The sequence below is a fragment of the Oncorhynchus mykiss genome, chromosome 18, assembly GCF_057628025.1.
Source record: "Oncorhynchus mykiss isolate SJ-2025 chromosome 18, ASM5762802v1, whole genome shotgun sequence".
NCBI classification, from domain to species: Eukaryota; Metazoa; Chordata; class Actinopteri; order Salmoniformes; family Salmonidae; genus Oncorhynchus; species Oncorhynchus mykiss.
In genome coordinates, this window is record NC_143039.1 from 75,319,487 (window position 1) to 75,388,614 (window position 69,128).

General features: G+C 44.7%; 1 protein-coding gene across 10 annotated transcripts; it reads right to left on the reverse strand.

The window, feature by feature from the left end:
- Positions 1 to 268: 268 nt before the first annotated feature.
- Positions 269 to 33,786, reverse strand: kpna6 (karyopherin alpha 6 (importin alpha 7)). Of its 10 annotated transcripts, none has more exons than XM_090209420.1 (13): positions 33,639 to 33,786; positions 27,206 to 27,339; positions 26,031 to 26,226; positions 25,437 to 25,531; positions 25,075 to 25,206; positions 24,871 to 24,959; positions 24,011 to 24,110; positions 20,252 to 20,415; positions 19,916 to 20,120; positions 17,457 to 17,584; positions 15,877 to 16,067; positions 4,980 to 11,240; positions 269 to 4,473 (listed from the first exon to the last, which is right to left on the reverse strand). In XM_090209420.1, exons 1-12 carry the CDS (start codon positions 33,640 to 33,642, stop codon positions 11,053 to 11,055), a joined length of 1,626 nt encoding a protein of 541 aa, XP_090065546.1. In that variant the 5' UTR covers positions 33,643 to 33,786; the 3' UTR covers positions 269 to 4,473; positions 4,980 to 11,052. The 10 variants fall into 10 exon arrangements, with proteins under 10 accessions (XP_090065546.1, XP_090065542.1, XP_090065539.1 ...); XM_090209416.1 differs by lacking the exon at positions 33,639 to 33,786 and having other exon boundaries at positions 4,980 to 7,108; positions 7,250 to 11,240; positions 27,206 to 28,033; XM_090209413.1 differs by lacking the exon at positions 33,639 to 33,786 and having other exon boundaries at positions 4,980 to 7,166; positions 7,250 to 11,240; positions 27,206 to 28,033.
- Between the last annotated feature and the right edge of the window lie 35,342 nt (positions 33,787 to 69,128).

Below are 69,128 nucleotides of genomic sequence, written 5' to 3' on the forward strand. Positions count from 1 at the left end.
TTAGCGAAGAAGAAACGCTCACTAGCAGGGATGTAAACAAATTTGTGCACAACATTTGAGAGAAGTAAGCTTTTCGTGCACATGGAACATTTCTGGGATCTTTTATTTCAGCTCGTGAAACATGGGACCAACACTTCACATGTTGCGTTTATATTTTTGGTTCAGTGTAGTTTCTTCTCACACATACAGAAGCAAAATGCATTCACATGTTGGTATCTTTTTTGTCATTCAAAACATGTACAAGCAATGGAAAATCAACAGACATTAAAAGGGTTGCAACATTTGTTTTAATATATATATATTATATATCTTACAGTTTCCACAACTTTTCACTTGTACACATTTCCAATATTTGTTAATGCATTTTTGTTGTTGTTTATGTATTCTTGTGTCATGTTCCGTTGAAGCGTATCAGTTGTGTCACTCATTCATACCGTCGGTCAAGTCAAGTCACAGTACAAGATGGGTTATCGAAAGCTAAAAAATAAAATAAAAATAATAAAGTAAGTAAGTAAAGTAAAATATTTGTTTTTAGAAATAAATACATTTTGCGAAAGATAAAATGAGAGGATCGAAGAGTCAACGCCAAGACTGGTCAGTTATGACATGTGAAAAATACTTTACAAACGTGTTGCATTGTAAACCATTGTAGAACAGAGAGCATTATTTTGACAAAGCCGAGCACTAAAAGGCGTGGCTTGGGATTTTCGGAGATATACACATTTACAGGATCTAGGACGGACGACAAGAAAAGTCCCATTTAAATGTTATCTTTATTTTTTTTTCTCAAATCTTTGCCTCTGGGTAGGAGTTATTCCCGACCATAGGGCCTGACAGGGAAACACTAGAGCAAATAACCACAACCCAGTAGGCCCTCCCAAATGGCACCCTATTCCCTATATAGTGCACTACTTTTGATCCCAAATGGCACCCTATTCCATTTATAGTGCACTACTTTTGACCATGGGCCAATAGGTTTCTGGTCAAAAGTAGTGCACTATATAGGGCCCTCAAACTCAACGCTGGACCTCGAAGCCAGTTTCACTGCACTATTTCATTGTTCCCTTCTAATCAGGGACTGATTTAGACCTGGGACACCAGGTGGGAGATTCCCCTCTAACCAGGGACTGATTTAGACCTGGGACACCAGGTGGGAGATTCCCCTATAACCAGGGACTGATTTAGACCTGGGACACCAGGTGGGTGATTCCCCTCTAACCAGGGACTGATTTAGACCTGGGACACCAGGTGGGTGATTCCCCTCTAACCAGGGACTGATTTAGACCTGGGACACCAGGTGGGTGATTCCCCTCTAACCAGGGACTGATTTAGACCTGGGACACCAGATGGGTGATTCCCCTCTAACCAGGGACTGATTTAGACCTGGGACACCAGGTGGGTGATTCCCCTCTAACCAGGGACTGATTTAGACCTGGGACACCAGATGGGTGATTCCCCTCTAATCAGGGACTGATTTAGACCTGGGACACCAGATGGGTGATTCCCCTCTAACCAGGGACTGATTTAGACCTGGGACACCAGGAGGGTGATTCCCCTCTAATCAGGGCCTGATTTAGACCTGGACACCAGGTGGGTGATTCCCCTCTAACCAGGAACTGATTTAGACCTGAGACACCAGATGTGTGCAATTAATTATCAAGTAGAAGAGAAAATACCCCTGCTATAGGGAATATTTATGCCATTTGGGACACAGTCATTTTAGTAAATAAATACTTTAAACACTTTCTTCTTAAAACTGGTTAAGGGCTAGTAAGCATTTCACTGTAAGATCTACACCTGGTGTATTGGACGCATGTCTCAAATAACATTTTGATTTTCTCCTGGTCAGGAAAAACCTCCTGTCCCTTCTACTATTGCCATATGAAGCATTTCAGCACTTTGCAGAAATCATTAGGCATGTGTAGGATTCATTCAGCTCTGTTAATTGCACTGAAGCGGGAGAAGGAAGGGAGGAAGGAAAGAAGGTTCTGTCTGTCCCAAATGACAGTCTATTCCTTATTTACTGCACTACTTTTCACCAGAGCCCCATGGACCCCTGTTCTAAAAGTAGGACGTTAGAGAGGAAATAGGATGCACTTTTGGGAGCAGTCTTACATGAATCCCTGGGGATGGTTGACTTTTAGAGAATATTCTATTGCAGCTCTGATTGGTTGGCTCATTCTCAGCCAAGGATGTAGCTTCTGATTCATTGTGCTAAATCAAGAGATAGCTGTCTCTGGACAAGTGATTGGTTGATTGAGTGACTGGGTCTGGACAGCCAATAATAATTATATACCCTCCATATCCAAGTCAATGTACATGCAATGGCAAAAAAGTATTCTCCATTTTAAATTAGCTGTTAGTTGTTTGTGGGTAGATGGGTTACTCATTATGTGGCTGTTTGTGGGTAGATGGGTTACTCATTATGTGGCTGTTTGTGGGTAGATGGGTTACTCATTATGTGGCTGTTTGTGGGTAGATGGGTTACTCATTGTGGCTGTTTGTGGGTAGATGGGTTACTCATTATGTGGCTGTTTGTGGGTAGATGGGTTACTCATTATGTGGCTGTTAGCTGTTTGTGGGTAGATGGGTCGTGCATTATGTGGCTGTTAGTGGGTAGATGGGTTACTCATTATGTGGCTGTTTGTGGGTAGATGGGTTACTCATTATGTGGCTGTTAGCTGTTTGTGGGTAGATGGGTCGTGCATTATGTGGCTGTTAGTGGGTAGATGGGTTACTCATTATGTGGCTGTTAGTTGTTTGTGGGTAGATGGGTTACTCATTATGTGGCTGTTAGTTGTTTGTGGGTAGATGGGTTACTCATTATGTGGCTGTTAGTTGTTTGTGGGTAGATGGGTCGTGCCAACATGGAAGTTCAAGTTGAGCAGACCATTCAGCAGGGCACAACAGTTTAGAACATTAAGATAGAAATATGCTATGTAGAACAAACATGCCTCTAAAAATGTAGAATGAATCACGTTGGCTCCTCTATCTGCAACGTTTAGCTACTGAACGTGGCCCTGTATTGGCCTGGGCTCTGAGCTTTTCCAGACCGTATTACCCGACTAAGGAATAACTCAGGGACCTAATGTAGAATGCAGTCTGTTCTCAGCCTAAAATTACACTCGATGGCTCTGCCTTTCTCTAATCAAACCCATGTCTGGACTGGCGGGTCCTGCAGTTGCATCAGCGTGAGGTCTGAACAGTGAAAACAATACATTCAAAGGGAAGAGAAGAGCATCATTATTCACTTTAGACGGATCACCACGATAGAATAAAATATATATATATATTTTTTTTTGCCGATTAAAATTATTCCTCTGTTCTGACTCAATCCCAGTTTTTTTTTTTTTTTTTGTGCAAAAGCAGTAAAGAATGCCACTTTGTTTAGAGAAACCACGGCAAGTCATGGAACTAGAAGATAAGAAGAAAGAAAACAACAGTATTTTGCACTACAAACGTGCACATTCAAGGAAAGAAAAGATTATGATAACCAACTGAAAAGACGTTTAAATCAACCTCAAGTCTTTAGTTGGTCAGGATTGGCACTTCAGTGAATAAGGAGTGCATTTTCATTCTTCACAATTAGAAATATATATATTTAATCCACCGATTTGTATAATATCTTACTATTCTGGTAGTCTTTGTTGATAGACTGCACACAAAAGTACACCCGAAAAAAAAAACCCCAAAAAAACAAAGACTACTAATATATAAATGCTGCCTCACGTGTTAGTGATGTAGAGAAAGTTATTTAGCTAATGTTTCATTCTTTTCTAGATTTATTTAGTCTCAAACGTCAGTTTTTTTTTTTGGGGGGGGGTCACTTGTTCTGTGGACAACCATTTCCTTTTAGACAACCATGGTGTACAGAATCCTAAAATAGCCGGTAGTCTATGACCATTACCCGCTGCTCTATGTCAGATCAATGCCAAGCTTAGTCTCTTAACAAATTTGAATACATTTTGCATGTCAACCAAAGCACAACGTGTCCAAAACCACTGCATACCACGACTCACCGTCACTGCAGACCATGAATCATCCTCGTTGCATACCACGACTCACCGTCACTGCAGACCATGAATCATCCTCGTTGCATACCACGAGTCACCGTCACTGCAGACCATGAATCATCCTCATTGCAGACCATGAATCATCCTCATTGCAGACCATAAATCATCCTCATCATTGCAGACCATAAATCATCCTCATCATTGCAGACCATAAATCATCCTCATCATTGCAAACCATGAATCATCCTCATTGCAAACCATGAATCATCCTCATCATTGCAGACCATAAATCATCCTCATCATTGCAGACCATGAATCATCCTCATTGCAAACCATGAATCATCCGCATCATTGCAGACCATAAATCATCCTCATCATTGCAGACCATGAATCATCCTCATTGCAGACCATAAATCATCCTCATCATTGCAGACCATGAATCATCCTCATCATTGCAGACCTTAAATCATCCTCATTGCAGACCTTAAATCATCCTCATTGCAGACCATGAATCATCCTCATTGCAGACCATGAATCATCCTCATTGCAGACCATGAATCATCCTCATTGCAGACCATGAATCATCCTCATTGCAGACCATGAATCATCCTCATTGCAGACCATGAATCATCCTCATTGCAGACCATGAATCATCCTCATTGCAGACCATGAATCATCCTCATTGCAGACCATGAATCATCCTCATTGCAGACCATGAATCATCCTCATTGCAGACCATGAATCATCCTCATTGCAGACCATGAATCATCCTCATTGCAGACCATGAATCATCCTCATTGCAGACCATGAATCATCCTCATTGCAGACCATGAATCATCCTCATCGCAGACCATGAATCATCCTCATTGCAGACCATGAATCATCCTCATCGCAGACCATGAATCATCCTCATCGCAGACCATGAATCATCCTCATCGCAGACCATGAATCATCCTCATCGCAGACCATAAATCATCCTCATCACTGCAGACCATAAATCATCCTCATCATTGCAGACCACGAATCATCCTCATTGCAGACCATGAATCATCCTCATCATTGCAGACCATGAATCATCCTCATCATTGCAGACCATGAATCATCCTCATTGCAGACCATGAATCATCCTCATTGCAGACCATGAATCATCCTCATTGCAGACCATGAATCATCCTCATTGCAGACCATGAATCATCCTCATTGCAGACCATGACTCATCCTCATTGCAGACCATGAATCATCCTCATTGCAGACCATGAATCATCCTCATTGCAGAGTTGAACATATAATACAGTAAGACATTGCATAAAGTCATGGCTCACAACCTCACAGGCTCAACCTACCGAGACATCACATCAGGTAGGACAATATAACCATAAGGGAATGACTTGCTATATAAACAGGTGCAATGACAAGGGTTCTCTCATAGCTAGCATATGAAGAAGTCACCCCCCAAAAATGAGGAAATCCTGCTGCGTTACAGATATCCTTCCAAAAAAGACACTTCAGACTTTTAGAAAAGTTTAAAATAAAAAATAGTCCACATTCACTTTTTTCGCTACCAAACAAACCAAAAATCATACTATTACTATTTAGCTCAACCCAGTCGGTTCAACTCCACAAGGGGAAATGGATGGTTCCACAGAACAAGCTGCTACCAGACGCCGATGGGAATATAACCATTGGACATATATGTCTCTTCCCTCACACAACTGCAGTCAGTGGTCACACTACCAGACATTTGGGATCCATAAGCTCCACTCAACCCATAGACACTGATCTGAGTTCAGCTTTAACTGACACCCCCCCCCCCCAATTGATATTTAAGGTTATGATTGAAGGTAAGCTGATCCTAGATCTGTGTCTCAGGGCATAACATCAAACCATCTTCAGTCAATGTAGCAGAGGAAGAAAATAGGTTTCCTTAATATCAGGAAATACACCGTAAACTTCCTCAAGAAAAAAATACCAGAAATGTCACATTCTCTCTGATATTCTTAAAATAAAAAAAAAAAGAGAGGTATGAAATGATGCTGTGAATTTGATTGTTTCACTTTAATAATCCTTTGTGTCATACCTTCCACCTCCAGTATTCATCTAATCGTTTCAATAGGAGCAATGCACTGTGGGTTATTGAATTTAAAACGTGTTTTTTTCAAAGTGCATAACTTCAAAAAGTACCTAACAGGAAGTGGCAAAACGACGCAAATTTAAAAAACACTGAATGAACATAGTGCATCAGAAAACCAAAACCTTGTAGAAATAGAACACAGAAGGAAAACCCATGTTCATTCAAAAAAATAAATAAAAATAAACTGGATTATGGAAGTTGTTTTCCCTTGTTGTGTAACACTCGTCCGTGTGTACAGTGTACTGTCTTCTGGTGTATGTATGCATGAAGTGTGTGTGCAAATACATCTCTTTACTAGAATTTCCGCGGTTAGGTTCGTCACGGTCTAAATGAATAGACGTATCCCTTGCCAAACCCCGGTTGTCGTTAGATCTACGTTCTCATTTCCAATGACACGCTGTCCGAGATAGAGGTTCTCTACGTGGCTCCTGTCAAAACGAGTGGCCTCTACCTGACCAGAGACTCTCTAGGTGTCAAAACGAGTGGCCTCTACCTCTGACCACAGAGACACTCTAGGTGTCAAAACGAGTGGCCTCTACCTCTGACCAGAGACTCTCTAGAATAATACACATCAATACCTAGTATTTATCCCCATCATCATGATACCTAGTACATATTACTATACCAATGATACCTAGTACTTATCCCCATCATCATGATACCTAGTACTTATCCCCATCACAACGATACCTAGTACTTATCCCCATCACAACGATACCTAGTACTTATCCCATCACAACGATACCTAGTACTTATCCCATCACAACGATACCTAGTACTTATCCCATCACAACGATACCTAGTACTTATCCCATCACAACGATACCTAGTACTTATCCCATCACAACGATACCTAGTACTTATCCCATCACAACGATACCTAGTACTTATCCCCATCACAACGATTCCTAGTACTTATCCACATCACAATGATACCTAGTACATATCCCCATCACAATGATACCTAGTACATATCCCCCATCACAATGATTCCTAGTACATATCCCCCATCACAATGATTCCTAGTACATATCCGCCATCACAATGATTCCTAGTACTTATCCCCATCAATGATTCCTAGTACATATCCCCATCACAATGATACCTAGTACATATCCCCATCACAATGATACCTAGTACATATCCCCATCACAATGATACCTAGTACATATCCCCATCACAACGATTCCTAGTACGTATCCCCATCACAACAATACCTAGTACTTATCCCCATCAAAATGATACCTAGTACTTATCCCCATCACAACGATACCTAGTACTTATCCCCATCACACCAATACCTAGTACTTATCCCCATCACAATGATACCTAGTACTTATCCCCATCACAACGATACCTAGTACTTATCCCCATCACAATGATAACTAGTATTTATCCCCATCACAATGATACCTAGTACTTATCCCCATCACAACGATACCTAGTACTTATCCCCATCACACCAATACCTAGTACTTATCCCCATCACAATGATACCTAGTACTTATCCCCATCACAACGATACCTAGTACTTATCCCCATCACAATGACCCATGGAACATTACAAGTTCTCATTCCCATTTCTTTTAAACACGGCAGAGTTGCAGTAACTTACCTCAAATTCCCGTTTTACAGAAAGCCTGGTTGGAGGATTCAACAGTAGAACGCAAAAACAACAACTGATATCAGATGTAACCTTACACTCAATAACCACACTATTACCTCACCACCAACTAGATAATACCATTTATTACCTCACCGCCAACTAGATGATAGATGATGGTATTACCTCACCGCCAACTAGATGATAGATGGTATTACCTCACCGCCAACTAGATGATAGATGGTATTACCTCACCGCCAACTAGATGATAGATGGTATTACCTCACCGCCAACTAGATGATAGATGGTATTACCTCACCGCCTACTAGATGATAGATGGTATTACCTCACCGCCAACTAGATGATAGATGGTATTACCTCACCGCCTACTAGATGATAGATGGTATTACCTCACCGTCAACTAGATGATAGATGGTATTACCTCACCGCCAACTAGATGATAGATGGTATTACCTCACCGCCAACTAGATGATAGATGGTATTACCTCACCGCCAACTAGATGATAGATGGTATTACCTCACCGCCTACTAGATGATAGATGGTATTACCTCACCGCCTACTAGATGATAGATGGTATTACCTCACCGCCAACTAGATGATAGATGGTATTACCTCACCGCCAACTAGATGATAGATGGTATTACCTCACCGCCAACTAGATGATAGATGATATTACCTCACCGCCAACTAGATGATAGATGGTATTACCTCACCGCCAACTAGATGATAGATGGTATTACCTCACCGCCAACTAGATGATAGATGGTATTACCTCACCGCCAACTAGATGATAGATGGTATTACCTCACCGTCAACCAGATGATAGATGGTATTACCTCACCGCCACTAATATGTGATAACTGCCCCCTGAAAAATACCATCTAATATGTGATAAACTCTGCCCCCTGAGCAATACCATCTAATATGTGATAAACTCTGCCCCCTCAACTATACCATCTAATATGTGATAAACTCTGCCCCCTGTACTTTCTCTTCTCAATGGGACATGAAATTCTTATATATTGTTAGATTTTCTAAAGACCTAAATTACGGCACTCCCCAGCCTCCTCTCTTCCTCCTCTCCCACCCTGCCTCTCTCCCGCCCCCTGCCTCTCCCACCTCCCTCACCCCCCCCTTCCTCCTCTCCCACCCTGCCCCTCTCCCGCTCCCTGCCTCTCCCACCTCCGTCACCCCACCATCCTCTCTCACACGAGAGGTGTGTACTACCAGGTGTGTACTACCAGGTGTTTGGCAAAGGGATACTTCGTGACAGTAGGTAAGGCAATAGAAACACCATGCAAATCCTACCACAGACACACCGGGGGGGGGGGGTGGGCAACTCAGCCAGCACAAACATATATTTACCCCAGGGTCAAGTCCCAAATGGCACACTATATATATATATATATATATATTACACAGCTTTTGGCCAGAGCCCATAGGCCCATAGGGTCAGAAGTAGTGCACTATATAGGGAATAGTGTGCCGTTTGGAACGCATGCCAGGCTCCTATGGAACGCATCCCAGGGGTCAGAGTAATCCAAAAGAAAAACAAAAAAGCCCATATCCTAACCCGGACATGCGTGTGAGTAACTCCAATATATTTTTTTTACATAAATCTGATGTTACCATCTGACTAAGGTTTGACTGAGGCACACGTGTTTTTCCCAGTAAGGAATCATCCCTAATCCCTATATAAAAGAGCAACGATCCCTCGAAAGCCAAATGGAGATCTGACAGTGTCTGTATTTATATGTAAAAATACGTTTGGTTTGGACAATCACATATTCTCGAGCTATGGCTAGCGCCCCCCCCTCCCTTAGCGGTGTGCTGTTTAAACATTTACAATCACTTCATAATTCAAACCTAAGAACACGGCAACACAACAAACATTATATTGCTAGTTATAATCAAGCTCGGATCAAGCTAGTAACCTAGGTCACTTTATATATCTTTCAATATCCCCACACACCTATACTCCCTTCCCCCTCACAGCCCCCCCCCCCCCCCCCCCTTCCCTTCCCCAATCAACATCCTCCCTTAGCCTCAGACGGTTTCCTGATTTTACGATTCAGATCCCAACATGCTCCTCCTCCACAAGCACAAAACTAAAAGTTCAAAAAAAAAAAAAACATTGTAGAGAAAGGACAGTTAGTTCGAGAAGGGGAGAACCTTGGCTCTACACTTCAAACCATAGTTCTAGAATTCCTAAGAATCCCCAGAATTGCTTAGTGGAACCCTGTATGTCCGATATAGACAGAAACCAATACGAATGAGAGTTTGGCCTCTGAGTTGAGAATACATCCGGATTGTTTTATTGTTAACAGTAGAGAGAGAGGCCATTCTTCTGTCCTGGGACACTTCAGTCTTCAGGTGGTGCATGTAGATGCAGTACGTTTTAGAACAAGTCACAGAGAGAAACACAGGGTTGATAAAAGCTAAAACGAGGGGAAACAGACAAGGACTAGGAAGATAATTGTCGTAAAGGAGCTGGGTAAAAATTAAATAAAAAAAACACATCTCTCCCACTGGTCAGGTTTGACCTATCAAATCCCTACATCCCGAAGGAGGACATCCCCTATGGGCAGACAGGAAGCACTAATAACCAAACCAAATCAAAACGCCGTTACGGTCAGAAGAATCAGGGTATCAACAGCACTGGCGGTGTATCTATTATTGTATCTGTGCATTGCCGAAACCTGGACTGGACCAAACCTCGGCCCTGGTTGTGTGATCACTGATCAGGAAGAGCTTTGTTTTATCGTCAGGTCAAGCGGGTTGAGTTCAGGTCTCCTATTGGCTCTACCGCCGAGACGTGGCATTCCGTTAGAAGCGTCTGATCTGTTAGGGTAGGTAAAGCCAGCTCAAAGACTGTAAATATAGGTTGGATAGTTAAATCTGTAAAGCCTTCCATGGGAAAGGAGGGAGAGGACAACGCTCTACCTTCCATGGGGGTGGAGGATATAAGGTGGATAAGGTCATTGCTTCACAGGTGGGGGATGTGTCACCTCCACCCTTCATCTGTTGGGGCTAAAACTAGCCCCTTGGGCTCAGGCTGGGTATAGAGGATGGGGCAATGGTTGGACATGGAGGGTGGAGGGGACATGGAGGGGACTGATTATATGCCAAATTCCTCCATGGGGCGAGGATAAGGGGGTGGATGTTTCATCTGAAACTCCTCCATGGGTATGAGGATAAGGGGGTGGATGTTTCATCTGAAACTCCTCCATGGGTATGAGTGATGGTTGGTGAACCAGATGAGAACCAGAGGACAGGGAGGGCGTTATAGCTGAAAGCCCTCCATGGGTGCCTCCTGCTGGGGGAAGAGGAACTGCTGATTGGCCTGGTCCACCGGAGGAGCCAGGTTCTGGTCCTCCTCCTCCACTCCAAAGTAGTGCTCTATCAGATCAAAGGCCTTCTGGTAGATCTCTTGGTTCTCATGGCTCTGAAGGAACTCGATCTTATCCAGACCTAGAGATGGAGAGAGATGATCTATTCATTCACATGGTAGATTATGTAAGTGTAGTAGTTTTGGAATTGTTAGTTAGATTACTTGTTGGTTATTACTGCATTGTCGGAACTAGAAGCACAAGCATTTCGCTACACTCGCATTAACATCTGCTAACCATGTGTATGTGACAAATAAAATTAGATTTGATTTGAAGATTATGTAAGTGTGTGCCCTGTATGTATGTATGTCCTGTGTGTGTGTGTGTGTGTGTCCTGTATGTAAACTCAGCAAAAAAAAGAAACGTCCCCTTTTCAGGACCTTGTCTTTCAAAGATAATTCGTATAAATCCAAATAACGTCACAGATCTTCATTGTAAAGGGTTTAAACACTGTTTCCCTTGCTCGTTCAATGACAAATAAACAATTCATGAACATGCACCTGTGGAACGGTCGTTAAGATACTAACAGCTTACAGACGGTAGGCAATTAAGGTCACAGTTATGAAAACTTAGGACACGAAAGAGGCCTTTCTACTAACTCTGAAAAACACCAAAAGAAAGATGCCCAGGAATGTCAGTGTTCTGCCATGGCCAACGAAGGGCCCGGATCCCAATCCCATTGAGCACGTATGGGACCTGTTGGATCGAAGGGTGAGGGCTAGGGCCATTCCCCCCCAGAAATGTCCGGGAACTTGCAGGTGCTTTGGTGGAAGAGTGGGGTAACATCTCACAGCAAGAACTGGGAAATCTGGTGCAGTCCATGAGGAGATGCACTGCAGTACTTAATGCAGCTGGTGGCCACACCAGATACTGACTGTTACTTTTGATTTTGACCTCCCCTTTGTTCAGGGACACATTACTCCATTTCTGTTAGTCACATGTCTGTGGAACTTGTTCAGTTTATGTCTCAGTTGTTGAATCTTATGTTCATACAAATATTTACACATGTTCAGTTTGCTGAAAATAAACGCAGTTGACAGTGAGGACGTTTCTTTTTTTGCTGAGTTTATGTATGTGTGTGTGTGTCCTGTATGTGTCTCCCCTGTGTGTGTGTGTGTGTGTGTGTGTCCTGTATGTGTGTGTGTGTCCTGTATGTGTCTCCCCTGTGTGTGTGTGTGTGTGTGTGTCCTGTATGTGTGTGTGTGTCCTGTATGTGTCTCCCCTGTGTGTGTGTGTGTGTGTGTGTATGTGTGTCCTGTATGTGTCTCCCCTGTGTGTGTGTGTGTGTGTGTGTGTGTGTGTGTGTGTGTGTGTGTGTGTGTGTGTATGTGTATGTGTGTCCTGTATGTGTCTCCCCTGTGTGTGTGTGTGTGTGTGTGTATGTGTATGTGTGTCCTGTATGTGTCTCCCCTGTGTGTGTGTGTGTGTGTGTGTGTGTGTGTGTCCTGTATGTGTGGGTGTGTCCTGTATGTGTCTCCCCTGTGTGTGTGTGTGTGTGTGTGTGTGTCCTGTATGTGTCTCCCCTGTGTGTGTGTGTGTGTCCTGTATGTGTGTGTGTGTCCTGTATGTGTCTCCCCTGTGTGTGTGTGTGTGTCCTGTATGTGTGTGTGTGTCCTGTATGTGTCTCCCCTGTGTGTGTGTGTGTGTGTGTGTGTGTCCTGTATGTGTGTGTCCTGTATGTGTGTGTGTGTGTCCTGTATGTGTGTGTGTTCATGTACTATATGAAGGTGTTTGTATATAACAGTGCATTGAGAAAGTATTCAGACCCCTTGACTTTTTCCACAGTGTTATGTTACAGCCTTATTCTAACATGGATTAAATACAATAATTCACACAATACCCCATAATGACAAAGCAAAAATAGGTTTATATTAATGTTTGCAAATGTATAAAAAAAACATTTTTAAAAAGAGAGCTTATTTACATAAGTATTCAGAACCTTTGCTATGAGACTCTTGAATTGAACTCAGGTGCATCCTGTTTCCATTGATCATCCTTGAGATGTTTCTAAAACTTGATTGGAGTCCACCTGTGGTAAATTCAATTGATTGGACATGATTTGTAAAAGGCACACGCCTGTCTATATAATGTCCTACAGTTGACAGTGCATGTCAGAGCAAAAACCAAGCCATGAGGTCGAAAGGAATTGTCCGTAGAGCTCCAAAACAGGATTGTGTTGAGGTACAGATGTGGGGAAGGGTACCAAAAAAAATTCTGCAGCATTGAAGGTCCCCAAGAACACAGTGGCCTCCCATCATTCTTAAATGGAAGAAGTTTGGAACCACCAAGACTCTTCCTAGAGCTGGCCGCCCAGCCAAACTGAGCAAATCGGGGAGAAGAGCCTTGGTCAGGGAGGTGACCAAGAACCTGATGGTCACTCTAACAGAGCTCCTGAGTTCTTCGATGGAGATGGGAGAACCTTCCAGAAGGAGAACCATCTCTGCAGCACTCCACCAATCAGGCCTTTATGGTCGAGTGGCCAGACGGATGCCACTCCTCAGTAAAAGGCACATGACAGCCCGCTTGGAGTTTGCCAAAAAGCATCTAAAGGACTCTCAGACGACGAGAAACCAGATTCTCTGGTCTGATGAAACCAAGACTGAACTCTGGCCTGAATGCCAAGCGTCACGTCTGGAGGAAACCTGGCACCATCCCTACGGTGAAGCATGGTGATGGCAGCATCATGCTGTGGGGATGTTTTTCAGCGGCAGGGACTGGGAGACTAGTCAGGATCCAGGGAAAGATGAACAGAGCAAAGAACAGAGAACCTTGATGAAAACCTGCACCAGAGTGCTCAGTACCTCAGACTGGGACAAAGGTTCACTTTCCAACAGGACAACGATCCTAAGCACAGCCAAGATAACGCAGGAGTGGCTTCGGGACAAGTCTCTGAATGTCCTTGAGTGTCCCCGCCAGAGCCTGGACTTGAACACGATCTAACATCTCTAGAGAGACCTGAAAATAGCAGTGCAGCGACGCTCCCCATCCAACCTGACAGAGCTTGAGAGGATCTACAGAGAAGAATGGGAGAAACTCCCCATCCAACCTGACAGAGCTTGAGAGGATCTGCAGAGAAGAATGGGAGAAACTCCCCATCCAACCTGACAGAGCTTGAGAGGATCTACAGAGAAGAATGGGAGAAACTCCCCATCCAACCTGACAGAGCTTGAGAGGATCTGCAGAGAAGAATGGGAGAAACTCCCCATCCAACCTGACAGAGCTTGAGAGGATCTGCAGAGAAGAATGGGAGAAACTCCCCATCCAACCTGACAGAGCTTGAGAGGATCTACAGAGAAGAATGGGAGAAACTCCCCATCCAACCTGACAGAGCTTGAGAGGATCTACAGAGAAGAATGGGAGAAACTCTCCAAATACAAGCTTGTAGCGTCATACCCAAGAAGACTTGAGGCTGTAATCACTGCCAAAGGTGCTTCAACAAAGTACTGAGTGAAGGGTCTGAATACTTATATAAATGTGATATTTCAGTAAAAAAAAAAAAAAGTTTGATATAATTTGCTAAAATTTCAAAACTTTTTTTTTTTTTGCTTTGTCGTTACGGGGTACTGTGTGTAGATTGAAGGGTAAAAAAAAACTTAACGTAACAAAATGTGGAAAAAGTCAAGGGGTCTGAATACTTTCCAAATGCACTGTATGTACCATAGGCCTCCTCTATGAGAGAGCAGTAGGGGTTGATGTGTGTATGTACCATAGGCCTCTATGAGAGAGCAGTAGGGGTTGATGTGTGTATGTACCACAGGCCTCCTCTATGAGAGAGCAGTTGGGGTTGATGTGTGTGTGTGTATGTACCACAGGCCTCCTCTATGAGAGAGCAGTAGGGGTTGATGTGTGTGTGTGTACCATAGGCCTCTATGAGAGAGCAGTAGGGGTTGATGTGTGTGTGTACCATAGGCCTCCTCTATGAGAGAGCAGTAGGGGTTGATGTGTGTATGTACCATAGGCCTCCTCTATGAGAGAGCAGTAGGGGTTGATGTGTGTATGTACCATAGGCCTCCTCTATGAGAGAGCAGTTGGGGTTGATGTGTGTGTGTGTACCATAGGCCTCCTCTATGAGAGAGCAGTAGGGGTTGATGTGTGTATGTACCACAGGCCTCCTCTATGAGAGAGCAGTAGGGGTTGATGTGTGTGTGTGTATGTACCATAGGCCTCCTCTATGAGAGAGCAGTAGGGGTTGATGTGTGTGTGTGTACCATGGGCCTCCTCTATGAGAGAGCAGTAGGGGTTGATGTGTGTACGTACCATAGGCCTCCTCTATGAGAGAGCAGTAGGGGTTGATGTGTGTGTGTGTATGTACCATAGGCCTCCTCTATGAGAGAGCAGTAGGGGTTGATGTGTGTGTGTGTACCATAGGCCTCCTCTATGAGAGAGCAGTAGGAGTTGATGTGTGTGTGTGTACCATGGGCCTCCTCTATGAGAGAGCAGTAGGGGTTGATGTGTGTGTATGTACCATAGGCCTCCTCTATGAGAGAGCAGTAGGGGTTGATGTGTGTATGTACCATAGGCCTCCTCTATGAGAGAGCAGTAGGGGTTGATGTGTGTGTGTATGTACCACAGGCCTCCTCTATGAGAGAGCAGTAGGGGTTGATGTGTGTGTGTACCATAGGCCTCCTCTATGAGAGAGCAGTAGGGGTTGATGTGTGTGTGTGTACCATGGGCCTCCTCTATGAGAGAGCAGTAGGGGTTGATGTGTGTGTATGTACCATAGGCCTCCTCTATGAGAGAGCAGTAGGGGTTGATGCCGGTACCACTGGGTCCTGCATCCTGCTTGGCCTCTTGGTCTCCCAGTCTCAGAATGTTCTCCAGACCGTTCAGAGACACCTGGACTATCTTACTGTCCATCACGGTCAACAGGTCACACAGAGGCTTGATACAGCCCAGGTTCACCAGGTACCTAGAGAGAGAAGGGGATAGAAAGAAAATACAGATTTAAAAAACAGAGAGAGAGAGAGGGAGTGGGAGAGAGAGAGAGGGAGTGGGAGAGGGAGAGGGAGAGGGAGAGGGAGTGGGAGAGGGAGAGGGAGAGGGAGAGGGAGAGGGAGAGGGAGAGGAGGGAGAGGGAGAGGGAGAGGAGGGAGAGGAGGGAGAGGGAGGAGAAGGAGAGGGAGTGGGAGAAGGAGAAGGAGAGGGAGAAGGAGGAGAGGGAGAAGGAGAAGGAGAGGGAGAAGGAGGAGAGGGAGAAGGAGGAGAGGGAGAAGGAGGAGAGGGAGAAGGAGAAGGAGAGGGAGAAGGAGAAGGAGAAGGAGAAGGAGAGGGAGAAGGAGAAGGAGAGGGAGAAGGAGAGGGAGAGGGAGAGGGAGAAGGAGAGGGAGAAGGAGAGGGAGAAGGAGAGGGAGAAGGAGAGGGAGAAGGAGAGGGAGAGGGAGAAGGAGAGGGAGAAAGATGCATTGAACCTCAAAGAAAAATAGGGAGGAGAGAAAGTGTGTCGTCGAAGAAGGAGAGGAGAAAGCAAGACAGGGAGAAAGAGAGAAACCTATGTAATAAATCTGGAATGTGTTTGGTACAATCCAGACGCTTGCCAAATGCAGCGGCCTTGAGACAGGAGTGTTATTGTCTCGTGACATTCCGGGGAAAAATAACTGCAAAGAAAGTCAATATGAACAAACAGCTCCCAACCAGGCCTCAGACACATGCACGTTCACCAAATGTAGCTCCTGTCTGATATCGCCGGGACAACAAGGGAATTTAAGGATGCACACCGTGGAAAAACAGCTGAGCCTGGAATCTCAGACCACACGAGTAGGAGAGAACAACTAACACCAATCCACCTCTTCTTGACCCCTCCCTCTTTCCTATTCCGACATGACCAGGGTTCTTGACCCCTCCCTCTTTCCTATTCCGACATGACCTGGGTTCTTGACCCCTCCCTCTTTCCTATTCCGACATGACTAGGGTTCTTGACCCCTCCCTCTTTCCTATTCCGACATGACTAGGGTTCTTGACCCCTCCCTCTTTCCTATTCCGACATGACCTGGGTTCTTGACCCCTCCCTCTTTCCTATTCCGACATGACCAGGGTTCTTGACCCCTCCCACGGTCAATCTCTGATCTGAAACGATTATAGGTGAAAGCAATAACAGTTCAATACCAAAACAACAACCCCAGCCACCTCGTTCCTGGTTAAACTCTCCTATCTACACTATAAGTATACCAGCTGTCCAGGTGAGAGGTGTAGGTCATATCTCATATGTCCAGTTGAGAGGTGTAGGTCATATCTCATCTGTCCAGGTGAGAGGTGTAGGTCATATCTCATCTGTCCTGGTGATGTGGGTGTGACTTTATACCTGATCTGTTCAGGCATTCCTCCAGAGGTGGCATTAGTGATGGCCCAGGCTGCTTCCTTCCTGGTTCTGAACTCTGCCTTCTGCAGGATGTCGATCAGCACAGGGAAGATGTTGGCATCAATCACCGTCTAGTAGAGCAGAGGAGGAACACGAGAGGAGGAGAGGGGGAACACGAGAGGAGGAACACGAGAGTAGGAACACGAGGGGAGGAGAGGAGGAGAGGAGGAACACGAGAGGAGGAGAGGAGGAACACGAGAGGAGGAGAGGAGGAACACGAGAGGAGGAGAGGAGGAACACGAGAGGAGGAGAGGAGGAACACGAGAGGAGGAACACGAGAGGAGGAGAGGAGGAACACGAGAGGAGGAGAGGAGGAACACGAGAGGAGGAGAGGAGGAACACGAGAGGAGGAGAGGAGGAACACGAGAGGAGGAGAGGGGGAACACGAGTGGAGGAGAGGGGGAACACGAGAGGAGGAGAGGGGGAACACGAGAGGAGGAGAGGGGGAACAGTATTAGATAGAAAGATAAGAGATGTCTTACTAAACTGGAGAGCAGCACAAAACCATGTCCTTTATTCAAACTAAAGACTAAAGAAAAGACCTCGTACCTCTTGAAGATCCCTTTGGATCTGTATAGTCTCTGAACTGTACCAGTCTGTGTTATGCATCTGTAACTGTAGAGAACTGTACCAGTCTGTGTTATGTAACTGTAGAGAACTGTAGCTGTATGTGGACACCTGCTCGTTGGACATCTGTACAACATGTTGTAGCTAGCCAACGTGTGTCTGAGATGTCTCACGCTCTACACCCCGCTGCCTCAGTAGGAATACAGACGGTACACAACCATTTGCTACAAATGTCTAATAGCGTTTCGTCTTGCCTGTGTGTGTTTTTGGGGCCATTTGAGCTATTAATCCCTATAAGCAGTGTTGGGGAAAAAGTACTCAATTACATACTTGAGTAAAAAGATACACTTCATGACAAACAGAATGTGGACCCCTGCTCGTCGAACATCTCATTCCAAATTCATGGGCATTAATATGGAGTTGGTCCCCCTCCCCCCTTTGCTGCTATAAAAGCCTCCACTCTTCTGGGAAGGCTTTCCACTAGATGTTAGAACATTGCTGCTATAGCAGCCTCCACTCTTCTGGGAAGGCTTTCCACTAGATGTTGGAACATTGCTGCTATAACAGCCTCCACTCTTCTGGGAAGGCTTTCCACTAGATGTTGGAACATTGCTGCTATAACAGTCTCTACTCTTCTGGGAAGGCTTTCCACTAGATGTTGGAACATTGCTGCTATAACAGTCTCCACTCTTCTGGGAAGGCTTTCCACTAGATGTTGGAACATTGATGCTATAACAGCCTCCACTCTTCTGGGAAGGCTTTCCACTAGATGTTGGAACATTGCTACTATTAACAGCCTCCACTCTTCTGGGAAGGCTTTCCACTAGATGTTGAAACATTGCTGCGGGGAACTTGCTTCCATTCAGTCACAAGAGCATTAGTGAGGTTGGGCACTGATGTTGGGGCGATTAGGCCTGGCTCGCAGTCGGCTACCAATTCATCCCAAAGGTGTTCAATGGGGTTGAGGTCAGGGCTCTGTGCAGGCCAGTCAAGTTCTTCCACACCCATCACAACAAATAATTTCTGTATGGACCTTGCTTTGTTCATGGGGGCATTGTCATGCTGAAACAGGAAAGGGCCTTCAAAAAACCGTTGCCAAAGTTGGAAGCACAGAATCATCTAGAATGTCATTGTATGTTGTAGTGTTAAGATTGCCCTTCACTGGAACTAAGGGGCCCGAACCATGAAAAACAGCCCCAGACCATTATTTCTCTTCCACCAAATGTTACAGTTGGAACTATGCATTGGGGCAGGTAGCGTTCTCCTGGCATCCGCCAAACCCAGATGGTGAAGCGTGATTCATCCCTCCAGAGAACACGTTTCCACTACTCCAGAGTCCAACGGCAGCGAGCTTTACACCACTCCAGCCGACGGTTGGCATTGCGCATGGAGATCTTAGGCTTCTGTGCGGCTGCTCTGCCATGGAAACCACATTTCATGAAGCTCCCGACGAACAGTTCTTGTGCCGACGTTGCTTCAAGCGTCAGTTTGGAACTGAGTAGTGGGTGTTGCAACCCGAGGACAGACTATTTTTCCCCCCCTTTACGCTTCAGCGGTCCAATTCTGTGAGTTTGTGTGGCCTACCACTTCGCGGCTGAGCCGTTGTTGCTCCTTGACGTTTCCACTTCACAATAACAGCACTTACAGTTGACCGGGGGGGCAGCTCTAGCAGGGCAGAAATTTTTCGAAATGGCTGACTGCGACACGTTAAAGTCTGGACTTCACCTGTATCTGAGCCCTGTTGCCAGCGGTGATGTATAAAGTCTGGACCTCACCTGTATCTGAGCCCTGTTGCCAGCGGTGATGTATGTCTGTGTGTAAAGTCTGGACCTCACCTGTATCTGAGCCCTGTTGCCAGCGGTGATGTTGGAGACGGTCCAACAGGCTTCTTTCCGGATGGATTCTTTAGGACTACTCAGCAGGTGGAGCAGACAGGGCAGGGCTGAACAGTTCAACACCACCTGGGTCTGGATGTCGTCTCCTGTGACGATGTTCCCCACTGCTCTCAGAGCAGGAGACGCCACCTTGTAGTCCGTGTGCCTGACAGAGGGAACATTCAAAAGTCACTACACTGAGGCCCCTGAAGCCCCTGCACGCACACCAGCAGCTCTACGAGGCGCCTGCACACACACTTACATGAGCAGCTCTACGAGGCACCCGCACACACTTACATGAGCAGCTCTACGAGGCGCCTGCAGACGCCGGAGTCGATAACAGCCTGGATCTTCTCGTTGGGTCCGTCAGAGAGGTAAGACAGAGCCCAGCAGGCATCTGCTAACAGATCTGAATCGCTGCTGAACAACAGTCTAGACAGGACCTGCAGACAAGGGGACACCTGGGGGACAGAGGACCGACAGGGGGACATTTAGTGTATTCTATCAGAGAGGTAGGACAGAGCCCAGCAGGCATCTGCTAACAGATCTGAATCACTGCTGAACAACAGTCTAGACAGGACCTGCAGACAAGGGGACACCTGGGAGACAAAGGACAGACAGGGAGACACCTGGGAGACAGAGGACAGACAGGGAGACAGAGGACAGACAGGGAGACACCTGGGAGATAGCCAGGCAGGGGGACAGTTGGGGGATCGAGATACTTACAACCTGGGGCACAGACAGTGGGACAGGGGCACAGACAGTGGGATAGTCTATACCCTTTTGAAGGCCCAATTTCTACATATGGTTGTGCAGTCACTCAATTAGCCCATGGCAGCAATTTTTTGGCAGGAGGATTGCTAAATTAATCTACATGCTCTCTAGCGGCTAATCTAAACTTGTAGTAAGCATGGTCAAACTACCAACCGTGGTGGGGCCCATTGATGACCAGTTATCTTAAAAACATTTGCCTCAACCCCATGGCAAAACGTGTAGAATTGCAGCTGACTCGCATTAAAACAAAAACATTTTCTCTGCGCCCCATGGCAGATGGGCAGAACATTACTATCACGAGGGGGGGCTGTTTAAATGTTTTGCTCATGGGGAACCTGGACTTGAACCCGATCGAACATCTCTGGAGACCTGAAAATAGCTGTGCAGCAACGCTCTACATCCAACCTGACAGAGATTGAGAGGTTCTGCAGAGAAGAATAGGGGAAACTCCCCAAATACAGGTGTGCCATGCTTGTAGCATAATACCCAAGAAGACTCGAGGCTGTAATCGCTGCCAAAGGTGCTTCAACAAAGTACTGAGTAAAGGGTCTGAATACTTATGTAAATGTGATATCAGTACATTTTTATATACATTTGCAAATCTGTTTTTGCTTTGTCCTTATGGTGTATTGTGATGTCATTATGGGGTATTGTGATGTCATTATGGGGTATTGTGATGTCACTATGGGGTATTGTGATGTCACTATGGGGTATTGTGATGTCACTATGGGGTATTGTGTGTAGATTTGATGAGGGAAATAAACTATTTAATCCATTTCAGAATAAGGCTGTAACGTAACAAAATGTGGATAAAGTCAAGGGGTCTGAATACTTTCCGAATGCACTGAATATCTTTATTCTGAGTCGGTTAATGTTGTGTCAACACAAAAATGGGACAGATCCTCTCCAATGTGACATTTCTTAATTTGTTGATTAATATTTATAAGTAATAACCTAAATAATATTTAAATGCCAGGATAATAACAGTGTTAATGGCATGTTTCAAATAGGTTTAATTAAAAAGCTTATCCACGTAAACAAGGGTACAAACAGAATTGTGACCTCCCCTCACGCTCTGAAATCTGTCTTCTCATTCTGATAAGACATCACACCTCTGAAAATCGGTCTTCTCATTCTGATATGACATCACACCTCTGAAAATCGGTCTTCTCATTCTGATATGACATCACACCTCTGAAAATCGGTCTTCTCATTCTGATATGACATCACACCTCTGAAAATCGGTCTTCTCATTCTGATATGACATCACACCTCTGAAAATCGGTCTTCTCATTCTGATATGACATCACACCTCTGAAAATCGGTCTTCTCATTCTGATATGACATCACACCTCTGAACTCTGATATCCTCTTTGTAGAATGCGTAGGGATGCATTCTGTGCTTAAGTCAATGATTTCGATAAGAGAAACTGATACTCGAACACGCCCTCTCTCCTTTAGCACTACTGACAGGGCTGAATACTCTGCCCTCTCTGACCCTGTAACATCCCAGTACTGTAAGGGAAAGGTGACAGGCAAAGGAACCATTTAAGTGTATTGGGACACAGCCAAGAGCTGGTCCTTCACCTTGAGATAATTTGAAGTAGTTCTAAATTGGCTTCCTGTCCCTCTTATATTAATGCCAAGGGAACCATCTAAGTGTATTATTTGGGACACAGCCAAGAGCTGGTCCTTCACCTTGAGTGAATTTGAAGTAGTTTTAAAATGGCTTCCTGTCCTTCTTCTATTAATGCCAATAGAGAAACAGAGCTGAAGAGAACAATAACACTTTAGCCGATTGACAGATTGACAGGGTGAGAGAAACTCCTGCCTCGTCACATACTGTCCCCTGGTCACATGCTCAGTCTGTGAGTCACTGGGGCTTTTGTGTGTTCTGGCCGGCCAGAGTCAATAGCAGATAAAACCCATCAGCTAGCTAGCTAGCTAACAGACGGGCCTAACACAGCATTACAGATTAGCTCCATTGAACCCAAACAGGGTCAAATGACACCTCATCGCCTATATATTAGTGCACCACTTGTTGGGGGGGGGGGGGGGGGGGTCGCAGTGCAAAACACCATCGTGTTCGTGACAATCTGCCCTTTCCACATAAGTTTGTAGCGGTTCGGACAGCGTCTCAGATACCGTTTGGCCTTATTCATACAGCGTACAGCGTCTCAGATACCGTTTGGCCTTATTCATACAGCGTACAGCGTCTCAGACACCCGGGGCCGTATTCATACAGCGTACAGCGTCTCAGACACCCGGGGCCGTATTCATACAGCGTACAGCGTCTCAGATACCTGGGGCCTTATTCATACAGCGTACAGCGTCTCAGATACCTGGGGCCTTATTCATACAGCGTACAGCGTCTCAGACACCCGGGGCCGTATTCATACAGCGTCTCAGATACCTGGGGCCTTATTCATACATCGTCTCAGATACCTGGGGCCTTATTCAGACAGCGTCTCAGATACCTGGGCCCTTATTCAGACAGCGTCTCAGATACCCGGGGCCTTATTCAGACAGCGTCTCAGATACCCGGGGCCTTATTCAGACAGCCTCTCAGATACCTGGGGCCTTATTCAGACAGCCTCTCAGATACCTGGGGCCTTATTCATACAGCGTCTCAGATACCTGGGGCCTTATTCATACAGCGTCTCAGATACCTGGGGCCTTATTCATACAGCATCTCAGATACCTGGGGCCTTATTCATACAGCCTCTCAGATACCTGGGGCCTTATTCAGACAGCGTCTCAGATACCTGGGGCCTTATTCAGACAGCCTCTCAGATACCTGGGGCCTTATTCATACAGCGTCTCAGATACCCGGGGCCTTATTCATACAGCGTCTCAGATACCGTTTGGCCTTATTCATACAGCGTCTCAGATACCCGGGGCCTTATTCATACAGCCTCTCAGATACCTGGGGCCTTATTCATACAGCGTCTCAGATACCTGGGGCCTTATTCATACAGCGTCTCAGATACCTGGGGCCATATTCATACAGCGTCTCAGATACCTGGGGCCTTATTCAGACAGCCTCTCAGATACCTGGGGCCATATTCATACAGAGTCTCAAACACCGTTTGGCCTTATTCATACAGCGTCTCAGATACCTGGGGCCTTATTCATACAGTGTGTCACAGTAGGAATGCTGATCTAGGATCAGGTCCCCCCCCTGTCCATGTAATCTTATTAATTACGATATCAACGGCAACACTGATCTTAGAGCAGCACTACTACCGTGAGATGTTAAATGAATATAGGGTTGGATGTTACCTTCTCAAATACAGGTGGGGGGCTCTTCCCCCTGCACAGGTTAGACAGAGCCCACACTGCATTCCTGGTCATTGTCAGTCTGGTGGATTTAGTCAGAAGCCTGGAGAGGAACCGGGGAAGAGGAACCATGAGCTATCTTTATATGTGGAGTAGTAGATAAACAGTAGTGTGACATAAACAAGACATAAACAGTAGTGTGACATAAACAAGACATAAACAGTAGTGTGACATAAACAAGACATAAACAGTAGTGTGACATAAACAAGACATAAACAGTAGTGTGACATAAACAAGACATAAACAGTAGTGTGACATAAACAAGACATAAACAGTAGTGTGACATAAACAAGACATAAACAGTAGTGTGACATAAACAAGACATAAACAGTAGTGTGACATAAACAAGACATAAACAGTAGTGTGACATAAACAAGACATAAACAGTAGTGTGACATAAACAAGACATAAACAGTAGTGTGACATAAACAAGACATAAACAGTAGTGTGACATAAACAAGACATAAACAGTAGTGTGACATAAACAAGACATAAACAGTAGTGTGACATAAACAAGACATAAACAGTAGTGTGACATAAACAAGACATAAACAGTAGTGTGACATAAACAAGACATAAACAGTAGTGTGACATAAACAAGACATAAACAGTAGTGTGACATAAACAAGACATAAACAGTAGTGTGACATAAACAAGACATAAACAGTAGTGTGACATAAACAAGACATAAACAGTAGTGTGACATAAACAAGACATAAACAGTAGTGTGACATAAACAAGACATAAACAGTAGTGTGACATAAACAAGACATAAACAGTAGTGTGTGATTGTGTGCGCTCACATTAACAGTGGTGGCAGGATATTACAGTTGAGTACATAGTCTCTGCACACTGGACTGTCCCCTGCTATGTTACCCAACGCCCACACCGCCTGGCAGAGAGGAGAACGAAGAGAGAGAGAGAGAAAGTAGGTATAAATTATAGACGGTCTTGTAATACATTTTTGTTCCATTGACTGTTTGTGTGTACAGGGTTTCGGGCTTTACCTGTTCCTGAACATCTTCAAAGTCCGAGTTGAGTAGTTCTATAAAGATGGGTACTGCTCCTGCCTCGATTACTATGTTAGTCTGCATGGATGTACCTGATGCTATGTTGGTCAGGGCCCAGGCTGCCTCAAACTACACACAGACAGACACTTTATTAAAACGACACATTGTTATTGATAATGAAACTTAATACAAAAAATAAAATAAACATTCAATGACAGAAATGTTATTGTAGATTGCAATAATTGACAATATATCCACAATGATTTACTAGCTATTTAAGTCTGGCCATTCTCCATTTTAGGTTAACTTTTTATATTTTACCAATAAAGAGTGGTTCCTAATATTTCAAAAGGTCTCACCTGTAATGTGCAGTTGACGCTCCTCTTCAGGAACTCTACAAACCTCTCTACAATGCCTGGGGTGTTGATGACCTCGTCAATAGGTGGATTGGGTTCTGGAACACATCAGACAGACTATATGAGTAATAGTGTAACAATTAGCACCATAGACTCAACCTTTACCACCCTAGAGGGAGGTAGCTGAATCATCTGAGTTAGTGCTGGGCTTGGAGCAAAAGCCTGCAGACCGAGGGCCAGGGGGGGTCCCCAGGAGGGCCAGCAGCCTGAGGGTCCCCCAGGAGGGCCAGCAGCCTGAGGGTCCCCCAGGAGGGACAGCAGCCTGAGGGTCCCCCAGGAGGGCCAGCAGCCTGAGGGTCCCCCAGGAGGGCCAGCAGCCTGAGGGTCCCCCAGGAGGGACAGCAGCCTGAGGGTCCCCCAGGAGGGACAGCAGCCTGAGGGTCCCCCAGGAGGGCCAGCAGCCTGAGGGTCCCCCAGGAGGGCCAGCAGCCTGAGGGTCCCCCAGGAGGGCCAGCAGCCTGAGGGTCCCCCAGGAGGGCCAGCAGGACTAAGTGTGCACGGCCATACGCAGGTAATATTCACTGAACAGCCTGGTACCTTTGGACAGTAGTTTCCTGAATGACTGTGTTGTCGCGAGTTGGAGCTCTGGGTCCTCTGAGAAGAGCATCTCTACCAGGTCTTTAGTTAGGACTCCTTCCTCTGTGGCTGTGGAGGTGACATACGAGTCGACCAGTGGACTCTCAAACATGACTCCTTCCTCGTTCAACATGTCAACGTTTCTCCTCTTGAACAGCTGCCAAATACAGGAGAGAAACAACACAGCAGTGTGTGCGCTGTGGCCCTTTGACCTCCTCTCGCCTGTCTAGATGCTCTAGGCTAGGTGTTATAGGCTAGGTGTTATTGGCTAGGTCCTATACAGGGGGGTTATGTTGTGTACCTGTCTCCTGTCTAGACACTAGCAGTGGGCTAGGTGTTATAGGCTAGGTGTTATACAGGGGGGTTATGTTGTGTACCTGTCTCCTGTCTAGACACTAGCAGTGGGCTAGGTGTTATAGGCTAGGTGTTATAGGCTAGGTGTTATAGGCTAGGTGTTATTGGCTAGGTCCTATACAGGGGGGTTATGTTGTGTACCTGTCTCCTGTCTAGACACTAGCAGTGGGCTAGGTGTTATAGGCTAGGTGTTATACAGGGGGGTTATGTTGTGTACCTGTCTCCTGTCTAGACACTAGCAGTGGGCTAGGTGTTATAGGCTAGGTGTTATAGGCTAGGTGTTATAGGCTAGGTGTTATACAGGGGGGTTATGTTGTGTACCTGTTTAGACACTAGCAGTGGGCTAGGTGTTATAGGCTAGGTGTTATAGGCTAGGTGTTATAGGCTAGGTGTTATACAGGGGGGTTATGTTGTGTACCTGTTTAGACACTAGCAGTGGGCAAGGTGTTATAGGCTAGGTGCTCTAGGCTAGGTGCTCTAGGCTAGGTGCTCTAGGCTAGGTGCTCTAGGCTAGGTGCTCTAGGCTAGGTGTTCTAGGCTAGGTCCTATACAGGGGGGTTATGTTGTGTACCTGTCTCCTGTTTAGACACTAGCAGTGGGCTAGGTGTTATAGGCTAGGTGCTCTAGGCTAGGTGTTCTAGGCTAGGTGTTCTAGGCTAGGTCCTATACAGGGGGGTTATGTTGTGTACCTGTCTCCTGTTTAGACACTAGCAGTGGGCTAGGTGCTCTAGGCTAGGTGCTCTAGGCTAGGTGCTCTAGGCTAGGTGCTCTAGGCTGTGTACCTGTTGTTCTCGTTTCTGCTTCCTCAGCTGGACACCCTCCTCCTCTCTCCTGCGTCTCATCTCCTCCACATTCAGGGCTTTGTTCTTGTAGCTGTTCATCCTGTGGTTATCCTTCGCTGGACTGGCTGACGGCTCTGAAACACAAACAATCATCTTCATTACAAATCTTCTCTACTAATCAATATCTTTTAACAGTACTTTATTTTTTATTTTTCACAAAGTTTGTCATGGAACGGTTAGGCATTTAACAAAATGAAGTTTAGCAACAGTCGGCCGGGAAAATCACTGCCAAGAGAAGGAACACATTCCAAGGAACCAGACTCTTCCAGGGATGTCAATGCGCGTGCGTGCGTGCGTGTGTTTTTGCTGTGTGTTTATTAGGTTTGTGAGTGGATAGTCAGAGACAGTAACTTAGGATGCATGTAAGACTGAGTTGCATAACTGTGTGTGATGTGTGTGTCAGATCCCAGGGAGAAATACCGCTTGGTGATGACACAGGGGTACATGAGCCCCAGTGTAACAAGCTCCCGGACACATGGTTAAAAATACACTGGAGCATATGCTGCGCAGTACACACACACACACACACACACACACACACACGCTTATCACAGACAGAGCTCTTCTCTCCAGCAGTGAGCTGTCAGACAGAACAAACATATTTATTCAGGTGATTTAATTGCAGAGTTAGCAGGAAGCGCCTGAACTGCCAACCAGCCGCCTGACTGCCGGCCAAACTTCCCCGACTCAGCATTTGTGCAATCATGGCACGCGAAGCAGCCAGACTGGGCACCAGACCCACGTCACCAGTACCAGCCAGACTGGGCACCAGACCAGAGTCAACAGAACCAGCCAGGCTGACCGGAGTCACCAGAACCAGCCAGACTGGGCACCAGACCAGAGTCAACAGAACCACCCAGGCTGATCCGCGTCACCAGAGCCAGCCAGACTGGGCACCAGACCAGAGTCAACAGAACCAGCCAGGCTGACCCGCGTCACCAGAGCCAGCCAGACTGGGCACCAGACCCAGCCAGGCTGACCCGCATCAACAGAACCAGCCAGGCTGACCCGCGTCACCAGAGCCAGCCAGACTGGGCACCAGACCCAGCCAGGCTGACCCGCGTCAACAGAGCCAGCCAGGCTGACCCGAGTCACCAGAGCCAGCCAGACTGGGCACCATGGAGTGTGATTGTAACATCACAGGCGAAGTGCATGGCCACACACACATGGCCTTATTTATATTACAGCATATTGGATGATAGATTCATATTCCATTCACCCAGTTCAATATTTCTTATTTTATTTTTATTTTACCTTTATTTAACCAGGCAAGTCAGTTAAGAACAAATTCTTATTTTCAATGACGGCCTAGGAACAGTGGGTTAACTGCCTGTTCAGGGGCAGAACGACAGATTTGTACCTTGTCAGCTCAGGGGGTTTGAACTTACAACCTTCCGGTTACTAGTCCAACGCTCTACATGATACTATAATTTTCCCTATAGCCTTCGTGAGGTTCCTACAACGCAGCCTATAAAATTAAAGTTAACAACTTAAGTGCACACAGGTTGAGAGAAAAATGTGAGTAATCAAGTGGACAGACTGCCACGTCCAATAACACCTTGCACACTCTTGCCTGCATATACAGTTGACGTTGGAAGTTTACGCACACCTTAGCCAAAACATTTTAACTCAGTTTCACAATCCCTGACATTTAATCCTAGTAAAAATTCCCTGTCTAAGGTCAGTTAGGATCACCACTTTATTTTAAGAATGTGAAATGTCAGAATAATAGGAGAAAATGATTTATTTCAGCTTTTATTTCTTCATCACATTCCAAAGGGGTCAGAAGTTTACATACACTCAATTAGTATTTTGTAACATTGCCTTAAAATTGTTTAACTTGGGTCAAACGTTTCAGGTAGCCTTCCACAAGCTTCCCACAATAAGTTGGTGAATTTTTGGCCCATTCCTCCTGACAGAGCTGGTGTAACTGAGTCAGGTTTGTAGGCCTCCTTGCTCGCACACGCTTTTTCAGTTCTGCCCACACATTTTCTATAGGATTGAGGTCAGGGTTTGGTGATGGCCACTCCAATACCTTGACTTTGTTGTCCTTAAGCCATTTTGCCACAACTTTAGAAGTATGCTTGGGGTCAATGTCCATTTGGAAGACCCATTTGCGACCAAGCTTCAACTGATGTCTTGAGATATTGCTTCAATATAACCACATAATTTTCCTCCCTCATGATACCACATAATTGTCCACCCTCATGATGCCATCTATTTTGTGAAGTGCACCAGTCCCTCCTGCAGCAAAGCACCCCCACAACATGATGCTGCCACCCCCATGCTTCACGGTTGGGATGGTGTTTTCAGCATGCAAGCCTCTCCCTTTTTCCTCCAAACATAACAATGGTCATTATGGCCAAACAGTTCTATTTTTGTTTCATCAGACCAGAGGATATTTGTCCAAAAAGTACAATCTTTGTCCCCATGTGCAGTTGAAAACCATAGTCTGGCTTTTTTTAATGGCGGTTTTGGAGCAGTGGCTTCTTCCTTGCTGAGTGGCCTTTCAGGTCATGTCTTCACAAGGTCATTTTGCTATTGTTCTGGGATTGATATGCACTTTTCAACACCAAAGTACGTTCCATCTCTAGGAGACAGAACGCGTCTCCTTCCTGAGCGGTATGACAGCTGAGTGGTCCTATGGTGCTAATACTTGCGTACTATTGTTTGTACAGATGAACGTGACGCAGATGAACGTCAGGCATTTGGAAATTGCTCCCAAGGACCTCCACCAGACTTGTGAAGGTCTACAATTGTTTTTCTGAGGTCTTGGCTGATATCTTTTTATTTTCCCATGATGTCAAGCAAAGAGGCACTGAGTTTGGAGGTAGGCCTTGAAATACATCCACAGGTACACATCCAATTGACTCAAATGATGTCAATTAGCCTATCAGAAGCGTCTAAATCCATGACATCATTTTCTGGAATTTTCCAAGCCGTTTAAAAAGGCACAGGTAACTTAGCGTATGTAAACTTCAGTAGTAGCCTACAGCAAAGTGTGTTTAAATAATTTCAAACTAGTTAATTTCTGCTAAGTTAGTTTTTGCTACCATGTGGGGTTTAGCTTGCTTGAGCCTGCTAACCGAGTAGTGTTAATTCACCTGTTTCCATACACGTTTCATTTTAAAACATTTATCTTACAAAGGAGTTGTTTAATCTAACTGCTTAACTATTTATCTGTACATGGAATTGTATTTGGTGTTTTTTCCTCGTTTTCTTTCTCGTCTTTACAGGAAAATGCCACGGGCACTATCTGATGTGTGGAGACATTTCACAGCACCTTATGTAGAAGGAAAAGCTGTGTACATTTGCAAATACTGTACCAAATCACATGTGTGAATGCAACAAAGATGCAGAATCATCTGGCCAAGTGCATAAAGTTCCCTCAGCGCTCACAACAAGCAACCTCGGACAAAAGTCCCTCTACTTCTATTGGAGGTGAAAATTATGAATCAGACACCTTATCGATAGCAACAGCTCATGGTCCTCCTGGAATCAGAAGTTTTTTTTTACTCAATGGAGGAACGAACGTAGTCAGAGAAATGCTGATGAATGTCTTGCTCGAGCTGTGTATGCAACTGGTTCACCTCTGATGCTCACAGGCAATGTGTATTGGAAGAGATTTCTGAATGTTTCTCGCCCAGCATACACCCTTTCAAGCAGACATGCTTTATTTACTCATTTGCTGGATGCAGAGTTCAACAGAGTTCAAGGGAAGGTCAAGCAAATCATAGAGAAAGCAGACTGTATTGCAATCATCTCTGATGGGAGGTCGAATGTTCGTGGGCAAGGAATAATTAACTACATCATCTCCACCCCTCAACCAGTATTCTACAAGAGCACAGACACAAGGGACAACAGACACACCGGTCTCTACATTGCAGATGAACTGAAGGCAGTCATCCATAACCTTGGACAACAGAAGGTATTTGCACTGGTGACAGACAATGCTGCGAACATGAAGGCTGCTTGGTCTAAAGTGGAGGAGTCCTACCCTCACAACACACCCATTGGCTGTGCTGCTCATGCATTGAATCTGCTCCTCAAGAACATCATGGCACTGAAAACAATGGATACACTCTACAAGAGAACCAAGGAAATGGTTAGGTAAGTGAAGAGTCATCAAGATATAGCAGCAATCTACCTCATCAAGCAAAGTGAGAAGAATAAGAGCACTACATTGAAGCTGCCCAGCAACACCCGTTGGGGTGGTGTTGTCATCATGTTTGACAGTCTCCAGGAGGGGAAGGAGTCTCTCCATGAAATTACCATATCCCAGTCTGCCGATATGTACAGCCCCATCAAGAGGATCCTCCTGGATGATGTATGTTGGGAGAGAGTGGTAAGCAGCCTGAAACTCCTGAAACCTATAGCAGTATCCATCGCACGGATTGAGGGAGACAATGCCATCCTGTCTGATGTTCAGACTCATGTAGACTCATGTATGCTGCTTGCAGATGTAAGAGAAGAAATCCGTACTGCCCTGCCCACTTCACTGTTGCTCCAAGCAGAGGAAACTATAGTTATGAAATACATCACAAGGCTTGAAGACTTCTGCCTGAAGCCCATACACACCGCAGCGTACATGTTGGACCCCAAGTACGCTGGCAAGAGCATCCTGTCTGGTGCAGAGATCAACAAGGCCTATGGTGTCATCACTACTGTGTCTCGCCACCTTGGCCTGGACGACCTCAGAGTTCCATTAGCGACTTTATGTTGTTGTTTACATGTTAACTACCAGCAACGTGGGCAGGTCTCATTGCCATCAATAGCAACGCAGGCATTGTGACGCAGATCAATAAAATGACAATAGAATGTTCGGAACACTATAGAACGAAGAGGAGCTGGCAGGGTGAAAAATACCCTTAAATAAGGCCAGGTTTTCAAATCAAATCAAATTGTATTTGTCACATACACATGGTTAGCAGATGTTAATGCGAGTGAAGCGAAATGCTTGTGCTTCTAGTTCCGACAAATGCAGTAATAACCAACGAGTAATCTAACCTAACAATTTCACAACAACTACCTTATACACACAAGTGTAAAGGGATAAAGAATATGTACATAAAGATATATGAATGAGTGATGGTACAGAACGGCATAGGCAAGATGCAGTAGATGGTATAGAGTACAGTATATACATATGAGATTAGTAATTTAGGGTTTGTAAACATATAAAAGTGGCATTGTTTAAAGTAACTAGTGATGTATTACATAAAGATGGCAAGATGCAGTCGATGGTATAGAGGACAGTATATACATATGAGATGAGTAATGTAAATTGAACGCGAAGCGGATGCGGCCATCTCTGTCGGCGCCGGAAGTACAATATAATTGAGCAAGATGTTTTCCGTGATTACTTCAAAACTATCAGCTGGGAACATATGGTAATATTATGAAACTGGGCTCCACAGCAGATTCAATGAACTAGTGTTTATGAGAAAAGGGGAAAAAGCATTGTTAAATGTCATGTGCCCAGCCTACCCCAGAGGACGGACGGACACTAGCTGTCCTCCAGCTACACCCGGGTGCTACCCTAAAGAGTGCTTTTGAAGCTACTGTAGCCTTTCATTGCAAAACAGTGTGTGTTAATTAATGATTTGGTGACGTAAATATATTTACTATAGTTTAATATAAAAATATATATATTTAAAAAAGTGTAACTTTAATGGTTCACTATTTTTATGAAATTCACAGAGGAGTATGGTCCTCCCCTGACTAATGTGCATTCCCAGTAGGCGGTAATACAGTCGGAAATTCAACAGAGTAACGATAGCTTTTGCTAACGATAAGTTAGTTCAGTTATGAACCTCAAGTTGTAGCAACGACAAGCCTTAGATAGCTAGTGTAACGCTAACCAGTTAGCTAAGTTAACTTGTCAACAAAACAATGTTTGTGTGACCCGCCCTAGTTAACTCTCAGTAGGTGTCAACATGCAAGTAACAGGGATATGACTGGTTGCTCATTTCAGTAAGTAACTCGCCAACGAGTTAATACATTGACGGGCGTTAACATGTTTTGCTAGTTATCTAACAACCTGCGTACTACTGGCTTCCATATTAACCTGGTAAGACAGGCAAAAAAAAGCTAACTACCTAACGTTAGCAGGCGATGCATGTAAGGTTAAAGTTAGTTGGCGTTTGATTCTGAAATTGCCACCTTATGTCATTTGTAGACTTTCTTGAAGGACACGTCGTCCTGACAACCTAGATAATACGGTACCAATAAAAGGTTGCAATCTGTAGGTGAAAACAATAACAATAGCTTGCTAGCTAGTGGGGGATTTGACAATCATGTAAGTTATTCCAACACGCAGTATTCTCTAGTCCCGTGTATGAACCATACGGTCTAGAAACACATCATAACTCACCCATTTTTTATCTTAAATGACAGATACTTCTTGTGTTTAGAGAGAAATAAATTGTAATCCTCTTTCCCAGTTTGCTTTTTAGAATTTGCTCCTCACAAACAATATGTCGTCGGAGAAATACGGATGGCGAGAGATGACAAATTTAATACCACTGTTTCCCACGGACGCTAGTGGGCGCCAATGAAATGATTGCGCAATACATTGTCACAAATTATATCAGTGGAATGTTCTTCTGATATAATTTGATAAAGATGTCCACAGACTGTTTTCATGAATTGTTAATTATGAAAAAATGCACAAACATATTTCAATATTCACCTCTCTCTCTCTCTCTCAATTCAATTCAATTCAAGGGGCTTTATTGGCATGGGAAACGTGTTAACATTGCCAAAGCAAGTGAGGTAGATAATATACAAAAGTGAAATAAACAATAAAAATTAACAGTAAACATTACACATACAGACATTTCAAAACAATAAAGACATTACAAATGTCATATTATACATATATATTTATATATACACAGTGTTGTAACAATGTACAAATGGTTAAAGAACACAAGGGAAAATAAATAAGCATAAATATGGGTTGTATTTACAATGGTGTTTGTTCTTCACTGGTTGCCCTTTTCTTGTGGCAACAGGTCACAAATCTTGCTGCTGTGATAACACACTGTGGATTTGTGGGAGTTTATCAAAATTGGATTTGTTTTCGAATTCTTTGTGGATCTGTGTAATCTGAGGGAAATATGTATCTCTAATATGGTCATACGTTGGACAGGAGGTTAGGAAGTGCAGCTCAGTTTCCACTTCATGTTGTGGGTCTCTCTCTCTCTCTCTCTCTCTCTCTCTCTCTCTCTCTCTCTCTCTCTCTCTCTCTCTCTCTCTCTCTCTCTCTCTCTCTCTCAATTCAGTTCAAAGGAACTTCATCGGCATAGGAAACACCCAGTAGATATGGGAGTTTATCAAAATTGGATTTGTTTCCACTCCATTTTGTGGGTCTCTCTCTCTCTCTCAATTCAGTTCAAAGGAACTTCATCGGCATAGGAAACACCCAGTAGATATGGGAGTTTATCAAAATTGGATTTGTTTCCACTCCATTTTGTGGGTCTCTCTCTCTCTCTCTCTCAATTCAGTTCAAAGGAACTTCATCGGCATAGGAAACACCCAGTAGATATGGGAGTTTATCAAAATTGGATTTGTTTTCGAATTCTTTGTGGATCTGTGTAATCTGAGGGAAATATGTATCTCTAATATGGTCATACATTGGGCAGGAGGTTAGGAAGTGCAGCTCAGTTTCTACTTCATTTTGTGGGTCTCTCTCTCTCTCTCTCTCTCAATTCAGTTCAAAGGAACTTCATCGGCATAGGAAACGAGTGTTTACATTGCCAAAGGAAATTAAATAAACAAAAGAGAGAAGACACAAAACATCAACAAAAATCTCTCTCTCTCTTTGGCCTTGAAAGCTCTCTCTCTCTCAATTTCAATTAAATTCAGTAGACTTTATTGACATGGCAAGTTAAATGACTTACATTCTCAAAGTATGCATGTAACAAACACATGGTGGGACCAACAGCAATAAGGCATCAATAATTATAGTAGTAGTGGAAATGTGATTACCATTAACAGCAACTACAACAACAGTAATAATACATTAAAGCAATAGTAGTTGACCAGTCTCAACCTGACAGAGAAGCCACGCGGTATGGTATGGCATGGCATGGTCTCTCTCTCTCTCTCTGTCTCTTTTTCCCCGAACAAGTTGTGGTAAATTACTGCTCTTTTTTGTCCTATGATATCCTGCCGGGTCCTCCACAGAGAGGCGCAGTACATAAAACCACCCGCAGGGGGCAGTGTACCATAAGCAGAGAACTAACAGGATGGAAAATCAGCTGTTTCTTTGATCAAATCCAGGGCTAGAGTTGACATGCTTTTGTCTTCACTGGGAGTAAGGTGAAAGCCCGTGTGACCGATCAGGTGAATGACAGCTGCATCCAATCAGATCATGTGATGTGGTTAGCTGATGTTTTAAAAAATACCTACTGTGTTCAGAATGCTATGAAGTGTGTAGGTGGGAGGTTCCTAGGTGTTCCTATGTGGCAGCAGTGTGTAGGAGGGAGGTTCCTATGTGGCAGCAGTGTGTAGGAGGGAGGTTCCTATGTGTTCCTATGTGGCAGCAGTGTGTAGGAGGGAGGTTCCTATGTGGCAGCAGTGTGTAGGAGGGAGGTTCCTATGTGGCAGCAGTGTGTAGGAGGGAGGTTCCTATGTGGCAGCAGTGTGTAGGAGGGAGGTTCCTATGTGGCAGCAGTGTGTAGGAGGGAGGTTCCTATGTGGCAGCAGTGTGTAGGAGGGAGGTTCCTATGTGGCAGCAGTGTGTAGGAGGGAGGTTCCTATGTGGCAGCAGTGTGTAGGAGGGAGGTTCCTAGATGTGCAGAAGGGCATGAGACAAAGGAGTGTGTGGAATTGGGGAAAGTCGTGGTATGTGTTAATTGTAGGGGTGCCCATGGGGCTGGAGATCAGAAATGCCCTGTGTGAGAGAGGTAGGTTGAGGTTTCCAGGGTTAGAGTCGTGCAGAAATTGTAATTTGCTGAGGCAGTGAAGGAAGATGGTTGAAGGGGGAGGGATCCTGAGAGGAGAGGAGTGGAGTGACTAGTAGATCTGTACCAGAACAGAGGGAGGGATCCTGAGAGGAGTGGAGTGACTAGTAGATCTGTACCAGAACAGAGGGAGGGATCCTGAGAGGAGTGGAGTGACTAGTAGATCTGTACCAGAACAGAGGGAGGGATCCTGAGAGGAGAGGAGAGGAGAGGAGTGGAGTGACTAGTAGATCTGTACCAGAACAGAGGGAGGGATCCTGAGAGGAGTGGAGTGACTAGTAGATCTGTACCAGAACAGAGGGAGGGATCCTGAGAGGAGTGGTGTGACTAGTAGATCTGTACCAGAACATAGGGAGGGATCCTGAGAGGAGTGGAGTGGCTAGTAGATCTGTACCAGAACAGAGGGAGGGATCCTGAGAGGAGTGGAGTGACTAGTAGATCTGTACCAGAACAGAGGGAGGGATCCTGAGAGGAGTGGAGTGACTAGTAGATCTGTACCAGAACAGAGGGAGGGATCCTGAGAGGAGTGGAGTGACTAGTAGATCTGTACCAGAACATAGGGAGGGATCCTGAGAGGAGAGGAGTGGAGTGACTAGTAGATCTGTACCAGAACAGAGGGAGGGATCCTGAGAGGAGGGGTGTGGCTAGTAGATCTGTACCAGAACAGAGGGAGGGATCCTGAGAGGAGTGGAGTGACTAGTAGATCTGTACCAGAACAGAGTGATAAATCAACAAGTGATATGTGTTTCAGTGAGATTACATTTGTAGCAATGGCTATCAACTGTAATGCAGGGATGGAACGTAAGTCCCAGAAAATAGAGGTTGTGGTGGCAGCTGCAGAGAGGTTTTTGGGTGTGAGAGACTTGACGTCAGAAGAGTTACAGGATGTGTTAAGTGTTGGTGTCCCATCCTTTCAGGCCTGAAGTAAGACTAAGTAGATTGAAATTGTGGAGTAGGTTGTTTATTATTATTATATATATATATATAATCAGGAAGTTCACGATTCCTTTTTTTAGTCTTCTTAGACATAACTAATCCATATTTACAAGGTATCCTAGACTGACTGCTGATCTAGGATATCTATGACTGCTGATTTAGGATATGTAATTCTGCTGATCTAGGATAACTATTTCAAGCATGTCAAAGTAGGAATTATTATGGGGTGATAACTTTTTTTTTAAATATATTTTTTATCAGTCAAGTCTATGTTCAGCATTTCTACCTATTTTATACATTTGGACAAAATAAAGACATCCTCTCTTTTAGTAGATGAGAACTGAGCTTCAATTATTTGGGATTGAACCTGCATTCTTCAGCTCTGCAGTCATTAACCCTCTGCACCACCAGGAGATAATTGTGATATTGTCATGCCCTGACCTTGGAGATCCTTTTATGTCTCTATTTTGGTTTGGTCAGGGCGTGAGTTGGGGTGGGTATTCTATCTTCTATGTTGTGTAGTTCTATGTTTTGGCCGGGTAGGCTTCTCAATCAGGGACAGCTGTCTATCGTTGTCTCTGATTGAGCACCATACTTAGGCTGCCCTTTTTCCCACTTGTGTTTGTGGGGAAGTTGACTTTGTTTAGGGCACAGAGCCTTTCGCTTCACGGTTTGTTTTTGTAGTGTTTATTGTTTTGTTTCGACATTTTGATTAGTAAAGGAAAATGTACGATCACCACGCTGCACCTTGGTCCTCTTCCTTTAACAGCCGTGACAGATATGGCATTATATGTATTTTCTCTTTTCATGGTCAATTAGGACCTAAAACACAATTTGAGTTATTTTTTTTTCAATGTTCCCATCGCCTTCATATTTTATTTAACCATGAAAAGCCTACTGAGATCCAGTCTCTTTTTCAATGGAGACCTGGCCAAGGTCGCAACAATCAATACATTACATCTTTAAAACATACAACAATATAACATGATCCAGCCTTAAAAAAAAAAACATTTCCACTCCTCTGAAACAGTCTCCCATCAATATTTTAAATTCATTCAGAGGCACTAACATATCTAGATGAAGCATGGATTGTAGAATATTCCATGCATCTGGTGCACAGGAAGAGAAGGCAGTCTTGCCTAATTCTGTGAAAGTCCTGGGGACTTTAAGTAGCATCCACCTAGCAGACTGGGTATGGTAACTTCTGGTGGGGAAGGAGACCAGACAACAGAGGTGAAGAGGGAGTTTACCCAAAAGGGCTTTGTAGATGAACACATACAAATTTAGCTTTCTGTGCATATACTACTGAGGTCCAACCTACCATTTGGTACAAGGTGCAATGGTGGCTGAGTGACTTAGCATTTGTAATAAAGCGCAAGGATACCTAGATAAAGAGTCCAGTCTCTGACAGACAGAGGAGGCTGTATGATAAAGAGTCTCTGTAAGACAGAGGAGGCTGCATGATAAACAGAGGAGGCTGTATGACAAACAGAGTCCAGTCTCTGTAAGACAGAGGAGGCTGCATGCATATACAACTAGTCACCATAATCAATTACAGAGAGAAAAGTGGCCTGAACAAGCTTCTTTCTAGTGGGAAGCGAGCCTGATTACGAAAATAAAAACCCAATTTAAGCTTCCTCACAAGATTATCCATCCAACCTTTGAAGGACTTGTCATTCAACCATATACCTACAGTATATCACAAAAGTGAGTACACCCCTCACATCTTTGCAAATATGAGTATATCTTTTCATGTGACAACACTGAAGAAATGACACTTTGCTACAATGTAAAGTAGTATTACGCAAAACTTTAAAGAACCCATTTTGGTTTTGCTGTGTGGTTACCGTAGTAGCTTAGAGTACGTCTGCAATGGTGGTCTGATATGGAGGGAAAAGAGAATAGAGATAACAGCCTATTTTATTTCAAAATGTCTGCTTATATGTGACAAGCAGGGATGCGTTTGTTACTGTAGTGTGACACTGTAGCTAAAGTCACAGCATGCACAGTAGGTGGCCTGATCTGAAATACACAGAATATTAAATGACATCTTGTTAAAAGGTGTTCATCTTCCCCAAACTTTTGATTGCGGGAGAAAAACACCTCCAGGAAAGGTTCGGATGACTTTATTGGACGTGTTGCCCATCTTGAAGAGTCGTATAAAACAACAATGTTCTTATTTTACATCATGTCTCTAACAGATTATTTCATTATAACCCATCATTGAACGAGCCACCCCCCCCCCCCCCCTCCCTCCCCCCTGGGGTAAATACCACAACAAGAACTCCCCCGTGTACTTAAATCATGATTTTAAACGATTGGTGAAATCTGCTGGAGCAAAAACAAAACTAATCACGTTACATATTGGTTAATCACATTAAGAGGAATATGAATCAACTGCTATATACAGGATAACTGCACAATTATGAAGAGTCTAAAACATTTTGCTTGGTGGTACGTTCTTGAGCACAGCCTGTGGTATAATCTCCTAATTCAATTACACCCAGTGTGCTAATAGAACTACTTTGCTAAAAATGCATCTTGGGGAACGAACGGCTCACATATGCAGGAGAGGGAGAGAATATCTGAAAGGTTCCGCTAAGATCTTTAATAAAGGGAGAGAGATATATGGCCATGGGGAGGGAGGGGGTGGGGGTAGGTGTGGGGGGAAGAGGGTCTGTGAGGTAGGTGTGGGGGGAAGAGGGTGTGTGAGGTAGGTGTAGGGGGGTGTGTGAGGTAGGTGTGGGGGGAAGGGGGTGTGTGAGGTAGGTGTGGGGGGAAGAGGGTGTGAGATAGGTGTGGGGGGAAGAGGGGGAAGAGGGTGTTTGAGGTAGGTGTGGGGGGAAGAGGGTGTGTGAGGTAGGTGTGGGGGGAAGACGGTGTGTGAGATAGGTGTGGGGGGAAGGGGGTGTGTGGGGGTGTGTGAGATAGGTGTGGGGGGAAGGGTGTGTGTGGGGGGGTGGGGGTGTGTGAGAGGTGTGGGGGGAAGGGGGTGTGTGAGGTAGGTGTGGGGGTGTGTGAGGTAGGTGTGGGGGGAAGGGGGTGTGTGAGGTAGGTGTGGGGGGAAGGGGGAGTGTGAGGTAGGTGTGGGGGAGGGGTGTGTGCGGTAGGTGTGTGGGGAGGGGTGGGGGTAGGTGTGGGGGGAAGGGGGTGTGAGGTAGGTGTGGGGGGAAGGGGGTGTGAGGTAGGTGTGGGGGGAAGGGGGTGTGTGGGCGAAGGGGGTGTGTGGGGAGGGGTGTGGGGGGAAGGGGGTGTGTGAGGTGGGTGTGGGCGAAGGGGGTGTGAGGTAGGTGTGTGGGGATGGGGAAAGAGGTGTTTGAATGGGGAGGAAGCGATATGTCTTTATTGAATGAAATATAATCAACCTTCTCCCTCATATCAGCCTTTCCCTTGCTTTCTTGAAGTCAATCTGTAGGTCTGTGCAGGCTCTTTCTCCATTGTCCGTCTGTCCCCCCGTCCGTCCGTCCGTCCATCCTGGATGACCCCCGTTTTGCGCCAACCCAACTTTTCTATTTTGTGACTCCGCAATCATTTCTTACAACCGACAAAAACGTTTGAACGTCAGATCAGTAGTTGCTTACCTCAATCCTGACTTCGACTCATCTGCCCCGGGCTCTTTCTATACTTCCGACCCAATTTTTGGGTTACCCTAGAGGAAACGCCAACGTTACAGAGGCAAGAGAGAAGGGATCCTGGCGAGTTTAAGGCGAAGGGAGAACCCGGCCACCTCTTCCCTCCATTCTACTGGCCAATTTACAGTAACTTGCGATATTCTCTGCTTTTTTGAAACATGGCTGTCAAACAAGATATCCAACTCGATGGACTCTCCCATTCACCGTGCTGACAGGACAGTGGAGTTGCCTCTTCATCAACAACAACTGGTGTGCTGACTTGAGCGGGGTGGAAGTGTCGACCCATTGTTCACCCGTCTTGGGAATACCTGATGGTCAAATGCCGACCCTTTTACCTCCCGAGGGAGCCTTCAGCTGTTATCGTGACTGTTGTAGACGTTCCAACTCAGGACAATGAAAATCACATGCTGGCCCTTAAAGAACGAGGCTACAGCAGGAAAATAGACATCCAGAGCCTGCTTTTCTGGTTGCAGGTGATTTTTAATTATTATTAATTATTATTATTATTATTATTATTATGAGTCATTAAGACACACGAAGCCCGACTTCCAATAACACTTCTCTTTTGACACTAGGGGTGATAAAGAACACTGTTGTTCTACCCACAAGCAAACATACAAGGCCCTCCCTCGTCTGCCATTTGCTTTATGTTACACAAGCAGAAGCTCAGACAGGAATTACTCTTCGTCTTTGTCAGACGCAGAGTAGGTGAACGAATGATCTCTGCATGTGTAGTTTACGCTTGCATAGTTCCCACAGTGAAGCAGGGAGGAGGAGGTGCGATGGTGCTTTGCTGACAGTCAGTGATTTATTTTGAATTCAAGGCACACTTAACCAGCATGGTTACCAGGGCATTCTGCAGTGATACACCATCCCATCTGGTTTGGGTTTAGTGGGACTATCATTTGTTTTTCAACAGGACAATGACCCAACACACCTCCAGGCTGTGTAAGGGCTATTTGACCAAGAAGGAGCGTGATGGAGTGCTGCATAACATGACCTGGCCTCCACAATCACCCGACTTCAACCCAATTGAGATGGTTTGGGATGAGTTGGACCGCAGAGTGAAGGAAAAACAGTCAACCGCTTTCATTAAATAAGATGTCCTTTTTCGTTTCCATTTTGTTTGTACAGCTTGCTTGGCCTGTTGTCAAGTAACTCTGGTTCACATTGTCTGAATCATTTTCGGAGTCATAGAGAGTCAGGGTGGTACGATCGTACCTCCTGATAGTAGTCCATCAAATACAATTTTATTTGTCACATACACATGTTTAGCAAATGTTATTGCGGGTGTAGCAAAAATGCTTGTGCTCCTAGCTCCAACAGAGCTGTAATATCTAACAATTCACAACAATACAGGCAACCTAAATGTAAAAGAATGGAATTAAGGAATATATAAATATTAGGACGATCAATGTCGGAGTGGCATAGATTAAAATACAGTATATACATATTGTCAGCTCGGGGGTTTGAACTTGCAACCTTCCGGTTACTGGTCCAACGCTCTAACCACTAGGCTACCCTGCCGCCCCAAACTGATTATATGAGATGAGTAAAGCAAAATGTGTAAACTATTAAAGTGACTATTGTTCCATTATTAAAGTGGCCAGTGATTTCAAGTCTTTGTACTGTATATGGGGCAGCAGCCTCTAAGGTCACGTAACCGGGTGGAAGCCACCTTGTGATGGCTATTTAACAGTCTGATGGCCTTGAGATAGAAGCTGTTTTTCAGTCTCTCTGTCCCAGCTTTGATGCACCTGTACTGACCTCGCCTTCTGGATGATAGCGGGCTGAACAGGCAGTGGCTCGGGTGGTTGTTGTCCTTGATGATCTTTATGGCCTTCCTGTGACATCGGGTGGTGTAGGTGTCCTGGAGGGCAAGTAGTTTGCCCCCGGTGATGCGTTGTGCAGACCGCATCACCCTGTGGAGAGCCCTGAGGTTGCGGGTGGTACAGTTGCCGTACCAGGCGGTGATACATCCCGACAGGATGCTCTCAATTGTGCATCTGTAAAAGTTTGTGAGTGTTTTCGGTGAGAAGCCAAATTTCTTCAGTCTCCTGAGGTTGAAGAGGCGCCGTTCACCACGCTGTCTGTGTGGGTGGGCCATTTCAGATCGTCAGTGACGTGTACACCACCACAACTTTTTCCCACTGACCTTTGTCGATAGCGCCTGATAAATTCCTGTCAGCAATGTTATTGAGAGCACGGGACACATAAATGATTTGTAGTTCACCATGGCTAACGTTATATCTTTATAAAAAAACTGCAGTAGAATTGATTATCTACACATAACGAGGAGCTCATTTCATAGACGGAAAGATGCTACACACGCAGACCAATCCGAAACTCATCTCTCGGCATGTCCAGCCCATTCATTATCTCAGCCGATCATTGCTAGCGGGAAGGTTCCACAGTGTTTTTCTGTGGCTAAACCAACTAGCCTTGTAATTTGACAACTTTATTCATATTTACAGATGGCATACTCGTTTGTCATTAAGGTACATGAAAGTTAAAACGTTCATTTCTGCCCCCCAAAAAAGCATTTTGATAAATAATACAAATAAATGTTCAAACGCCTCTCTTGTGAAGTCGTGACTCGCGAAATTAGTCACATATATCCTGATGTCTACTCACATTACCCCTATGCATATCTACCTCTGTCGATCCAGTATCCCTCCACATTGTAAATATGGTACTGGAACGGACCTTGTGTGTGTGAAAATAGTATGCTTACTTAATTTAGTTAGTTCTTCATATTTTTATATCTCGTGTGTTTTTGTTCTTCCTTGTTTAGTATTACATGTTGATTGATTACTGTATTGTTGGGCTTCAGGAAAGGCATTTCACTGTGCGTGTGACATATATTCTCTCGCTCTCTCTCTCTCAGGTGGTAGATTAGATAAGTGATGTTGAGTAAGTGATTTTAGAATATTCTCCCACATCGTTCAATCATTTCTCGAGACTAAACAGGAACTAGCTCACTGATATTAGAAACCACTGAACGATTGGATCTCCCCACATTGGATGGAGTCCGATATCCACACCATTACTGGGCCTGAAATGGTCACCAGTCATTGGGTACGTCTCAAATGACACCCTAGTCCCTATGAAGTGCATTCCTTTTGACCAAAACCCAATGTGACTTGGTCAAAAGTAGTGCACTAGGGAATAGGGTGCCATTAGAAGATGAAGCTGGAGATGAACAGTGACGTAGAATTACAGTTTTTCCTCAATTGCTAAAACACCATTTCTGAAACCTTGCTCCATTTCCTGAAAACATTAAACACAAAACCTCATCTTCAAGCACTATTTACATAACCTCTGACTCCTCTTGCAAAATGAAACATTCGCCTCAAAACAGTTTTACCTGTGTTCAAAATCAAACACTGCTCTCAAATCATAAACAAAGTGATCAAAATGATCTACACTCTCAAGCAGTCAGTAAACAATACACCGAAAAATAGAAAACACATTGTTCGAAACCTACAATTCTCAGGGAGAAGTACATTTTTAATCAAAAAAATATTCACATTTTTTCGTCATTGTCCTTTGATGAACGAAAACATGTTCTATCATAGTAGCTCAAAATTGATCAGAAATTACTACTCTGCTTTGCTCTTTGCAATTTAGTTTTCTGTTCTTCCTCCTCCTTGTACCCCTATTTTTACAGTACTGTACCCTGCATCTCACAAACGTGTCCTTTGTCTCTGTGATACTGTAACTCTTGTTCTTTGTTGATATGAACCTGCAACCAGTCAAAATCTATTGAGCAGTCAGTACTGTTAATAAATGGAAAGCACAATGTTCATGGTCATACAATTCATCCCTTGTACAGTATACAGCCTACAATGCACTGCACTACAGTATCCATTCTCAGACTTTCTCCTTCCCACCTTCAACAACCTGTTTGCTCTCTGAACTGGCTTATATTGGTTGTGTCGCATCATTTGAAACAGGTTAAATCCATTTTGAGTGGTTGTGTTCAATCAATGACATATGTTCTCTATTTGAATTTGATTGTAGCCACTTGTGTTTACCAGTATGGGATGACATGTGCATTAGAGTGCAGAATGTGTTTTGAGAATGATAATGTGTTTAGAGTTTTGCTGAAAAGTCTAAGTGAGATCTGCAAATTGTGTTTTATCATGTGAAATGGTTTAAGGTATTGACAACAGACTGCATAATTAGCTAAATGAGTCCAGGCAACTGAGAACTTTTGTTCAGCCAATGGGTTTTAGTGTTTTAGCAATTGAGAAAAACTGTAAGCAAAATATCCTCCATGTTGGCAATAATCATTCCATGACAATAACATTCTAACATTCAATCTAACCACAATGTTATGAAGTCTATTTTTTTTTATTTTTTTATTTTACCTTTATTTAACCAGGTAGGCAAGTTGAGAACAAGTTCTCATTTACAATTGCGACCTGGCCAAGATAAAGCAAAGCAGTTCGACAGATACAACAACACAGAGTTACACATGGAGTAAAACAAACATACAGTCAATAATAAAGTATAAACAAGTCTATATACAATGTGAGCAAATGAGGTGAGAAGGGAGGTAAAGGCAAAAAAGGCCTTGGTGGCAAGGTAAATACAATATAGCAAGTAAAACACTGGAATGGTAGTTTTGCAATGGAAGAATGTGCAAAGTAGAAATAAAAATAATGGGGTGCAAAGGAGCAAAATAAATAAATAAATTAAATACAGTTGGGAAAGAGGTAGTTGATAGGGCTAAATTATATGTGGGCTATGTACAGGTGCAGTAATCTGTGAGCTGCTCTGACAGTTGGTGCTTAAAGCTAGTGAGGGAGATAAGAGTTTCCAGTTTCAGAGATTTTTGTAGTTCGTTCCAGTCATTGGCAGCAGAGAACTGGAAAGAGAGGCGGCCAAAGAAAGAATTGGTTTTGGGGGTGACTAGAGAGATATACCTGCTGGAGCGTGTGCTACAGGTGGGAGATGCTATGGTGACCAGCGAGCTGAGATAAGGGGGGACTTTACCTAGCAGGGTCTTGTAGATGACATGGAGCCAGTGGGTTTGGCGACGAGTATGAAGCGAGGGCCAGCCAACGAGAGCGTACAGGTCGCAATGGTGGGTAGTGTATGAGGCTTTGGTGACAAAACGGATTGCACTGTGATAGACTGCATCCAGTTTGTTGAGTAGGGTATTGGAGGCTATTTTGTAAATTACATCGCCAAAGTCGAGGATTGGTAGGATGGTCAGTTTTACAAGGGTATGTTTGGCAGCATGAGTGAAGGATGCTTTGTTGCGAAATAGGAAGCCAATTCTAGATTTAACTTTGGATTGGAGATGTTTGATATGGGTCTGGAAGGAGAGTTTACAGTCTAACCAGACACCTAAGTATTTGTAGTTGTCCACGTATTCTAAGTCAGAGCCGTCCAGAGTAGTGATGTTGGACAGGCGGGTAGGTGCAGGTAGTGATCGGTTGAAGAGCATGCATTTAGTTTTACTTGTATTTAAGAGCAGTTGGAGGCCACGGAAGGAGAGTTGTATGGCATTGAAGCTTGCCTGGAGGGTTGTTAACACAGTGTCCAAAGAAGGGCCGGAAGTATACAGAATGGTGTCGTCTGCGTAGAGGTGGATCAGAGACTCACCAGCAGCAAGAGCGACCTCATTGATGTATACAGAGAAGAGAGTCGGTCCAAGAATTGAACCCTGTGGCACCCCCATAGAGACTGCCAGAGGTCTGGACAACAGACCCTCAGATTTGACACACTGAACTCTATCAGAGAAGTAGTTGGTGAACCAGGCGAGGCAATCATTTGAGAAACCAAGGCTGTTGAGTCTGCCGATGAGGATGTGGTGATTGACAGAGTCGAAAGCCTTGGCCAGATCAATGAATACGGCTGCACAGTAATGTTTCTTATCGATGGCGGTTAAGATATCGTTTAGGACCTTGAGCGTGGCTGAGGTGCACCCATGACCAGCTCTGAAACCAGATTGCATAGCAGAGAAGGTATGGTGAGATTCAAAATGGTCGGTAATCTGTTTGTTGACTTGGCTTTCGAAGACCTTAGAAAGGCATGGTAGGATAGATATAGGTCTGTAGCAGTTTGGGTCAAGAGTGTCCCCCCCTTTGAAGAGGGGGATGACCGCAGCTGCTTTCCAATCTTTGGGAATCTCAGACGACACGAAAGAGAGGTTGAACAGGCTAGTAATAGGGGTGGCAACAATTTCGGCAGATAATTTTAGAAAGAAAGGGTCCAGATTGTCTAGCCCGGCTGATTTGTAGGGGTCCAGATTTTGCAGCTCTTTCAGAACATCAGCTGAATGGATTTGGGAGAAGGAGAAATGGGGAAGGCTTGGGCGAGTTGCTGTTGGGGGTGCAGTGCTGTTGACAGGGGTAGGAGTAGCCAGGTGGAAAGCATGGCCAGCAGTAGAAAAATGCTTATTGAAATTCTCAATTATGGTGGATTTATCAGTGGTGACAGTGTTTCCTATCTTCAGTGCAGTGGGCAGCTGGGAGGAGGTGTTCTTATTCTCCATGGACTTTACAGTGTCCCAGAACTTTTTTGAGTTAGTGTTGCAAGAAGCAAATTTCTGCTTGAAAAAGCTAGCCTTGGCTTTTCTAACTGCCTGTGTATAATGGTTTCTAGCTTCCCTGAACAGCTGCATATCACGGGGGCTGTTCGATGCTAATGCAGAACGCCATAGGACGTTTTTGTGTTGATTAAGGGCAGTCAGGTCTGGGGAGAACCAAGGGCTATATCTGTTCCTGGTTCTAAATTTCTTGAATGGGGCATGTTTATTTAAGATGGTTAGGAAGGCATTTTTAAAAAATATCCAGGCATCCTCTACTGACGGGATGAGGTCAATATCCTTCCAGGATACCCCGGCCAGGTCGATTAGAAAGGCCTGCTCGCTGAAGTGTTTCAGGGAGCGTTTTACAGTGATGAGAGGAGGTCGTTTGACCGCTGACCCATTACGGATGCAGGCAATGAGGCAGTGATCGCTGAGATCTTGGTTGAAGACAGCAGAGGTGTATTTAGAGGGGAAGTTGGTTAGGATGATATCTATGAGGGTGCCCGTGTTTAAGGCTTTGGGGAGGTACCTGGTAGGTTCATTGATAATTTGTGTGAGATTGAGGGCATCAAGTTTAGATTGTAGGATGGCTGGGGTGTTAAGCATGTTCCAGTTTAGGTCGCCTAGCAGCACGAGCTCTGAAGATAGATGGGGGGCAATCAGTTCACATATGGTGTCCAGAGCACAGCTGGGGGCAGAGGGTGGTCTATAGCAGGCGGCAACGGTGAGAGACTTGTTTTTAGAAAGGTGGATTTTTAATTGTGTTGGAACACTGTGGCCACATTGTAACGTTCTTTCTAAATGCAATGTTATGTTATCAAACTCTTCTGTTCGACTACCGTTCACTTAGAAATGTTGTTTTTGAAAGAAATGTTTTATTTTTTGCCCATTAAAATAACATAAAATTGATCAAAAATACAGTGTAGACATTGTTAATGTTGTAAAGAACTATTGTAGCTGGAAACGGATGATTTGTAATGGAATATCTACATAGGCGTACAGAGGCCCATTATCAGCACCAGCTCAGTGTGACTCTGAGGTTGTCCTAATATGGACACCGTAACCCCAACATAATCTTGTGTCTGAGAGCCTGTGTCCCAAATGGCACTATTCTCTATATAGTGTACTATTTTTAACCAGGACCCATAAAGTTTGCAAAAGTAGTGCACTATATAGGGAATAGGGTGCCATTAGGAACGGAACTAGGGACTCGCATCACGGAGCCCTTAGGAACAGTACTAGATTAATTAATTTCACAGATCAATATGATACAATTATTGTACACAGACAGTAATTGATGAACACGTGCACTGGAGAGACGTGCCTCTCTGGTCTCTCAACTCTCCCCCCCCACTTACAAGACAATTCTAACTCGATCAAACAGACTCAATAGGAACTTTTGAAAGTCAAAACTATTTTATTTACCTGTGGCTGGAAAAAAGGCTTTATGGTGATTTTTTTTACTTGGGTTGGTTAGGATATAAGTGACCATAAAACAACCAGTACAGTCAGTAATGTCCTGGCAGTATGACATGACAACAACCAGCATAGTTAGTAATGTCCTGGCAGTATGACATGACAACAACCAGTATAGTCAGTAATGTCCTGGCAGTATGACATGACAACAACCAGCATAGTCAGTAATGTCCTGGCAGCATGACATGACAACAACCAGCATAGTCAGTAATGTCCTGGCAGCATGACATGACAACAACCAGCATAGTCAGTAATGTCCTGGCAGTATAACATGACAACAACCAGCATAGTCAGTAATGTCCTGGCAGTATGACATGACAACAACCAGCATAGTTAGTAATGTCCTGGCAGTATGACATGACAACAACCAGCATAGTTAGTAATGTCCTGGCAGTATGATATGACAACAACCAGTATAGTCAGTAATGTCCTGGCAGTATGATATGACTTTCAGACATCCAGTTTCCTCTTGGTGTAAATGAAATGGCTTATAGACAGCAAGCTGTGGTGGTGATTGTAACCCTCAACATACAAGCTCTTTCATGTGGCTTCACATTTACAGCCTGTCATCCTAACAGCTTGTCAAATCCATAAAGCCCCTCAGCGTTATCAGACATGTGATCCATATAGGGCCTCTCAAAATCAAACCGGGACCTCGAAGCCAGTTCCGCTGCTTCCCCCCCCCCCACCCCCCCCCACCCCATTCTTCCCCTCTAATAAGGGACTGATTGAAACACCATGTGGGTGCAATTATTTCTCAGGTAGAATAGAAAAATCAGCAGTAATCCAGACCTCATAAGGTTTGAATACCCCTGGTATAAGGTAATCACCCACAACCTAATGGTTACCGGCAGTATGCTTCATAAACAACAATGCTCAGTTAAAATTGAACAATGTATCCTGAAGGGCACCCTATTACCCTATATAGTGCACTACTTTTGACCAGAGCCTATAGAGTTCTGGTCAAAAGTAGTGCACTATGTAGGGAATAGGGTGCCATTTGGGACACAGTAAAATTAACTTGGTCATATTTCATGCAGGAGTTTCACATTAACACTGGATGCTTATTATATTTGAAGGACAGCAGTGATTGGAGGTGGGCATCAGTTCGTACCACTGGAGCTAGAGGATGGTGTGCCCCTGGACGGGTCGTTGTTTTCCCCTTCCTTGGTTCTATCAGAAAGACCACTTGCTTATGTTCCCCATTACCAATGTCGGTTACTCTGATGTTTGGCTGGTCACTCGCTAGGGTTATAGCTACTGTACAAATGTCTCAAAGAATCGTTGAGAATGACTCCCCGAGTAGTTTCTTTAGATGGTGGCTAACATGAGTGTACAGGCTTAGTTTCTTCTCTGGTAGCCAGCCCCAGTGAAAGGCCAGTGATAGACTATCCTCCCTTTTTCAGGGGCTGGATAGGGCAGAGCAGCTACAAGCCAAGGCCCTGTTAGACAAATATAGCACAACTGATGTTGGGTGCACAAATTTGATCACCCATGAGATTCCGTGGCTAGATGTGGCTCCAGTGTGGCAGCCCTACCACCATATCCACCCCTCGCGGTATGACGCTCCAGTATGGCAGCCCTACCACCGTATCCACCCATCGCGGAATGATGCTCCCAGTGTGGCAGCCCTACCACCATATCCACCCCTCGCGGAATGATGCTCCCAGTGTGGCAGCCCTACCGCTGTATCCACCCCTCGCTGTATGACGCTCCAGTACGGCAGCCCTACCACTGTATCCACCCCTCGCTGTATGAGGCTCCAGTACGGCAGCCCTACCACTGTATCCACCCCTCGCTGTATGAGGCTCCAGTACGGCAGCCCTACCACTGTATCCACCCCTCGCTGTATGAGGCTCCAGTACGGCAGCCCTACCGCCATATCCACCCCTCGCGGTATGATGCTCCTAGTACAGCAGCCCTACCGCCGTATGCAACCCTCACTGTATGAGGCTCCAGTTCAGCAGCCCTACCACCATATCCAACCCTCGCGGTATGATGCTCCCAGTTCAGGAGCCCTACCGCCGTATGCAACCCTCACTGTATGAGGCTCCAGTTCAGCAGCCCTACCACCATATCCACCCCTCGCGGTATGAGGCCCCCAGTTCAGCAGCCCTACCACCGTATCCACCCCTCGCTGTATGACGCTCCAGTACGGCAGCCCTACCGCCGTATGCAACCCTCCCAGTTATAGTTGGCTCACATCAAACAGTTATTGGAGAGTCAAGTCATCATGGAGAGTTGTAGGCCTTACTCGTCTTCTATCGTCCTGGTGCTGAAGAAAGATGAACTTCTAAGGATGTGTGTTGACTGTCGACAACTGAATGCAAAGATGAGGAAAGATACTTTTCCTCTGCCAAGAACTGAAAAATCATTTGACGCCCTCACCGTGGCTGAGTGGCTTTCAACTCTTGATTTGGCAAGTGGATATAGTCATGTATGGTTTGCCGAAAAGGACAAGGACCAAGACTGGCTTTTGAATACTGTTTGGTCTATTTGAATTCAATCGGATGCCGGTTGGATTACGTAATGCCTCAAATACATTCCAGCGCCTCATGGAGCTCGTGTTCAGAGACTGTTGTTTTCAATTTGTTCTTTTGTCACTTGATGATGTGATTGTGTTCTCGTTCTCAGTGCGGAGAGGCTGGAGGAAATGTTTTCCTCGGTTGCAACAGCAAGAGCTGGAGATTAAACTGTCAAAGTGTACTTCCTTCCAGAAGCGGGTGAAGTACCGCCGTTCCCTCCTTTCTGGGGTTTGCCAGCAACTGCCGAAGGTTCATAGCAGATTTTGCCAAGATAGCAGCACTCCTCCATTGAATGGGGGCCCAGTTGAGCCCCCCCCCCCCTCCCCAGGTAGGAAGGGAAACCACTGGCAGGGGCATGGACAACAGACTGCGAGACCATGTTTTTCCACCAGCTTTAAACTCAGCCCCTTTTCTAGCATATTTCTGAATTTCAGAAGCCTTTTGGTTAGAGGGAGTTCTCTCTCAAGAGCAGGGGGAGGCTCAGGCCTATTGCCTTTGCTAGTAGAGGGCTCAAACCCACTGAGCAGAACATGGATAACTACAGCTCCATGAAACATGAGCTCCTTGGCCTTAAGTGGGCGGGTTCAGAGAGTGGGTGGGTTCAGAGAGTGGGCGGGTACAGAAAGGTTCAGAGAGTACTTGCTAGGGGCTCCCTGTACAGTAGTCACTGATAATAACCCTTTGTGTCATCTGAACAAGGCTAAACTAGGTGCAATTGAGCAGCGGTGGGCCTCCTAGCTGGCCACCTTTGACCTCACTTTTAAGTATTGCCTTGGATCCAGGAATGGGAATGCTGATTTCCTGTCCCGCCAGTACACAGCAAATAACGGAAAGTCATTACAGTTACTATTATTTGACTCGAAAAAGCTGATTTAACTATTTTTGGAGGTATAGGGGGCAGCATTTACACTTTTGGATAAATAGCGTGCCCAATTTCAACTTCCTGCTACTCATGCCAGGAATATAAGATATGCATAATATTATTAGATGTGGATAGAAAACACTCTGAAGTTTCTAAAACTGTTTGAATCATGTCTGTGAGTATAACAGAACTTATGTAGCAGTTCCTGACTTGTTCCCGACAAAGATATTATAATATACTCTTGACAGAAGTAGTTCCTGCTTCCGAGCCGGCCTGTCAGAGTAGAGACTGGGCGTGGTTTAGACTCACCCAGCCTATCGATGATTGTTGGCGCAGAGCTGGTCCCAGCCCCCGGGCGCTCCAGCGGTCAGTCGTTGTAGTTGTGTAGAATATACAGTTATCAGGCACCTGGCTCATGTTATCTAACAAAATACAATTTGTTCTCGCAACACTACGTTCTGAATGTGCCTCCCCCAACTCATTGCACAGTTCCTGTCTTCATGTTATTCTGTATTTATCCATCATGAGATGTTGCATAACACATATACCCACATAAGCCAAATAATATTCCATAACATATGATATGGTAAGGGCTATAGTGTATAACACAGAACCTCACACTAACTAAAATACTAGTGTACTGTCATTCCTGGTGTAATGAGTAACTAGAACAGTACTAGTTCCTCCAGACAGTATAGCCCACAGAGAGTAACTAGAACAGTACTAGTTCCTCCAGACAGTATAGCCCACAGAGAGTAACTAGAACAGTACTAGTTCATCCAGACAATATAGCCCACAGAGTAAATGAAAATACTAGTTCCTCCCAAAATGTACCTAAATTACTTTTAGCATGTATCTACCCACCTCTGGAACCAATGAACAGTACTGGTGTGTAATTGACTGAGCCTGTAAAGAGACCTTTGAATAACTCTTGATGGATTATAAGACCACTCTTACAAAGTATGCACTGATTGCAGTCATAGTAGTACCAAACCCTTTTGTTATTCTGTAGCTAGGTAATATTCTGCCTTCTCTCCTTGTTTGTTATTCCAACAATCAATATATTTACATCTACCAAGAACAACAATGTCTTTGCAATAGATTGAAAAAGAACAAAATGCAGAAACTCAACATAGTTATAGCTAGGCGATAGTCTACAGTTATAGCTAGGCTGCGGTCGACAGCGTTGCAGCCAGGCTGCGGTCGACAGAGTTGCAGCCAGGCTGCGGTCGACAGAGTTGCAGCCAGGCTGCGGTCGACAGAGTTGCAGCCAGGCTGCGGTCGACAGAGTTGCAGCCAGGCTGCGGTCGACAGAGTTGCAGCCAGGCTGCGGTCGACAGAGTTGCAGCCAGGCTGCGGTCGATAGCGTTGCAGCCAGGCTGCGGTCGACAGCGTTGCAGCCAGGCTGCGGTCGACAGCGTTGCAGCCAGGCTGCGGTCGACAGCGTTGCAGCCAGGCTGCGGTCGACAGCGTTGCAGCCAGGCTGCGGTCGACAGAGTTGCAGCCAGGCTGCGGTCGACAGAGTTGTAGCCAGGCTATAGTCGGCTTCAGAAAATGTCCTTCCTCTCATACATCCATTCTCACAGCCCACAGTTAAACGTTTATTACATATTTTGACTCTAAAAAGTGTTGTTTCATTCTGACCTTTTTAAATAATTGGGGTGATAAACTAAATTGGCTGCTGCTGAATAATGAAGCGTAAATTGTGTTTATAATTAATTAGTTAGAATAACGTCTGTATCCCAAACGGCACTTCTTCTCCATTTACCTGTCATTATGTAAACGCGGCAGTGGGCACACAAGATTTATCTATCTTCTTCAGCCTATTAATTGTTTCTGTTATCTGCAGTGTGTGTGTAATAGTGTGTGTGTGCATGTATGCGTGTAATAGTGTGTGTGTGCATGTGTGTGTGTGTGTGTGTGTGTGTGTGAGAGTGCGCGTGTGTGTGTGTGTGTGCGTGTGTGTGTGTGTGTGCCTGCATGCGTTTGCGTTGCTGTGTGTAACATTTACTGTTCCAGCTCTGGGTAATTTCAGCCTGATAATTGTTTCTGATAACAACAAGTGAAACACTTTCTGTTCATGTTTTTTGGTTATTTTCCCAAACTAACAAGCTAATCAATGGGGAGGTGTCTAACGCAAACTTTATTTATACTCATTGATTAAAAAAAGGACATTTTGTTTCTGATTTCTCTGAAAAGTAACAGAGAATTTGTTGGGTCTGGATTTAGATTGTATCTGTAAGACCGGTGACAAAGTCAGAATACCTTGATCAATGCACCAGACTGTGGGCCATCACCAATCAATACCAAGTTTCCCTGCAATGTTGTTGTTGCTTTTTAAAAAAAAAAAGTTTTACAAAGGCAAGTCAGTTAATAAGTCAGTTAATAACAACAAGTTATTATTTACAATGACAGCCTCCCAGGGAACAGTGTCTTGACACTGTCTTGTTCAGGGCCAGAATGATAGATTTTTACCTTGTCAGCTCAGGGATTTGATCCAGCAACCTTCTGGTTACTGGCCTAACACTCTAACCACTGGGCTACCTGTTTCCAGACAGAAAGAAAACAAAATGTCCATCCCTATAATTCTGACAATACTCACCATTATCCCAATCTGGGGTAAGGCAGATTGTGTCTCAGGTCCCAATAGGAAGGAAGGAGTTGTAGATGCGGTAAAGGGGGTCGATGGAATGCAGACCACGGGGGATAGAATGAGGACTGGTGCACATTCAACAAATCTGTTCTAACTAAAGTGGATATTTGTCAAATCCGTCATGATTGATGTATTGTAACAGGCACATCATGAAGGTTAATAAAGTCTGGATTTGTGTAAATATCTGGCTGTTTTCACTGCATAACATTTAGAAGTTGACCTCTTTTTTCATGTTTAGAATAAGTTACTGCTAAATGCTAACTCCTGTTCGTATAAACTGGTAGCATAGCTAGCGTACAGAACTCAGTGGTGATAGTCTAGAGTCGTTTTTAACTGTTATGCAGTTAATTGGTGACGATGACATGGACACGTATTGGGGTTGACATCCATACAAGCATTACAGATGTCAGATCTTAACTCGATCACTCTTTTGTTGCAGAGAATTTTCCTGATGCATCAGGAAAAATTCAAATGAGCCTTGTGAGGTGTTAAACAGTTGTAGTTCTCTTTTTCTCAATGCGACGGCAGTCGAGTCATTGTTATCTAAAATAATGTTCTCTCTCACTCGCTGAAATGTTAGGCCCACGTCCTATTACTGCAACATTCAAATGTGCAAAAATGTAACTGAAATCCAGCCGTGCAGATCAACAACCGTTGTTTTTTTATAGCCTAATAACACACGATAGATATTCAATAGGCTTCACTAGTGTATCCTCATTGAGTTGAATGGTGGGCTGCCCTCAGAGCGTACAGAGCGAGACTACCCCGTCGGCATGGGTTTGACTGCGGAACCATTCAGGCAAAATAACTCAATTAACTCAATAATTTTGCACGCCCAATTTTTCAGTTTTTGATTTGTTAAAAAAGTTTGAAATATCCAATAAATGTCGTTCCACTTCATGATTGTGTCCCACTTGTTGTTGATTCTTCACAAAAAAATACAGATTTATATCTTTATGTTTGAAGCCTGAAATGTGGCAAAAGGTCACAAAGTTCAAGGGGGCCGAATACTTTCGCAAGGCACTGTAGGACAGTAATAAAATAGGTCAGTAGGCTGCACCATTCATACAACGTGTTGTGTAGATTTCCTGTGGAAAACGAACACATACTTTATATCTATTGTCAAATAGATAAATGGCTGTTAGTCTGTTCACTCCATGGCCAAAAGTATGTGGCTGATACTGTGACTAGATCAACAATTTCTCTACTGCTGTGGCTAACCCATTCACTAACCTTACAGGCAACAGTGGATATCCCCTCAAGCGGTGGCTGCTCACCCCTTTCACCAGTTGTATTCGGCGCACATGACAAATAAACTTTGATTTGATTTGACTCAGCTGCAGCACCACCGACCCCTGCTGGAACACTCAGCTCCTACTGGAACACTCAGCTCCTGCTGGAACACTCAGCTCCTGCTCCGCTGCAGCACCACCGATCCCTGCTGGAACACTCAGCTCCTGCTCCACTGCAGCACCACCGATCCCTGCTGGAACACTCAGCTCCTGCTCCACTGCAGCACCACCGATCCCTGCTGGAACACTCAGCTCCTGCTGGAACACTCAGCTCCTGCTCCACTGCAGCACCACCGACCCCTGCTGGAACACTCAGCTCCTGCTCCACTGCAGCACCACCGACCCCTGCTGGAACACTCAGCTCCTGCTCCACTGCAGCACCACCGACCCCTGCTGGAACACTCAGCTCCTGCTCCACTGCAGCACCACCGACCCCTGCTGGAACACTCAGCTCCTGCTCCACTGCAGCACCACCGACCCCTGCTGGAACACTCAGCTCCTGCTCCACTGCAGCACCACTGATCCCTGCTGGAACACTCAGCTCCTGCTGGAACACTCAGCTCCTGCTCCACTGCAGCACCACCGACCCCTGCTGGAACACTCAGCGACTAAAAACAATAGAAAATGTCACAATTGTTTGTGTAAATACATGTTTAAACACAACTTGAATGCATTTGGTTTACTCTTTTCAAACAAGAGAATAAACTAATTACATACCTGGATCATCCGGAGCGTCTTGCATGTCCGTTTACCCCTCCACCTCCGTCACTACTCCACTCAGGAGGCAAGTCGCTCATCAAGGGGGTTGAGCTCCGGTCTCCCCTTCCCCCGCCCAGTGGCACAAACACTTTGTCTGTGTAAGGCTTTGCGCCTTTTGACCTCCACTTTTATGTCGGACCATTTATTTTTATTTCTGAAAGGGTCCGACCTGAGCCAGCAGCATTCACAGCGTCCGCCACATAGTGCCACATAGTGCCACATAGTGCCACATAGTGCCACTCTAACGCCTTTCTGTCACACTGTCCACCAAACAATATATGTTTTTCATGCTTCAACCTCCCAGTAAGAACTTCCATTTCACACTAGGATGAAATGTCTTTTTTTTTTTTGACTTTCTGTCAGAATTTGCCGTCATTGTCGTCATGCAGTCAGTTTGGATGAATATTAATTAGGAGCGTTTCACTGACTATGGGCGTTAAAAGGGTGGGACCAGACGCTCGCTCACGTGCGCCACATATCGAGATGATTGTGATTTGTGCCGTTGCCACTGTGTTATAAATCGGAATATTTTTGTGCGTAAGAACTTTCTGCGTTTCGTCCATATGCCACCTTTTGACGTGAATCCTCTGCTCAGTTTTATAAATGAGACCCCAGCTGTGCAGGTGATTTTTGCGCATATCGATGGTTTAACGAGAAATCCGCTTTCGATAATCTAGTGCCATCGACGGTTGCAATAAGCCCCTTGTTAATGGATTACATTCCGATAAGGCTTTATTCTGTAGGCTACCCGTTAGCCTATCAATTGTCACATAATAAAAGGTGTGAAACCCCATAATAGGCTACAGGTTTGTGTTTCGCTGGCTGAGTTGATTAGGCCGACTGTGTGGATGCTTGCCCAGTGTGGATGCTTGCCCAGTGTGGATGCTTTCCCAGTGTGGATGCTTTCCCAGTGTGGATGCTTGCCTCCAGTGTGGATGCTTTCCTCCAGTGTGGATGCTTTCCTCCAGTGTGGATGCTTTCCTCCAGTGTTGATGCTTTCCTCCAGTGTGGATGCTTTCCTCCAGTGTGGATGCTTTCCTCCAGTGTGGATGCTTTCCTCCAGTGTGGATGCTTGCCCAGTGTGGATGCTTGCCCAGTGTGGATGCTTTCCTCCAGTGTGGATGCTTTCCTCCAGTGTGGATGCTTGCCCAGTTTGGATGCTTGCCCAGTGTGTATGCTTGCCCAGTGTTGATGCTTTCCTCCAGTGTGGATGCTTTCCTCCAGTGTGGATGCTTTCCTCCAGTGTGGATGCTTTCCTCCAGTGTGGATGCTTTCCTCCAGTGTGGATGCTTGCCCAGTGTGGATGCTTTCCTCCAGTGTGGATGCTTGCCCAGTGTGGATGCTTTCCTCCAGTGTGGATGCTTTCCTCCAGTGTGGATGCTTTCCTCCAGTGTGGATGCTTTCCTCCAGTGTGGATGCTTTCCTCCAGTGTGGATGCTTTCCTCCAGTGTGGATGCTTTCCTCCAGTGTGGATGCTTTCCTCCAGTGTGGATGCTTTCCTCCAGTGTGGATGCTTTCCTCCAGTGTGGATGCTTTCCTCCAGTGTGGATGCTTTCCTCCAGTGTGGATGCTTTCCTCCAGTGTGGATGCTTGCCCAGTGTGGATGCTTGCCCAGTGTGGATGCTTGCCCAGTGTGGATGCTTGCCCAGTGTGGATGCTTGCCCAGTGTGTATGCTTTCCTCCAGTGTGGATGCTTGCCCAGTGTGGATGCTTGCCCAGTGTGGATGCTTGCCCAGTGTGTATGCTTGCCCAGTGTTGATGCTTTCCTCCAGTGTGGATGCTTGCCCAGTGTGGATGCTTTCCTCCAGTGTGGATGCTTTCCTCCAGTGTGGATGCTTTCCTCCAGTGTGGATGCTTGCCCAGTGTGGATGCTTTCCTCCAGTGTGGATGCTTTCCTCCAGTGTGGATGCTTTCCTCCAGTGTGGATGCTTTCCTCCAGTGTGGATGCTTTCCTCCAGTGTGGATGCTTTCCTCCAGTGTGGATGCTTGCCCAGTGTGGATGCTTTCCTCCAGTGTGGATGCTTTCCTCCAGTGTGGATGCTTTCCTCCAGTGTGGATGCTTTCCTCCAGTGTGGATGCTTTCCTCCAGTGTGGATGCTTTCCTCCAGTGTGGATGCTTTCCTCCAGTGTGGATGCTTTCCTCCAGTGTGGATGCTTTCCTCCAGTGTGGATGCTTTCCTCCAGTGTGGATGCTTTCCTCCAGTGTGGATGCTTTCCTCCAGTGTGGATGCTTTCCTCCAGTGTGGATGCTTTCCTCCAGTGTGGATGCTTTCCTCCAGTGTGGATGCTTTCCTCCAGTGTGGATGCTTTCCTCCAGTGTGGATGCTTTCCTCCAGTGTGGATGCTTTCCTCCAGTGTGGATGCTTTCCTCCAGTGTGGATGCTTTCCCAGTGTGGATGCTTGCCCAGTGTGGATGCTTTCCTCCAGTGTGGATGCTTTCCTCCAGTGTGGATGCTTTCCTCCAGTGTTGATGCTTTCCTCCAGTGTGGATGCTTTCCTCCAGTGTGGATGCTTTCCTCCAGTGTGGATGCTTTCCTCCAGTGTGGATGCTTTCCTCCAGTGTGGATGCTTTCCTCCAGTGTGGATGCTTTCCTCCAGTGTGGATGCTTTCCCAGTGTGGATGCTTTCCCAGTGTGGATGCTTTCCTCCAGTGTGGATGCTTTCCTCCAGTGTGGATGCTTTCCTCCAGTGTGGATGCTTTCCTCCAGTGTGGATGCTTTCCTCCAGTGTGGATGCTTTCCTCCAGTGTGGATGCTTTCCTCCAGTGTTGATGCTTTCCTCCAGTGTGGATGCTTTCCTCCAGTGTGGATGCTTTCCTCCAGTGTTGATGCTTTCCTCCAGTGTGGATGCTTTCCTCCAGTGTGGATGCTTTCCTCCAGTGTGGATGCTTTCCTCCAGTGTGGATGCTTTCCTCCAGTGTGGATGCTTTCCTCCAGTGTGGATGCTTTCCTCCAGTGTGGATGCTTTCCTCCAGTGTGGATGCTTTCCTCCAGTGTGGATGCTTTCCTCCAGTGTGGATGCTTTCCTCCAGTGTGGATGCTTTCCTCCAGTGTGGATGCTTTCCTCCAGTGAGGATGCTTTCCTCCAGTGTGGATGCTTTCCTCCAGTGTGGATGCTTTCCTCCAGTGTGGATGCTTTCCCAGTGTGGATGCTTGCCCAGTGTGGATGCTTGCCCAGTGTGGATGCTTGCCCAGTGTGGATGCTTTCCTCCAGTGTGGATGCTTTCCTCCAGTGTGGATGCTTTCCTCCAGTGTGGATGCTTTCCCAGTGTGGATGCTTGCCCAGTGTGGATGCTTGCCCAGTGTGGATGCTTGCCCAGTGTGGATGCTTGCCCAGTGTGGATGCTTGCCCAGTGTGGATGCTTGCCCATGTTTTATAGTTAGGATATGTATCATTTGCAGAAGTGGGTAGTTATTGAAAATAAGTACTTCAGTAAAAGTGCTGTTACTTATCTAGATTGTAATTTACTCAAGTAAAAGTATCCCTGGTAAGAAACAACTCACGTAAGAGCACAACGTATCCGGTCAGAAAACGACTCAAGTTTTCAAATTTTGTTAGTTCATTGTTACATCTCATGGTAAACTGAAACAGCAAAACAAAAAAGGACAACAATTTACTGCAAATGATTTGACAATAATGTATTAAGCCTGCCAGCACTATTGTGCAGATGTCTTCCAGCACAGGTAGTCTGCAACTTCGTGGGTGACTGTTGTTGATGTGTGCAGAGGGTCCCTGGTTCGCGCGAGGGGACGGTCTAAAGTTATACTGTTACACCAGCACCATCTTGTCCTCCGGCACAGGTAGTCTGCAACTTCGTGGGTGACTGTTGTTGATGTGTGCAGAGGGTCCCTGGTTCGCTCCCGGGTATGGGCGAGGGGACGGTCTAAAGTTATACTGTGACACCAGCACCATCTTGTCCTCCGGCACAGGTAGACTGCAACGAAGACTGAAATCAAACTGTCTAAACACTGTACTGTTTCAATTACGGCCAATCAGAGGTGACTTAATATCTATCAATGTGCTCAACTTCATAAAAAGGTTAAATGGTAGACGTCTATTTCTTATTCATTGGAATAATAATGAAAATGTCATAATATCATTTGAAGTACATGTGAATGTGAACAAAAGGTTTACACCAAGAGTGATGTTACATTTTTCACTCAGAATGAAATATCAAGGAGGGTCATGTAAGTGATACAACAGTCAAACAACAATCGATATTTACATTTCACTATCACTCATGTTACTACTATGCAAATCAGACACATTTCAGCATGGAATTAAACATCAAGGTAGGTATTCAGAATAATGTAAGTCATGAATAATCAAACAATGCAGATATCAATTGCCATAGTCAACTCAATCATCTTTTTCCTGGTAAATTATCCTAACCTTCCACGAAAAGTCTTTTTTTTGTACAAAAGCTGTATCCCTTCTAGACGACACCATATTTACCCTCCAGCCTCGTCCTCTTCTTAACCTCTCCTTTCCACTCTGAAGGGAATTTCCTTTTCTTCCCTGGTCCTTTCTCCTCCTCCTTGGTCGTGCCACTACAAGCTGTAGATAAAAAGACCCAAACAGCTCAGTGAGATGATGCACTGACTGTATGACAGATCTGCTTATACAGGCCTTGTTATGAAAACAGAATGCCATTTAGACACACAAACACACACACACACACACACACACACACACACACACACACACACACACACACACACACACACACACACACACACACACACACACACACACACACACACACACACACAAGCAATGCGTGGGAGGATGCTGTGGTGGACTGACCTGTTGATCTAGCTACATGGTTGACACTGCAGCTAGCTAGCTTTGCCAGTTGATCTGTTCATTATTTATGCCATAAGGTGGCTAGTTAGCCAACAAACGGATCATACAGGGAGCTAAAAACAGGAGATTAGGCCATTTGATTTGCACTTGCCCTCGAAACACAATTTCAACAGCAGAATTATATTTTAGGAAAACTTATCTTACTGTATATATAATATTACAAAAGCAAAAGGTAATTAAAATGCAACTTACCTCTGATTGCGTCTGGCAAAGAACCCAAGAACAAAAATATATTGTCAGGAGTGAAGACGTGCTTAACTTCAAGAGACAAGGTGAAGATACAGGGTTTGTCGGACCACTCTGAGAGCCAATGGACTTAAGAGATTTAATGTCAAGCTCTTTTGAATACATTTCATTGGTCAAGGGGTTGAGAAACGTACATACAGACATGAAGGGGAACCAACCATTCATGTAAAAAACAAAATGTGGCGGTAGGTTTTCATCCATTCCAACAGCGATGATGTAACAATGTAAATCACTGAAGTGATTTCGTAAAATGTAACAGAGTCAAAAGTATGTCACAGCGAGGTAGGCCAGTAGCCCAGTGGGTCGAGCGTTGGATCAGTAACCGAAAGGTTGCTAGATTGAATCCCCAAGCTGACAAGGTAAAAATATGTTGTTCTGCCCCTGAACAAGACAGTTAACCCACTGTTCCTAGACCAGTTAACCCACTGTTCCTAGGCCAGTTAACCCACTGTTCCTAGACCAGTTAACCCACTGTTCCTAGGCCAGTTAACCCACTGTTCCTAGACCAGTTAACCCACTGTTCCTAGACCAGTTAACCCACTGTTCCTAGACCAGTTAACCCACTGTTCCTAGACCAGTTAACCCACTGTTCCTAGACCAGTTAACCCACTGTTCCTAGACCAGTTAACCCACTGTTCCTAGACCAGTTAATCCACTGTTCCTAGACCAGTTAATCCACTGTTCCTAGACCAGTTAACCCACTGTTCCTAGACCAGTTAACCCACTGTTCCTAGACCAGTTAACCCACTGTTCCCCTGAACAAGGTAGTTAACCCACTGTTCCTAGACCAGTTAACCCACTGTTCCTAGACCAGTTAACCCACTGTTCCTAGGCTGTCATTGTAAAAAAAATATCTTCTTAACTGACTTACCTACATTAATAAAAAAATATGTATACTTCTTTAGAAATGACTTGAGTAACTAGAACAGTACTAGTTCCCCCAGACAGTAACTAGAACAGTACTAGTTCCCCCAGACAGTAACTAGAACAGTACTAGTTCCCCCAGACAGTAACTAGTAACTTTGAACAGTACTAGTTCTCACAGAGTGTAGCTAGAACAAAACTAGTTCCTCTGGACATTCAAAGGGCTGTGTTGAGCCAGATTCTAACCCATGCTGGCATCTGCCTGCTGCGATCAGCGTCACACGGAGACTCTCATGAATTTATTCTGCTTATTGTTTACCTTCAACATATAATAAAACAATTGATCTAAAAAAACCGAGTGCATCTACCCCTCTACAAATATTTTCAATGTATTATCATCCACATAAGAATTCACACGAGACTATCTGTAGCCTGTACATGTCTTACATAGGCTACTTCAACAGATGCCCAATGGGCCTGCAGTCTAATTTATTGTATAGCCTACAAACACCGCTTCCAGCTGCCCCCTGGTGGAGATTCTAAATATTATTATTTTTATTTGATTTATTTCACCTTTATTTAACCAGGTAGGCCAGTTGAGAACAAGTTCTCATTTACAACTGCGTCCTGGCCAAGATAAAGCAAAGCAGTGCGACACAAACAACAACACAGAGTTACACTTGGGATAAACAAACGTACAGTCAATAACACAATAGAAAACTCTGTATACAGTGTGTGCAAATGAAGTAAGGAGGTAAGGCAGTAAATAGGCCATAGTTGCAAAGTAATTACTATTTAGCAGATTAATACTGGAGTGATACACGTGCAGATGAGGATGTGCAAGTTGAAATACTGGTTTGCAAAAGAGCAGAAAAAAAACAAATATGGGATGAGGTAGGTTGGATCGGCTATTTACAGATGGGCTGTGTACAGCTACATCGATTGGTAAGCTACTCTGACAGCTGATGCTTAAAGTTATTGAGGGAGATATAAGTCTCCAAATTCAGTGATTTTACCGACTGGAGCGCATGCTACGGGTGGGTGTTGCTATGGTGACCAGTGAGCTGAGATAAGGCGGAGCTTTACCTAGCAAAGACTTATAGATGACCTGGAGCCAGTGGGTTTGGCGACAAATATGTAGTGAGGGCCAGCCAACGAGAGCGTACAGGTCGCAGTGGTGGGTAGTATTTGGGGCTTTGGTGACAAAACGGATGGTACTGTGAAAGACTGCATCAAATTGGCTGAGTAGCGTGTTGGAGGCCATTTTGTAAATTACATCGCCAAAGTCAAGGAACGGTAGGATAGTCAGTTTTACGAGGGTATGTTTGGCAGCATGAGTGAAGGAGGCTTTGTTGCAAAATAGGAAGCCGATTCTAGATTTAATTTTGGATTGGAGATGCTTAATATGAGTCTGGAAGGACAGTTTACAGTTAAGACAGACACTGAGGTATTTACAGTTGTCCACATATTCTAAGTCAGAACCGTCCAGAGTGGTGATGCTAGTCGGGCGGGCAGGTGCAGGCAGCGATCGGTTGAAGAGCATGCATTTAGTTTTACTAGCATATAAGAGCAGTTGGATGCTGCGGAAGGAGTGTTGTATGGCATTGAAGCTCGCCTGGAGGGTTGTTAACACAGTGTCCAAAGAAGGGCCAGAAGTTTACAGAATGTAGAGGTGGATCAGAGACTCACCAGCAGCAAGAGCGACATCATTGATGTATACAGAGAAGAGTCGGCCCAAGAATTGAACCCTGTGGCACCCCCATAGAGACTGCCAGAGGTCCGGACAACAGGCCCTCCGATTTGACACACTGAACTCTATCTGAGAAGTAGTTAGGGAACCAGGCGAGGCAGTCATTAGAGAAACCAAGGCTTTTGAGTCTGCCGATAAGAATACAAATATTAAATATCGATTAAATATCCATTCCATTCCATCCTGCTACAGGATCATTTTCCTTCTGTCATGAAATGGGTCAAATTAAGATCCTACATCTGTATACTCCGATTTTTGCCTCAAAATAGTGTGAAATACACATATAAACAGTATCCTAAATGTAGGCTCATTTTTCTTGGGGGGGGCAATAAGGAGATTCAGAATCTTTCCCAACCACGGGATCTTTCCCACACGCATTTCAATTGTTTTGGTCGAGTTCAATTGACCTCTTTACCTCATGTATGGCCTATTACTATAGCAACATTGCAGACATAAAGTAGGCCTAACACTGTATTTTGGGTAAAGAAAGGCTTCATGTGGTGGCTGGTAGCCTAGTGGTTAGAGCGTTGGACCAGTAACTGAAAGGTTGCTTTAATCAAATCCCTGAGCTGACAAGGTAAAAATCTGTCATTCGACCCCTGAAGAAGGCAGTTAACCCACTGTTCCTCGGTAGGCAGTTAACCCACTGTTCCCCGGTAGGTCGTCATCGTAAATAACAATTTGTTATTAACTGATTTGCCTAGGTGAATGCAAGTTAACTTTAAATGTGGCCTGCTTGTTGTGTGTACAGCATGTGTCACTGATTTCACTGTACACACACACACACACACACACATTCTCACATCTTTATGTACATATTCTTTATCCCTTTACACTTGTGTGTATAAGGTAGTAGTTTTGGAATTGTTAGTTAGATTACTCGTTGGTTATTACTGCATTGTCGGAACTAGAAGCACAAGCATTTCGCTACACTCGCATTAACATCTGCTAACCATGTGTATGTGACAAATACAATTTGATTTGATTTGATTTACATGTTAATGTATGTAAATTTTCAAAGTCTTATCTGTAATGTATTTTTTCATTATATGTTTGAGTAAAACTAGCTGTCGCCATCGACGTCGGCTAATAGGGATCCTAATAAATCAAAATCACATACATACATACACATGTATTGTGCCCCTGACAAGACAAATAAACAGCTCGGCCCAATCGATGCTGGGTGAAATGACTCACTGAGTATTCACTGCATTTAACATCTCTACGCAGGAGAAAATAAGTCTGCTATTGAATTGTGCTTCTCAAGATGTTAGACATTACTGTGTCCTGAAAATAAGATGTTTTAGCCTTTTCAGAGCAAGTTTGTTTTGGGTAAGAGTTGAGCTATACAGTACTTGAGAAAAAGTTATCCTCTTTCTAAACCATCTTCTACTCACTCACACACACACACACACACACACTCCAAACAGCAAGGCAGGAGCTGCATCCTAAAGAATTGAGTGGGAATGGGGAGCAATCACATTCAGCTGGAGACTTTTTTAATGCTCTCTCTCATGCTTTCCTCCTGCTTGTTCTCCCCCATAAACCCTCCTGGAAGATTCATCTCCAAGTCAAATAGAATAACTGCAGTCATTAAGGGCTGTATGGTGGAACATGGACCAGACAGGGGGACACCAGGGATAACCAGCCATGCTTGAAATGATTGGAAATATGGTACACTCAGACTACAGACCACAAATAGGATTTTGACCAATAAGTGTTACGCTATCTTATCACTTACCCCAAGGGTTGGTTTGTCCACTAACTGTTAAACTGTCTTAACAGTTACCCTAAGGGTTGGTTTGCCCACTATCTGTTATACTGTCTTAAGCCCTTCCTTTATCCCCATGCACAACAACCTGGCAAGCCTCAAGCTGTCTCTCTATATACACACACACACACACACACACACACACACACACACACACACACACACACACACACACACACACACACACACACACAGAGTATTGTATACCTAACCTTGTGGGGACACACCATTCAGTCCCATGAAAATCCTATTGTCCCATGAAAATCCTATTGTCCCTAAACTTTACCTTAACACCTAAACCTAACCCTAGCTCCTAACCCTAAACCTAACCCTAGCTCCTAACCCTAAAACTATCCCTAGCTCCTAATTCTAAACCTAACACCAATTTTAACCTTAAACCTAAACCCCCAAGAATTCCAGTTGGTCCCCAGTTGGTCCATTTTTTCCTCTGTTTACTATTCTTTACTATTCCGATGGACTGCCAATAGTTACTTATCATCCTTTTCTTTCTAGAACGAAAGACGTAACTGCTGTGTACCAACTTGGTTCAGACGAACCTGCCGTTTCTACTTGAAGAGTCACAATGCTCTCCAGTGGCCAACAACTTGACTTTGAGCCAATCAGAGTGCACGGACATCCAGTCCATTTTCCAGTCTAATCCACCCTTTTCATCAGAATTGTTCTTACTAAAAGAATAAATATATATATATTTTCTTCCTCTTCTAGAGCATGTCTTTTCATCTTTTACATTTAGCTAAGGAGATTTATGTTTGAAAAATATATTTATTTAGTTAGGTTTGATAATGTGCACTAGCTTTTTAGTTAGCTAGCTAGCTAACTGAGCCCGGCAATCAGATGCATGGCAAAGTAATTAGTTACTAAATGCTTTACCAGCCTAGCTTTTTTTGGGCAAATGTAGCTAGTAACATTACAATGGATTACATTACCATGAAACAACTGCCTGTCCAGAGTCAATGTTGTGTCTTTACCTAGCTAGTGAAACATGCTAACGTTTAGCTAACGATAGGCAGCTAACTCAAAAAATGTATCTATGGAGTGTATGCGATTTTGAAGAGTGGATTTAAATTCTTTCTTTGTTATCTTGCTAGCTAGTTATCTAGCTGTGACTAGATCTGGATAGGATCAACAAAGGGCTTTCTAAAACAATAGCAACATTAGCGCAGCTAGCTAGCTTGACTAGGCCATAAAGCAACACACGCAGAAATGCATTGCCAAACAACGCTACCACCACCTTCTTGTTTAGAGTATTTTAACAAGGCTGAGTGGCTGACGACTTCAAGGTCTTTGCTGTGTGAACACAAGTATGGTCGGCAGACAAACGTTTGACAATCCTACCGCTCTGTCTGAGCTTTAACTCCAACCCTAATTGTATCTCTAATCCAAACCCCTCATCCTAAAATAGCCTTTTTCCTTGTGGGTACCAGTGAAATGTTTACGCTAATAAGAATTTTCCTTATTTTACCCTCCTTGAGAGGACCTCTGGTCCCCAAACGGATAGTAAAACCAAATACACACACACACACACACTCGCACAACTCTATTTTGACACATTTTGGTTATTTCCCATCATTCTTTTATTTTTGTTGTTGTCTTATTTTACCAGGTAAGTTGACTGAGAACACATTCTCATTTACATCAATGACTTGGGGAATAGTTACAGGGAAGAGGAGGGGGGATAAATAAATAAATAAATAAATTGTAAACTGGGGGATAATTAGGTGGCCATCATGGTATGAGGGCCAGATCAGGAATCAGGACACCGGGGGTTAACACCCACTACTCTTTCGGTAAGTGCCATGGGATCTTTAGGGACCACAGAGTGTCAGGACACCCATTTAACATCCCATCTGAAAGACGGTAAACATCAGAAGGTTCAACTGCATTTAAGAAATGCTTAATGTGTGTTTCTGCATGCACGGAGAGGTGGCTTATGTATTGCAACCAAAACAGTAGCTCTCCTCCTTCTCTCTCCAAGGACCAAAAACTAAATGTAGTGCATTGCTCTGCCTTCTGTATGCATGTCTTACTCTGTGCCTCTATGTGGATGCATTTATCTGTCTAGGTGTCTCTGTGTGTGTACTTGAATGCCTTTTACATACACTGCTCAAACAAATAAAGGGAACACTTAAACAACACAATGTAACTCCAAGTCAATCACACTTCTCTGAAATCAAACTGTCCACTTAGGAAGCAACACTGATTGACAATAAATGCCACATGCTGTTGTGCAAATAGAATAGACAACAGGTGGAAATTATAGGCAATTAGCAAGACACCCCAAATAAAGGAGTGGTTCTGCAGGTGATAACCACAGACCACTTCTCAGTTCCTATGCTTCCTGGCTGATGTTTTGGTCACTTTTGAATGCTGGTGGTGCTTTCGCTCTAGTGGTAGCATGAGACGGAGTCTACAACCCACACAAGTGGCTCAGGTAGTGCAGCTCATCCAGGATGGCACATCAATGCGAGCTGTGGCAAGAAGGTTTGCTGTGTCTGTCAGCGTAGTGTCCAGAGCATGGAGGCACTACCAGGAGACAGGCCAGTACAGCAGGAGACGTGGAGGACCCAGCAGCAGGACCGCTACCTCCGCCTTTGTGCAAGGAGGAGCAGGCGGAGCACTGCTAGAGCCCTGCAAAATGACCTCCAGCAGGCCACAAATGTGCATGTGTCTGCTCAAACGGTCAGAAACAGATTCCAT

Coding starts and splice junctions, on each gene's coding strand:
- kpna6 (XM_090209416.1), bottom strand. CDS start 27,364: ATGAAGATGATTGTTTGTGTTTCAGAGCCGTCAGCCAGTCCAGCGAAG. Junction 24,960..25,074: donor TTGAAGATGTTCAGGAACAG/GTAAAGCCCGAA, acceptor CCTCTCTGCCAG/GCGGTGTGGGCGTTGGGTAA. Junction 17,585..19,915: donor GCAACAGGGCTCAGATACAG/GTGAGGTCCAGA, acceptor CTGCTCTACTAG/ACGGTGATTGATGCCAACAT.